Here is a 60,099-nt window from a genome sequence, read left to right on the forward strand (position 1 = left end):
CTTGATAAGATTCTTGTTCGGATAATAAAAAAGAGAGGAAAACATGGTAGGGCATATAATTTAATCATAACTTCAAAGAATATTCCTTGAATACATATTACAAGTCCATTTTCCGTTAATCTCTTCAAATCCAACTTTGCGTTTGTATGTGTCAGTAAAAACAACAATAAGGCGAGCATGCAGCAACAACAACAACAACAACATGCATGCAGATGGTAAGAAGTCCCTGTGATGTGTATAGTGTACATGTGTGCGCTTGATTGAGTGCTCGCATAATGTTTTGAGAGTGAAAATGGGCCCTCCCCGCTCGCGCAGTTGTACACAGCTAGCTCAGCAGCTGTTGGCTTGGGGTAGCTATGGTAACGCAGCTATTGTTGCCCTTTATGTAGAACCATGTGTTTGCACGTAGTGTGTTTATGCGTACGCGTGCACGTCCACCCACTACTACTTAATCTACCGCAGTATAATCAGGAAGACGAGAGAGAGAGAGAAGAGTAAACGTCGTGTAAGCGTCGTGTTGTACTAAAAACCGGAAAATTTTTGATCGAGAGAGTTCTTTACTGCTGGTGCCAGTTACTTCTGGAAAATGTCCTCCCACTTCAGTGCAAATCAGGTGAGTAAACCAAGTAAGCTCCTTCATCGTCGTTCTACGTCTGAGCGGTTGTGAGAGAACAGCCTCCCCCGTCCCTAACGGGGTGGGAACCGCAGGCATTGGCGTGTTATGGTGGTAGCTCAACGTATTATGTACATGTACGTGCGTCGTAATAATACAAATTTCTAGACCTACCGGTACTGCAATGGTACCGTTAGTTAGTGTTACATTTTCCTATTGAATTCCATGGATGATATTATGCCTTGGCCTTTGCCAATTTGGCTAATACAATGTATGTGACGATTCTACATAACCCCTGCATTAGCTTATGACTGCAGTGTAAACGTCTAGAGTTCTATGCAGCGTAAGGACATATAGATTAGAATCTTGAACCCCTCTGAATTTCGAATAGTGAATATTGCATATGAAAACGAGAATTATTATGATATGAATTTACTTGAACTTTAACTGTTAAGTGTTATGCTGCAGTGCGTGCTGTTAAAAAAAAAAAAAAAATCAAATTGAAACATCTGACAGGTCATGTCACAATTTTATGCAATCAGTGTGAATGAGTTTTGAATTTCTTTAAGTTTATATTCACTAAACTCATACCCTTGTACATCGAAATCATTGCCTAACTTTTATTTTCTGTGGATGAAAGATGTTCTCTGTCTAACTAAATACTGTAAAACGAGGAATGTTTGCATGCATTTTAATATCGCGAATTTTGCAAGAGCCGGGATTCGCAAAATTAAAATGCAGTTCTTGTCTATAACACAATATGCATTGAATGTTAGAGGCAGCTCATGAAAATTTCATGCCACAAAAAAGGCTCCATTTTGCGAAAATTTAATGCTGCAAAAACACTATGTTTTACAGTAGAACCTTCTAGGGCCTATAGATACAAGACTATTTGTCAACAAGACATTTAACATGAGAGTTTTCAATTTTTGTTTCATTTGTTTTTCACATGCAGTACGACCAGGCATTCAACAGCAAACGTGGACAAAACTGGCAGATACCTAAAACCTACAAAGAGGTAAGATGAGATAATTTTATCATATTGTTAAATAATGTAACATATACACTGTATGGCACAATTTTGTGATCTGTTCAAATTTCAATTTGCATCATTTGACAGTCATTTTTTACTTGAATAGAGTACACAGGCAGTGGCGTATCTAGGGAAAACGGCGCCCGGGGCAAGCGCGAAAATTGCGCCCCTAATTTCTGAAAAAGTGTTCAACCCCAACCCCATCCCGGTAGGGACTTTAAACAAAGTCCGCATAATATGCTTTTTCAAGCACTTAAAAGGGGTCTTTTTGAGGGTGATTTAAATGTAATGAATTTTGATAAATTTTGGCGAGCGAGCGCAGCGAGCGAGCCGAAAATTTTTGTATTTCGGCTTACAAAACATGGAATTCTTGTCATTTTTTGCTTATCAAATCTTACAATTCTAATCAAGATATAGTGACGGCTTTATAGATTAACAATTCATACCAACAAACTGAGGACTTTAAAAAATACTCTAACTTATTGCGCGCGAGTGAGCCGAAATTTGTTTTTTTCCGCGTCATCATCACGTTTTGTTCTTATCTCTTTTTTTTTTTGATAAATTTTGGCGAGCGAGCGCAGCGAGCGAGCCGAAAATTTTTTGTATTTCAGCTTACAAAACATGAAATTCTTGTCATTTTTTGCTTGTTAAATCTTACAATTCTAATCAAGATACAGTGACGACCTTATAGATAACAATTTATACCAACAAACTGAGTACTTGAAAAAATACTCTAAATTAGTACGAACGAGTGAGCCGAAATTTGTATATTTCCGCGTCATCATTACGTTTTTTTCTTATCTTTTTTGATTTTTTTTTGCCCCCCCCCCCCCCCCCCCCCCCCGTATGTTCGAAACCGTTGGCGTCCTCTTTTGATCCAATCAGCGATCGCTTCAGAACGAATAAAATTGCAGTCGCTGCTCCGTGTAACATTTTTCCTGCTAAATATAAAATTACATGTGTGAACACAATAGACATTGTCATTTTGTCCGCGTGATCATCATCACGTTTTGTTTTTACTTTCTTTTTTTATATAAATTTTGGCGAGCGAGCGCAGCGAGCGAGCCGAAAATGTTTGTATTTCAGCTTACAGAACATGGAATTCTTGTGTGAACACAATAAACATTGTCATTTTGTCCGCGTCATCATCATGTTTTGTTTTTATCTTGTTTGATTTGGTTTTCTGCCCCCCACCATTCTCCCTCCCCTCCCCCCCCCCCTCCCCCTCCTTCCGGGCGAGTTTTTTCTTCTTCTTCTTCTTCTTCTTCTTTTTCTTCTTCTTCTTCTTCTTCTTCTTTTCATTTTTTTTCTTCTTCTTCTTCGTTTTTTTTTTTCTTTTTCTTTTCTTCTTCCTCTTTTTTTTTTCTTCGTTTTTTGTGCCCCCAAGGAGTAGCGCCCGGGGCACATGCCCCCCTTGCCCCCCCCCCCCCCCTAGATACGCCACTGTACACAGGCATGCACAGATAACCATGAATTCTTTTTAAGAGTCAATATCACTTATTTGCACTTCGTACTCCAGCAAATTGTACTGGGATATTTGGAATATACGGTACATTGTACACTCACATGTGACATTAACATACATATGTATACATATAACTAGTAGTGTTGTGCATTCATAGTATACAGTGTAGATAATCACTATTCGATGTTTGATTGTATCTAGAGGTGATAACCAGTGGCGGATCCAGGGGGGGGGGGGTGCACTGGGCGCGCGCATCCCCCTTCTTCTTTTTTCTAAAACAAAAAAAAAACAAGAAATGGGAGGCACGTGCGCCCTCCCCTCCCCCCCCCCCTTTTAATTTTGTAAAGGGGCCTCCCCTTTACCAAATTCCTGGATCCACCCCTGATAACTGTCATTCTGAACATCTGCATTGTATCAAAATCATAGTTATCACTAGCTGTTTATAATTTTCAGTGTAAGGGCTGTAAAAATATGCACAAATTCCTTAAAGATAGAGTAAAGTTTTCAATATTACTGGCAGCTTCCTATTGACTGTGTTGCCACCTATACAAACCCTCAAAATTGTGCAATTTTCTCCATGGGTTTTACAAAGGTTTTTACACTTGTAATGTGTTATTGTAAAACAAAACAAATGAGGAATTGGATATTATTGTCAGAAAATCGTCATCAATCCTACATGTGCATACTTGCCAACTAGTAAGATTTTATCAGATTCAGTAAGATTTTTTACGTTACTTCAAAACAGCAAAATCAGATTTTCTGTCAGAGAAATCAGATTTTTAAAAAATATTTAGATATACCTTTCATGTGTATTTTCTGAAGATTTGACCGAAAGTAAGATTTTTAACTTCAGTTTGCATATAAAATAAGATTTTTGCAATCCATGAGTAAGATATTTCATCTTGAAATGTTGGCAGGTATGCATGTGTACATCCAATATATATATATATCCTATATGACTGAATGATACCAAACACTAGTACTTTTAATAATGTATCATAATCACAGATCAGAATAGAAAATAGTGTCTGAAATTTGATGTGAAGCCAGTGCTGTGAATTCATGAAGATATGATATGCTCTCATGGCCTCTTGCTTGAAAAAAAGAAAAAAAAAAGAAAAAAAAGAAAGAAAAAGGAACATGTTGAGGGTGGCCAGTAGAATTTGTATGATCTCTAGCAACCTCTGTATTAAGTTTCAGCCACTATGTTTAACTGTTGCCCATTGTACACATTTTTTTTCTCTCTCTGCCTGTCAGAGGCCGTCTTGCTACGAGGGGTTCACGCAAATCATTGCAAATGACAGGGGCCATCTCAAGCCAGGCGTGCCCCGCTCCAAGGACTCCCCCTGGGGTGGGTTCGTGGGCACCTGGGACATGCCACTGAAGATCCCCGGCAACACCACCACTTACATGGCCAGGTCGGGCCAAGCCGTCGGCAACATCGAGACGTCAAAGGCTGAGTACACGGAGTACATGAGGCAAGCAGTCTCACCAGAGAAAAGCATGGATCTGGAGCCAAAGGTTGGTTCAGTAAACTTCCTGCATCGTAGCACAGTGTAAAGCCTTATTAAAAAACAAACAAACAAACTGAACAAATAACAAAACAAAATAAAAAACATGCAATTGTAATGCCAATCTGAAGTACCAAACCTCACGCTCGGTAGCACATTGTGAAACAATTATAAAGACACTGAATAGTATTGTTAATCATAAGTCCCTCACTGGACTCCCCTGCATCCTGCAACTGAAAATGTTTCACTTCCTAAAAAAACAGTTTAAAAAAAAATATCCTGTAACACTTGCCGTGTCTGTTTTTATCCTTGAATTCAGAGGCAACTTTACTAATTACAAGCAATGTTTAATACAATGGAATATGACACGTATTATGCAGCAATTTATTTTATTGATTTATCTAATTCGTGAAAATATATTCAAATAAGATGGCTTGGTCAGCATTTACAAGCTATTTTTAGTGAAAGTCCTAAGTTATATTAATGAAGCAAGAAATTCTTGCAGTCAACTTCAGTGTTTATATTTTTTTCCCTTTAAGCAAGGATATGAAGTTTGATTGAGCAAATTGAGCTTACAATTCATGCATTTATCATTCCGTTTCTCTTGCTTTTCAATTGTCATTCCAGCCTCAAATGACCAAGGTCAATCCAAAGACACCCTCACCCACCCCTGCTGCAGAAGATTCCAGGCCGGCCAACCCTAGTCCAAAGGGAGAAGCAAATCTATGCTCTCCACTGGGAGAATAACTTCAAAAGCTCTTAAAAGGAGGAAGGAAAACTCAATATTTATTGACTGCCATCATCATCGTCATAATCAGTGGCTGGATTATAGATAGTACATTTCCTCTGCTATGGTAGATCATAGGACTACAGATGAAAGTTTACACTTTGAGTTGCCAATTATATGCTGCCCTGTAGAAATCTGCAGAACATGATTTTTGTGAAGATGAATAGTTATCAGGAATCAGAACCACCCTGTCAGACTCGACAGCGAGAGGACCAGTCACTCCATATATGTTTTGGTAAGAGTGAGATGTCACTCTTCTTGCAGTATATCATATAAAGAGATGATTGTGCACTTAGCTATCTTACAGTATACACATTCAGATGCAAATATATATTACGTAGCAGCAAGAAAGTGAAAAAAAAGTAAAAGAACATGCTGTTGTTGATGTAGACCCTTTATACGAGAATCACAAAGACGTAATTTGCTGGATATATGCTGATGGTGTGGGAAACTGCATAGTTACATGGATTTTTATTATTCTCTCTGATGCTGTCATCCATATATGCTAACAGGTACCTGTGGATTTGTTAGTTCCTTTTGGTCAAAATACAGTATGTATTCATTATCATGTTTTAAATATACAATAATATACCTTATTTAGACCTTATAGGTGAACTCACAATGGTTACTGTTAATGGGCAAAGTTTTTTTTTTTTTTCCATTACAAAAACCAGGGCTCAGCTCTTGCAGAAAAGTTGAGATCAACCATAAATCAGAAAGTCAAACCTAAATCTCTGAATAATCGATGCTGATTGGCTAATGCCTGGATTATGTTTGATATTCAAACTTATGCTTGATTGCATGCTTTTCATGCAACAGGGCCCACCTAGAGCATGAAATGTGAATTTACCTCTGAAATGCTGGTTTACATGAAAAAGAAACCTTGAGCCCATATTTAGCTTTTTCTAAGTTTTTGTAACTGGCCATGTCTTCTCCTTATTTAATATCTTTAATTGCGTAATGTTTGCATTAAAGTCCAGGGAATAATTTTCAAACTCAAATTTGATTAGCAATTTCAGCTGATGAACAATATTTCACATGGTATCCTGTACATTTCTATGGAAGAAAACTGCTACACAAAAGATAGTTTGTGTAGCAGTGGTGTAAAAGTGCATAGCAAATTTGCGATGCGATACCAGAAAAATTATTCCCTGAAGTCATAAGAATTCGGAAGGGACCAACACAATAGGAAAAGAGATGAAATATGCAGAAGTACTTAAAATGAAAATCCTTCTATGTTTGTAAATATTTTGTATCTTAGATGCAACCTTGTAAATAAATGGAAATAAAAACAAGCATAGTCACTATAGATAATTCATAACTGTCTATGTCTGTCTTTTTGTATGCAGATATCGTTCATAAATTGACAGATAATGCATACAGTACATTTATATATGTGACGCGTCATCACGAAAGCCATAAAATGTCAGGATATATACATGTACATATATTTTTCATTTTGATTACGAGTTTGTCAGATGAATTGATGTGTAATTTGTCCTACTTCACTACAAGTGAAGCGTTTAAAAAAATAATTACAAATTAGAAAGATGTAAAGGCTATATATTGACAAAGTTGGCTTTTCAAGCATTTTTCTTCCTTTTATAATCTGTGACCTTTTAGTAACATGATGACGCACCACATATGTACATCAATACATTGTGTAATATATAAGGCCTACATACATTAATTTATTCATCCATAATTTTTTTAATATATACGAAGGGTTTGTTTGCAAAAACCGATAAGTCCATTTTTGAAGATTTTGAAGTACGATCTCTGTCATAAAGTACAAAATAATACCTTTTAAATGATATATTGGTCACTACATAAAAAGGTATATTTTTAAAGTTATGGTCAAAAGAAGCAACAATTTTCTTATTATTCTCTTTATTTTTCTTGACCTTTAATCGCAAATATCTGAAGAGTTTGTTTGCAAAAACCGATAAGTCCATATTTGTCAAATGGAGATATTTGCGATTAAAGGTCAAAAAAATAAAGAGAATAATAAGAAAATGTTTGCTTCTTTTGACCATAACTTCAAAAAAATACCTTTATATGTAGTGACCAATGTATCATCTACAAGGTATTATTTTGTACTTTATAACAGAGACCGTATTTCAAAATCTTCAAAAATGAACTTATCGGTTTTTGCAAACAAACTCTTCATCTCCATTTGGCAAATATGGACTTATCGGTTTTTGCAAACAAACTCTTCATATATTCACCTGAAGAACTTATGTCAAGCTCTTGTGAAGTGTCACTTATGATAATACTTTTTTTTTCATTTATTCATTTATGTATTATATTATATTTACACAAAATCTCTCCCTCACATAAGAGCTTCAAGTCAGTTTTTTATATTTATACAAAAGTTAAGATATAAAGATAAAAATATGAAATTATGTAGAAGTATATCACTTCATGCATATAGTAGACATGGGGATAGAGTTACTTGAGGGCATAATGTTCTCAGAAATGTCAATTTCAGAGCTGTGTGTTTATTAACAAGTCTGTGAGTGTATGTGTTTGTGTATGCATTTATATTCCTTGTTCATATGCACCTAGCACAAAAGGAATATCAGTAAAAAAAAAAACAGCAACAACAACAACAACAACACACACACACGCACGCGCTCGCACACACACACACACACACATACACACACACAACAGCAGAACTTCCAATGCATTACCCATGAACAGCAGCTGAGCAAGGATTATGGTATTTGTCGTTTGGTTTGAAATTATTGACATAAGTCAGTCATAAAAAAATCATATGTACATGAGTTGCTGTCTGTTACGATTTTGAATTTTATTTGTGATTTATAAGCTAGAGAATACATTTATACACACACACACACACACACACAATAATTATGATAATTTATGTATCATTGACTATAATAGGTATATGATATATCTTTCTTCATATCATGATTATGTCTGCTGGAGAACAATAATTATTATTGCCTCTTTGTTAAAAAAAAAATAATGGTTCGTTATTCTGCCATAAGCTTGATAAATTATCATTTCTTTTGAGATTTTGTGAATGCATTTACAGCTTTTCATGTAATCTGTCCAGATTAATGCACTGTAATTCATCAGAGGTTCCATTCTAAATAAATGATGATATTTTCTGCAACAGAAATTCCCAATTAGATTTAATTTACACTGCTCTAAGAAAAATATAGGTTCAGCTAGACACCTTTACCATTGTCACACTGAGAGCACGTTTATGGGTGAAACTTTTCAGCTTTCAGACTATATCCAGTAAGCACTTTTAGGTGCGACTTTGTACCTTTCTGGTCTACTGGTGCAAATTGCACCCGTAAAGGTGCTTCCAGTGGGACACTGGTGAAGGTACAAAGTTGAACCTATTTTTGTTAAGAGTATTGGTTAAACTTGTACCGGTATTATCTTTCCAGATATATTGTGTGTGTGTGTGTGTGTGTGCGTCATTTACTTTTTGATTTGTGTGGAAAAAGTTGCGAGATGAAGGAAAGAAGAAAACGGAGTAAGATTTAAATAAGGAAGACGAAGTGAACGTGCAACCTCATCTGAAAAGGAAAACTAGGCCCTATAAATCATGAAACCAGGCACTTTTTTTTTTTTGGGGGGGGGGGGGATACCTCATTGACAGACTCATACTATCGGAATATACATACAAACAAGCAAACATCCAATTATGATTATTAACAGTGAACATTCAGCATTTGGTTGAGCTTCAACATAATGGTACGTGGTTGATTTATTTTGTTCTGATACACTGTGTTTTGCTATATCTCGTATTGCTGTAACATTATCATTGGTTGCATAGGGAACAATCCTGTCATTATGTTCTATTAAAAGTTTGGGTATTTAAGGGAAGGCAGTTGACATTGTGGATTAAGGGCGCTCCAGCCCCGGTTTGTTCAAATCAGTTAACTTCAGTCAAGGTCGAGTTAATACAAACATACGACATTCAATAATTCTATGTCACAGTTTCACAAAAATCGGGAAAATAGAAAAGTTAACAAATGACATTAATGATTTTTTTTTTTTCCTTAACAGAATTCAGCAGAAAGTAATTAAATCTGAGTATTTGTGAGTAAGCGACGCCGACCTTGAGAAGATTTCTGAGGCCATGACATTATCATATTATCTTGTTAGACTAATGATGTCACTGTTACTAATTTTACTGGTCAGGGAAATAAAACATGAAGATTTGGCTGATTTTAATGAATTTTCACTATTTTGCAGTCCCACGCAGTTTTCACAAGCTCAAACCTACATAAGTTTCACCGAAAGAGGGCGGTATGCATCAAATTTAGTACGGTTGTTGTTGCAGAGAGAGGATCGAGGAAAAATCGGTGGAAAATCTTGGTGCAGAACGGACCGAGAAAGCGGGGAAAACCTTGGCCAAGGACCTTGTCAAGGTGAACAGGAAAAACGTGAGAAAGAACCTTTTTGAAATGAATTATATTCCCTTCATTGAAGGTAACTATTACCAAGTCACTGCTGCGAGCTGAGATGCTTTCACTTACCAATAGTGCCTGCTGCTGCGTCGGGATTGTCTGCTCTTCCGGTCCCATTAATTTATTATTGCGTTAGTGAAGTAGTGAACACGAGCTAGAACAACAACACTAAACGCTAAACAGTGTGTAGAAACCCCTAGGCCCTATGTACAAAAGTTGTACTTGGGCGCTAATTAGTGACGTAGGTTTACTTTCGTATCCATGTAGGGCCTACAGTTGATATATCTCAAATTCCACAAAACCAAATTGCACCAAATGTATGTCTGGCTGGATATGCTCAGTTTAGGCCTACTTATAATAAAGTATTTTTAGCTTTCAGTCGCCTTTCCAGTTAAATCTTACTTCGTTCTAACGTTTATGTTTACTCACGTTATTAAACCAACACAAATCGGTTGTTGGAAAGCGTCAATCCTGATCCTGTCAATATACAAATTTAAATACAGTGTTGACCATTTGTTGACGTCAACTTTTGTTTCAAGTCGTCACTCAATACAAACTCACTCTTTTGCCAAAGACTTTTAAAAGCACTTTACAAGAGATTATGATGTACGTGTATGTACGTTGCCTGCACAAGCTGGAACTTAGAAGTAGAACTGAAGTTACTTCCTGTAGGTATATACATTTAGATCTATTTTTTAGTAGCTGTAAAATAATATGCGATAGGGACTCTAAGTTACTCAATGCGGGAGCTAAAAATTAAAGTGCAATGTCCAAGTTGGGAGATCATTCCACTCATACTCAGATATTGATCATACTATCATTCATAGGATCATTGAGCAAAGGCAAACTTCTTTCTTTTTGTTACTACATTTGTATTTCATACTTTTTATTCCTTAAATAGTTTTGAGGATCAAGTCACAGCCTGACAGTGTATTTCTTTGAAAATAATTGAAATCTTCTGCAGAGACTAGCTTGATACATAAACTGTCACCAATTCTGGTGAGCTGACTGCATGCATTCATCTCGTGGTGGGGAATCCCCTGGCCCAGGGGGCCGCAGTTCAGGCGGGGCCAATGGAGGTGCATCAGGAGGGAACAGACGGCGTAAGAAGAAACCCAAAAGTGGAAAACAGGCAAGATCTTTGTAATTTTTTTCTATGTGGATTTCTAATTTGTGATTTTTCTTTGTGACGATTGGACAGTGTGGCAACTGCCAAAGGCAATACAGTAAACCTCGCATGAGTCGAAGCTCTCGGGAGTGACAAAAATGCGTCGACTTAAGTGAAATTCGACTCTCGCGAGAGTCAATTTTTTTTTCGACTCACAATTATGTACATGTAATATAGTACATTTGCATGCATGTGTGTGTGTGTGTGTGTGCGTGCGTGTGTGTGTTTGCATTCAAATTTGTCTGTTCTTGAAGATAATGTTCTTATTTTGTTCTAAATTGAACATGGAATTTGTATCAATACTAGTAGTTAAACGTAGTTCTGGGAATGACTGCGCTATTGTGGCAATGTGCATGTGCTATGTCTATGGTGCAAGATAGGTTGCCATCTCTGTCAACCTACCCTGAGACAAACACTCTCCCAGGCCCATCCCACCTCCATTGAACAAAACTATACAGCCAGCCGGGCACGCACAAACAAGCTCCGCCCACCTGGCCTGTCACTAAAATATTAAAGCAGCGATTGGTTGACCAAGGGGTTCTGGCTTGACATGGATAAAGTATGGATGTGCTGTGTGTATGGATAAAGTATATGGATCGATGTGCTGTGTGTATACATGTATACATGTGTATGTATTCGACATGCGTGCAGAGTGGAACGGTGAGTGTGCATGCTTACCTGCAGCAGGCCAGGGACGGGGTTCTGCGACATGCCAATTTTTTTGTTCTCCTCTAAATGTAATGAGAATGCCAGACAAATCTTCTTCGGCTCAAGTGATGTAAACTACGTGTATTTTGTACAAAAGGGACTGAATGTTTTACTTCGACACAGCCGAAATTCGACTCTCGTATTTCGGCTTATCCAAATATTTCTTAGAGAAAATACATAGGGAAAAATCGGGACTTTTTATTTTGCTTCGAGTTAAGTGATTTTTGACTCACTCGACGTCGACTTATCCGAGGTTTACTGTATTTGGTTTTGGTAGAATCCGCAAAATCTCTAGATTTTGTTTGTTTGTTTGTTTGTGTGTATTTGTGCATATATTGAGGATTTTTATAACTCATTTACACTGAAGTCTCAAGTGTGTTTGTCTCCATTTACTCACATACAATGTATTTAGAAAATGCTATTGATATAATTGATCTCAAGCAAGCAACAAACAACCAATATTTGAGCATGCTGTTATGTGTCTCTGTCTTCATTCAGGCATTTAGGTCATTTCTTTCGTAAGAATTATGATGATAATGATGACATGAAATGTAACACTTGTGTGTATAATAGCACTTTAAAATACCATAATACTTTGAAAAGACAGTACTGCCAGTATTCATTCCTTTTGTGATGCTGCAGATTGAAAACATAACTTGTCGTGACTGAAATAGATTCATGTGCCTATAAGTATTTGGATGCTGCTGTCATAGTGATGACACACAGGATGTATCAGACCACATTATTTTTTGGAACTTGCCTCATGGCCAAGGGCCAGGGCAGTCTTAAAACCCATCAAGAGCATGTCTGTTTTAAGGCGTTCACCAGAATTCTTATGGGCATTTATGCATTTTACAGGAGGGGATGCCCCGTGAGCGCGGTGGTGCTGAATCGCCTGGCATCAAACCACCTCCCATGATTCTTTCCAATAAGGTAAGGTCATTGACCCATCGGTCATTTACAAATTATTCACAAAGGTGAAACCATCACATATTTTACTAGTTTACAAGCTAAGAATACACACCAAGTTATTAAACTCACTGTTTGAATGAATTATGTTGGATAGCATTTCATGATGACTGTGTGTACTTTTTATGCCTTATGTCTATCATTCTCAAAAGTTTTGTTCAAAGATGCAAGCAAACTAAGTTATCAAATAGTTTTGGACGGATAGTACCCAAGATTTGTGACACAATATTTTTCTTCATTACATATTTGATGTAGCTGTAGGGACTGTTTTGAATTTCAAATAAATTGATTTGCAATGTGTCAGCAGTATGAGATGGTAGTGCATAAAATTGCATTAAGTCACTTGTAGGCCCCTACAGTAAGATCTGTGTTTCAGGCCAGTCATTTGACTTCTTGCTCAACCTAAGCTGCATCAGCCATTCTGCAAAAAATGCCATTAATGGGAATGAATGCCAAATATGTAGATTGAGTGAATGTGGCAATGTTAGCAGAACACATCAGTGAACTTTGCGTAAAATTGGACAATTCCATTCAAAAGTTACAAATTTTTAAGTTTTAGTGCAACCATCCCTAGACAAGAAGACTACTACAATGAGAAGACTACTACAGACACTCTGCCCCAAATTTGTTAACGGTCTATAAGCCCAAAACCTGCCTCGCCCCTTAAAGGGATAGTATAGTTTTGGTTGAGACCTAATTTCATGTTTCTAACAGTTTTTTTGTGAGGTAATGAGAAAACTCTTATGAAATATGAAAGAGCATGTAATTCTATTAGGAATTCAATGTTTATTTGATGAAAATTGGTTTTGAAATGGCTGCTAAGATATCCAAAAAAGGGTGATTCTAATAGAGTGTGGGACCTGGGCACACTTTATTACGATCGCTTTGTTTTACTTTGTTTTGGGATGTTTCAGTAATTCCAAACCCGATTTTCATCAAATAAACTTTTAATTCCTCTTAAAATGGTATGCTCTCTACTCTATCATAAGTGTTTTCATGCAAAAAGTTAAAAGCCTTCATCTCATCTCCACCAATACTGTACCATCCCTTTAATTCAATACCTCAAGATAGGCATCATATCCCACTAAATATACAAACTTGCACAGACTGAGACAGTAAACCAACGTTACCCTGCAGGGGCAAGACACTGAGCGGGCATCATCAGAGCGTCCTCACAGGCAGGCGCGCCCCGTTTCCCCCGGCCCGCAGATCAAGATCAAGGTGCGCGACCGGGAGGACAGTGCCAACAGCCAGTCTCCGGCTTCCACCAGCGGTTCCACGAGCAACGCTGCCGGTAACTCGTCCCCTACCCATGGTTCCCCCAAGGCTATGACCCAGTCGAAGCAGGGTAGCGATGGGGAGCAGAGGGCTAGAAGCACCGGCTCACCTGGTAGGCTGTATTCACCAGGCCAGAGGGTCTCCAGTGGTCCGATACCAGGGATATCCATTGAAGGTACATGTAACCTTGATGTGGGCCTACATGTATAATCTATTCTTTAGAATAGTGCAAGGTGCCTGTTTTTGTCGTTTTATTTTCTTTCTTTCTTTCTTTCTTTCTTTCTTTCTTTCTTTCTTTCTTTCTTTTGTTTTGTTTTGTCACTGATTTTTTTCTTTTTTAATGCACCTTTTTCATTAGTGTTCATTTATAGTGTCAAGATAGGAGTTTGTGACATGCTGTGCAAGTAGCTTTTGTGCCCAAGTGCTTGCAATAATCCTGTGTAGGTGAGTTTGATATCTTAGCCTAGAATTGCCAAGATGCAGTGTTCAGTATGTCTTCAAACTTCAAGTTTATTAATAAACTTGTTATTCTTAAAAAATGAACAATATGTTTAATCAGTAAATGCTCCATATCATAGCCCCAGTCTACCATTGTTTACTAAATTACAGATTTTGCCATTGCATGAACTTGTCAGATTGAATATCCTTATCTTTATGTTAAATATCATAGAGGTATGTGCCCCTTCTGTATTTGATAATATATTTCTAACAAACTCTCATTTTCACATGTATTCCACTCATTCTCTAAGTAATTTACAGTATCCTTTTACTCGTTTGACTGTACGATCCCACTCTATTAGGTTCACTGGTGTAAGTGAATGGAATTCAATAAGTACTGCTTTGAAATGCTGCACAACCCTTTCTAGATTTAAGTGCTTACTGAAGCATTCTTTTTTCGAACAGTTAGCCATGACTGAGTAGACAATGTTCTTTTATCTATCCTGTCTTCTATCCTTATGTATACAGCATGTGTGTGTGTGTTGTGTGTGTGAGTGTATATAATATGTACGTATGAATGTTTTGTTGTATGTTTATTTACTTGATTTCACACAGAATCAGTTGTGATATATGTTGCTATTGTGAAGTACATAGTATCTTCATGTGTAGACATCCTTACACAAACACAAGATGCTTTCAAGGCTGCCTGGCTCTCATTGTAAATGCCACTATTATATGCTTTTGTGTTTTATTTTGCTGAATAAATGACCTGAATTGGCCTCAATCACTCAATCACTCAATCAGCAATCAATCAATCATTCAATCAATCAATCAATCAATCAATCAATCAATCAATCAATCAATCAATCAATCAGTCAAACAGTCAAACATGAAATGATTACCCTGTCAAGTAGAAAAGAGCTGAACTGATTTCACTCCTTCCTTTGAGTTAAAGGGTGTGTACAGTTCTGGTCGAGGTGAGGATTTAGCTTTTAACGTTTTGCGAGATATTCAGAAACCACTCTATGAGATGTCAAAGAGCATGCAATTCTAAGGGGTATCAAAAGTTTATTTGATGAAAATCGGTTTTGAAATGGCTGAGATATCAAAAAACAAAGTGAAACAAAGAGATCCTAATAAAAGATGTGGCCTGTAGTCTTTCATCATTATCACTTTTTTGGATATCTCAGCCATTTGAGAACCAATTTTCATCAAATAAACGTTGAATCCTTCTTAAAATTACATGCTCTTTCATATTTCATAAGAGGTTTCCCAGTATCTCACTTAGGAATGTTCAAAACATGAATCCCCATCTAAAATAGAACTGTACAGTCCCTGAAAGGGAAACATGAAAGGAAAACACGAAAGGGAAATGCAAATTTAATAATAAAACAAGGATGCTTTGGTTTTTGGTATAACAAGGAGCAAGGAGAAAAAATGCTAGTCAGTGAAGATGACGATATGCATACAATGTAAAGTATTTGCAAATGCGAATGGGCTTCTTTCCAACTGTTTACATCAAGTTTACCTGTGCTTTCACTGGGTAGGATAAAGACTGCAGATTGTGTATTCATATGTAGTGTGTGATGACAAAACATCTCAAGTGCCATTTTTAAACATTTTAAAGTTAGTCCATCATCAGATCATCAGATACAGCCAAAAAAAAAATAAAAAAAATAACAAAATGATAAAATGAAAATTCTAGTAATACTGCACTTGTTACATAACAAGGGATGTTCTTGAAGTTCTGAGTAAACATATCCCATATTTTCTTTCTTTTTTTTAATCAGCTTTAAAGGGAATGTGAAGTTTTGGTTGAGACCTAACTTCAGGTTTTTGACGTATTTTGATGAGATAATGAGAAACCTATTATAAGATGTGAAAGAGGATGTAATTCCAAGAGGAATTCAATGTTTATTTGATGAAAATTGGGTTTAAAATGGCTGAGATATCCAAAACAGAGCGATGCTAATAAAAGGTGGGACCCACCTTTTATTATGATCGCTTTGATTTACTTTGTTTTTGGATGCCTCAGCCATTCCAAAACTGATTTTCATAACAATAGAGTTTGAATCCCTCTTAGAAGGGTATGCTCTGTACTATTTCATAAGTGGTTTTTTGGTATCTTGAAAAAAGTTGAAAGCCCCATCCTCATCTCTACCAATATTATACCATCCCTTTAATGGCAAATATATGAAATTAGCATGAATTGAGTTAACTGGTTTTGCAATAAAACTCTCCATGTAGTTATGAATGATCACCTTTGGAATATATGGCTACAATATAAAGCTGTGACAGCTGCAGTGATGTAGCAATCTATTGTATCATTTTTGCTCACGCAGTTCCGATCCATAAGAGGCTTGCCGCTCCCCCTGCCATGTCCCAGGCAGTGCGGCTAGTTGACAACTCTTTTCTGTGGGTGGATGGAGGCACAGAGGTATGATACTTAATTAGGATATCCCCCCCCCCCCAAAAAAAAAAATAAATAAATAAAAAAAAAAAATAAAAAAATCCATACAGTATGTTGCAAAAATGACAAGAATCGGATAACAATGAAGGAAGATATAACATTTTGAAATTTCACATTTCTTCGGAAAATATTTCTTGACCAGTCCTAAAGAATATTCAAATGAACTAGTTGATTATATCATACCCTGTTGTTGTTGTTGTTGTTGTTATGATTAAATAATTGCTCAATTTCTAATGCATTTTGGATTGTGTGATAATGCAAAATCAGAGGATATAACAAATGGTACAGCATACTGCATTTAGCCAAAGTTGGAAGTATGAATTTTTGTGTGTATGTAGGACTAGAATTCATCCTCAAGGAGAGCCTCAATGCTGTTGTTAAAGTGAAAACAAAGTTCTGGTAAGGGCCTGAGAACCCGTCTGGCACCATTTCTTATTTGCTTGCAATATATCGAAAGAGTCTACAAAGAAACTTACCTGGCTGACGCAGTTTGCGGGAATGATGAGTCGTTTTGGAGTATTTTGAGAAAAACAATAAAAGTCGGTAGACCGACTTTTATTCTAGAAGGCTCCAGACTAACTCGGTCTCAGGGAAAACTCGACCCTTCAGACAATTTACACACAGTTTGTGATCGCCATGTTCATCAGTACTCTATAATAGATACTACGGGTACCAAACGAAGCCTTACTGAGCAGACAGGAAAGTGCGTGCTAATCCTGTACAAAACAAATGGACAGCGCGCGGTCCTCAAGCCTACTTCTATAGGCACATCACCTCAGTTGCTGAGACGTGCGGTCTTTGAAGTTTTTGTTGTTGTTTATCAAGCGTCTTTGATTGTTTTTAGAGGTGCTTAATAGGCGCACACTAATTTTGCATGCGCGCCAAAGAGGTTTTTGATGCGCGCGTTGTAACAACTCGGACCATTACTGCGAGTAGCCAGAACGCTACAATGTAGTTTATACAGGCCGCTCCCATACAATGCATAGTACACCATACTGTACAATCTAGAGGGACAACCAATACAACTCATCCCGCCGTCAAGCAAAGCGAGGCCGAGTTATCCCCGAGTCCGAGTCTAGCCTGACCCCGTTCGGGTAAGTTCTGAGACTGACCGTTTTTGGGTAATATTTCCCATTTTCGTCATTACCCATCGAGTATCTTGTTATTACAGCGTTATTCCGCACATTTCCTAGGCATACGTTCACATTTTGGAGCAAAATTTGACAACTTTTGCAGGCGTACCAGAACTTTGTTTGGGCTTTAATAGTTTAGGGTGCTGACCACAGACACTAACTGTCATCTTTGACCTTGTTGTGCATGTGACCTTTGACCTCATCAGTACCTGCTGGACCAGGCAGATTTCCTGGTGGTAGGCGTGCTGGGAATGCAGGGAAGCGGAAAGTCCACTGTCATGTCACTACTTGCCGGTAGTGAACACACTGATCCATGCAAGTGAGTATACTGGGAGTTCAGTAGTATTGTTTACCATTAGGAGCAGTGATTTTAGAAATGTTCGAGTTATCACATTTGATACATATGTGTAGTTCAGTTTTATCACAAAACATTCGACCATATAAACATTTTGCAATAAAGCCTATAAAATATAAGGAGATATCACTTTTTTTCTCAATAAACCATAACTGTAGATATGGTTTATTCTAGAAACAATTTTATCATAACTGTTGTTCACATGTTTTATTATATTAAACAATACCTAACATTGCTTATACTTGTTAACACTTTTACATTGGTTGTTTCTATCCCTAACTAACATTTTAGAACTATTTTGAAGCACAAAAGCTGGGGTTTTTGTTTCATCTGCAAATGGTAAATAATGCCTTTGATAGTTGCCATGATGCTAATGCTACACTGCAGTGATTGCACGTAGTGAGGTAGAATTCATTTGCAGCATTTATCAAAGTTTTAGGAGCCAATTGCCAGTTCACGTTTGCATATTTGATTTGATTCATTTTAAAATAGTAGTAGTAGTATAAGGTCTTATTTATCCGGGGTAGCCTCTTCAGTGTTGCTACTGCTCTACCAGAGGGCCTTGCCATTATTCTTACCCTAGCGTTGCCAGGTACCCATTTATCCACCTGGGTCGAGAGGGCCATGGTGGGTAAAATATCTCGTCCGACGACGTATGCACTGGTCTGGTTTTGAACTCGGGTCCTCCTATTGGGTGTTGGGAGTCTTATCCGCTATGCCACAGCGCCCCCACATGAATCTTTGAAAATAATACCCTCCGTTCGCTTGAGTATTTTGTCAATTTTTTCAATTGCAGATTGCTGTAGAATCGAATGTACATGAAGATGTAAACCAGGGTCTCATTTCATAAAACTTGTTATCAATGACAACTGCCACATTTTTGTGATAAATTTGCTCTTATCCAATCAGATGCAAGGATTTCATTAGCTATAACAACTATGACAACTTGTCACTTATAATAAGTTTTATGAAATGGGGCCCAGGTTTTTGCTTTGTTTTATTTTCTTGATTTAAACCTGTATAATGGGTATCATTCAGGCATTAGATACACTGTATACTGTCATCAAATTTCTTGAGGAAAAATAATTATGAGTCAACAGTTTGACCACATGTCTATCAAACGGTTCAATAACTGACCATCCTTCTCTCTCTCAGCTCCTTCATCTTTGAGACGCAGTCTCAGGCCACAGCGGAGCAGGCCGGCCACCAGACGTCGGGCGTGGACATGTTCATCACGGAGGAGCGCATCATCCTCCTGGACACCCAGCCCGTCCTCAGCTCCTCCATCCTGGACCGGCTGCTGGGGCCGGAGAAGCAAGTGGTACCCCAGGAGTTCTCCTCCCCAGAGCACTACGCCGAGATGCAGGTCAGCCAAATTCCCTGTCTCTCCCAGGGCCAACAGAGGGAATGATTTTTCTGGTATCACATAGCAAGTTGCTATGCATTTTGAATATGACTGCTGTACAAAGATGTCATTTGTGTCGCACATTCATTTCATAAAATTCTATACTTAAAAAAAAAGAAACATTTGCCCACCGTCTAAAATCACTATCCAATTTCGAGAAGGTAAGTTATTCCCTGCAACGCCTCAATAGTGACACTTTATTGTTGTTAAAGTGAACACTAAATTGATACGTGCAGTGGAGTAGGACAGTGTGAGATTATGCACAAACAAGCCCTTTTATGATTTATTCCTACACATTTAAGTGGATGTATGATGTCATTCATGTGGAACATGGGTGAGTTTGAGTGCTCTCCTGAAGCGTACTTTACCTAAAGTGTACTGCACCATATTGTACCACACCCACACCAAAGGAGCGCTCAAATGTTCCCAAAGTGTTCCGTACCGAGCCAAAAGTGGACCACTTCCCAATGTGCTCCAAAGCGTACTGTACCATGCCAAAAGTTGCTCGTAACATGCACTACATCATGATAGAGAGAGTTGATTCTCTTTGTTAGGGACACCTGTACGTCCATTGTAAGGAGTGGAAGCACGGCAGGTGCATCACCCTTTTGCTACAACACATGTGACACCCTCTGACTTAAGGTCTAAAATGACTCATGATGTACAGTTTTCACTTTTTCCACAGAGTGCTCAAATGCTCCAAGTCTGCCATGGCGTGGTACGGTATGGTATGGTTTGGTCATCTGTTCTATGCAAGTTCAGTGTGTGGTTGAACAGGATTGATGAATTTTATAAATTGTTATTAAGCTTATTTATTATGTCTCTGTGAAAACAAGTGAAGTGCCCTTAACCGACTGAGAAAAAAGATAGGTCATGCGTACCAATATGCCCATGAGCTAACTCTGAACTGGCTTATTATGTGCTCATTTTTGCTTGACAAATCATCCCCTCTCTTTTTGTCATTGTTGATTCCCCTCCCCTTCCAAATGGGACAGTCCCTGCATGTGGCAGCCTTTCTCCTTACTGTGTGTCATGTGGTGCTGCTGGTAGAGGACTGGTTCAGTGACATTGGCCTCATGGAGTTCCTCAAGAGAGCCGAGATGCTCAAGCCCTCCACCCCGCCCCCATCAAGCAGCCAATCAGAAAGCAGCAGTGCGGAGAACCACGAAGACTTTGTGCCAAATATAGGTATAGAAGAAATGCGTATCTGCAATTTTTTACTGGATTAGGAGAAGTTGGAGCAATAGTCTGATTCACGATGATCAATTGTTGGGGTACATATTCATTTGAGTGGACAAATACATTGTGAATACAGATCTTTTTTTATGGCCATAAAGATATTTTCACACATAGCCTTAGACCTCAGCTACTTACATATGCTTGTCACACAGCAAGTTTTGTATGCACAAGTATTTCTCAATACTGTTATTGTTTGCTTTTCACATGGTATTTAATTCTTGCATGTTAGCTCTGTGCTAGAGGCATAGGAGAACCAGATAATATTTTGTCGGGTATGAACATTTCAACATTCATCAAATTACCTTGAGCAATAGAGCATAAAGTTGCGAGTAACCACCATGGCATGGATGATTTTGATAGCTCCAGATGTTCTTTACTCATGCGCAATTTGTCTATCTCATACTCATTCACCCATTCTTCTTTCAGTGTTTGTTCAGAACAAGGCTGGTAGAGAGAGTTTTCAGCCCATCGCAGTCAATGCCATGGAGCAGTCTATTTGTTCCCTCATGGCGACATCAAAGCTGAAGTACACAGGTACCGTGGCAACGCTCGCTCGATTCCACATTTTTCCCTTTAATTTGCAGGCTGAGTGATGTTATATGGTATGCCACCTCAGATAGACAACGGCTGTTGCTATTAAGCAGAAAACCTGTTTAAAATATATTTTATCAACCTATGTTATCAGTGAGTCTTTATGCATGGCAGTATTTGTAAATTCTTCAAGTGAGCATAATGGGGTAGAAGAAGAAAATGTGAAAATCTTAATGAAGAAAAGAAAAGTAATCACAATAAAAAGAGAGATCAGGGCCCCGTTTCATAAAAAGTTGATATATGATATGATAGCAACTCTTGCTTGGATGGCAATTGTCATGGTAACGACAAGAATCCTGCTTCCTGATTGGCTGTTGCTATTGGAAGTTGCCATTCTAGCAAGAGTTGCTATCCTTACATCTTTTATGAAATCAAGCCTTGGCGGCCACCTGTTTATAGCAGCCAACTAACCCATCTGTAGTGGCCACCTGTTTATAACAGTCACTCTTCACCTCTCTTTCATGGCTGCTATAACAGGTTTGACTGTACTTTGAATGGAAATTCTATTAACACATGGAATGCATTTACACAGTATGTATAAACATTATGTCATATCAAAAACAAAAAATGTTGTTTGATATTTCATTCATAAAAATATAGTCTTCTGGCACTTGAATAAGACATGCTAAATGCTTAAAATATATGTTAAAGGGTGTGCACAGTTCTGGTCGAGGTGAGGATTTAGCTTTTAACGTTTTGCGAGATTCAGAAACCACTCTATGAGATGTCAAATAGCATGCAATTCTAAGTGGTATCAAAAGTTTATTTGATGAAAATCGGTTTTGAAATGGCTGAGATATCCAAAAACAAGGTGAAACAAAGAGATCCTAATAAAAGCGTGGCCTGTCGCCTTTTATTATTATCACTTTTTTGGATACCTCAGCCATTTGAGAACCAATTTTCATCAAATAAATGTTGAATCCTTCTTAAAATTATATGCTCTTTCATATTTCATAAGAGGTTTCTCATTATCTCACATAGGAATGTTCACAACATGAATCCCCACCTCAACCAGTACTGTTCAGTCCCTTTAAAATATATGCTAAGATGATGATAATGAAAATAATGATGGTGAATGAGTAGATGCTGTATTTTCTTCTTCCGGCAGGCTGTTCCTCACTTGCCAGGAGCGGCGTCATGCCAAGTCTCAACTCAAAGACACTCCCCCTGGATGTCAATCTCTTCCTCCTACCAGTGTTTGACTCCGAAGACAAGGAGAATACTCAACCCAGCAAAGGTACGTAAATAAAATGACAAGCCTCTGATAAAAAGGCAGGAAAAAGGAGTAAATTTTTATTGAGGTGGTATGCAATCTTGTGAAGGTGATTATGGATGGTTATTCCTTGATTTTTTTGTCTGCTTTCATAAAGATACATGTATTCTTAACAGTCCTAAAGCATAATGTATATATTTTTATACAGTGCACTCCCATTATAACGAAATGCTCGGGACCGGCAGTTTTCTTTCGTTATAACGAAATTTCGTTATAACCGAACAAATACAATATATAACGAAAACAAGGAACCACGTATATTATATTTGCTGAATACTCATCATACACTGCAAAGCTATGTGGAAATGTGATGGGATAACTGTATTACAATAATAAACGCAAGTTCCCCTCAGAAACTGTGTGTGACACAAGGAGCAAACACACAGTGGTGTGAAGTGTTCACCCATGCAGAGACGCTGTAAATGCTTGTTCTGCTACGTATTTTCGAAAGCAATTCGCATTTCGTTATAACGGAGCACATTTCTTTTGTTTTTCTTTGTCTGTGGTGCTCGGAAAAGACTTCGTTATAACGGAAATTTCGCTATAACCGTGTTCGTTATAAGCGAATTTTGTACCATAGACTTTAATGGTGATAATTTTGGGACCAGAAGATTTACTTCGTTATAACGAAATTTCGTTATAACCGTGTTCGTTGTAACGGGAGTGCACTGTATACTTAACTTTTCAGCTATAACAAAATTTTTATAAAGAAAGAAAACTGCTAGTCCTGAGGACTTCACTATAATGAGAGTGCATTGTACGAACTTCTCAGCAAAACGCTACAAGTAGTATGTGATTTTGAACAGATGTGACAAAATGGATAGTGGACTTATTTTGCACTTAAAGGCTCCCCCCCCCAAAAAAAAACAAAACAAAACAAAACAAAACAAAAAACAAAAACAAAAACAAAAACAAAAGCAAAAAAAAAAACGATATTAAAAAAAAGAAAAAACACAGAAAAAAAAGCAAACAAAAATAAGACAAACTACATGACCAGGAAATCCTGGTTGAAGTATATAGGGAGGAATCTTCTGTATGTGGTGATGCTTTCGTCTTCTTCAAATTCTCTAAGCAAGTCGTTTTCACTTCTGGTACATTTAAACACCTGAATGGTGACAGTGTGGAAGGGAAAATTATGAAACTTACCCACTCTGAAAAACATGTTCATATTGACGCAGATACCAAGTCCACATTGCTGCGCCTTGTCCCTGACCTGGTGTACAGGGGCCATCCCAAGACAGAACTTCTTGTGGCGGCTCTCCGCAATCAAATCTACGCAGCCAGCAGGCCACTGATCACTCACACCTCACTCACAGAGAAGAACTGGTGAGTCTTTTGGATAGAGATGTCATATTGGATTTTACCATCATGCTCCATATAGCCCAAGCTCAGTTACAATTAATTCGGGGCAACAGGAGGTCTATCGGATGAAGAAATCTTGTTCACTATGTCGAATGTTTTGTTGATTATGTAGCTTTGAATTTGTTCCTTAGAGATCTGTTAAAAGGAAGGATTTGTTGAGTAGAAAAGGAGAATTAGTTCTAAACAAGTATTCTGTCTGTTAACCAAGTTTGTGTGTTTGTTTGTGTGTTGTTTTTTTAAAACCAAATTTGTTACTCCACGTTTCTGCTGTATCAGTGTTTTCACTTTTACTTTGCATAATGAAAGATGGGTAGGGTGTGGCATCAGGAATTTGTTTCACTGTAAAATGTTCTTTCATTTCCACACATATTATACACAAATTAAAAGTTATCACCTGTTGTATACAGCAGGTATGAACATCAATGCTGTATTCAGTATCACAAAATTGTTGCAACCCTGTATGGAAAGATCACCCCTGTTTGATGAGGTAAAAGGACAAGTCCACCTTCATATACATAAGGATTGAGAGAAAGCAGCAATATTAGTAGAACACATCAGTGAAAGTTTGAGGAAAATTGGACAATCTGTTCAAAAGTTATGAATATTTTAAGTATCTGCGCAGTCACTGCTGGAAGAGAAGACTACTATAGTGGATGATGTCACATGCGTACAACCATATAAGGAAAATAAAAAGGGAATTTCACAAAACTTTACTTTTTGAATAAAGTGCACATTTCTCTGACTTGCTACAGACTTATGTTAAGGGTAATATTATTCCCCCTGCCTTCTAAAAGAGAGAAGTCAAGTGTTCTTTTTTTTTATGCGAGAAAAATTGAAATATGTTGAATTTTCTTTATTCTTTCTTTATATTGTTGTACTCATGTGACATCACAAGCTATAATAGTCTCTTCATCCAGCCGTGACTGAGCAGAAACTTCAAAAAATTCATAACTTTTTAACAGATTGTCCGATTTTGCTCAAACTCTCACTGATGTGTTCTACTAACATTGCTGCATTCACTCAACCCACATGTCTATGAAGGTGAACTTGTCCTTTAAGTTTTAGACAGGTCTGAATGGATCAGTCCCTCTAACCCTCTCTGGGTCCAGGCACTTTGTCTATAAACTTGCAAAGCTTCATCAGCATTCAGTAATCCATTCAAACTTGACCCAGTTGTCCAGGGCAAGGCCATGGTGGCACAATGGGGATTAGGGGATTAGGGGATTAGATAATCTCTACTCATTGACAGGTGGCTTCCAGACTGTATCAGGGCAATTACCCCCCCCCCCCCCCCCCCCCAGCTAAATACTGGTCAGTGATAAGGTTAGAGTAAAGATTGTGATTAGAATTAGTTTTGGGTTAGAGTTTGGGTTAGAATTTGGGTTAGGGTTAGGGTTAGGATTGGGTTCAGGATTAGGATTAGGATTAGGGTTATGGTCTGGGGTTGCCCAGGGGGTAATTGCCCTACACCCTTCCAGACATCTTTTGGCAGATTGGCAAAGAAATCACCCCAGTGTGCATGACAATTGACTGAACAGAGCACATAAGGGGCAAGCAGATTTTAGAGAAACATTTTGAAATCTGCAGAGCAGTCTCGACAGATCGTGAGTCCCAGGCCCCGTTTCATAAAACTTGTTATCAATAACAAGTTTGGATAGTTGTTATAAGCTACTGAAATCCCTGCATATAATTGGCTGAGAGCAAATTTGTCATAGAAATGTGGTGGAAGTTTGTTATGGATAACATGCTTTATAAAATGGGACCCAGATCTCCACAAAATTTCTTCCGTTTTTCTCGTCAGGTTCCAGTATGCAGGCCGCACATGGGAAAGCCTGAAGAAATCCAGCCTCCTCCTGGAGTACCAGCGGCTCTTGACTTGAAGTCCACCAAGAGATAACTGAAGAAAAATCACATCATGCTGTATCTCACTGGCTGATTACAACAGTAGAAGCACTTGCCCCAACCTTCGTTGGTTGACGAAAAGCTGGCCAATAGGAGAGTGGGAAGTTGGGGAGTGGCATTCGAATTGAGATGTATGCCATGGTGTCAGCATATGGCTGGCTGAGCCAAAAGTATCTCGAGTTTCTTAGAGATCTTACGGCTGACTGCTTTAAGGCAGGTAGAAAGGCTGTGAAAAGTGCACCGGTTCCTTTGGAGATACGGCACTTGTAATTCCACTGTCCTGTGGAGTTAGAAAATAAAAAGCCATAGAGAGCGACACTGTTCATTCTTCAACATTTTTGCCTAGAATTCAGAGACAAGAACATGTCTTCGTTGTGTAGAAAAAGATATGACTTGAAATTGAGTATTACGGAAAGTAGTCATGAAAGTGTGTGCAGACATCCATTCAGATGAAACGGTGCAACAGGCCCACAAAAAGGCCATTGCCATATTAAGATAGGGATAAGGGGATTTTGTAATCCCTATTTAATGACAGCTTCACAAGATCTGTGCTGAGAAGTGAACAAAGTCAAGAACAAGTGCACATTATATAATGTGCACTATATAGTAAAGTACAGAGGGTGGTCGAGAGATACTGTATGCAGCATACATTTTGTGCTGCAACTGATTGACAAAATGCCCAACTTTGATGTAAATAAGCACTGAATTGATCAGTGTTTAAGTAGTAGCCATAACAAAAGAGATCATGGGCGTACGTACTGGAGCAGGATTTGAACCTGCGACCTCTTGATCTCCGCACGGGCATCTCACCCACTAGACCACAGAGCTTCCACTAACAGCCAGTACACAGTGCTGGTTCTAATCCTTACAGCGTGCATTGGGTATTGCATGATTATTCAAATTCATGAAATTTATGCAACTAATTGACAAGAATTTCCTGAATTTGAATAATTACACAGTAACAGCTGCATGCTATAAGGATTAGACGCCTGTCCAGAGATCAGGGGGGCATTTCATGAAGGAACTTGTCGGATAAAATGTCCGATAAGTCAATTATATCTGACAAGTTCAGAGAAATCAGCCAATTAGACGAAAGAATTTCTCAAAACTTGTCGGATATAATTGACTTATCAGATATTTTATCCGACAAGTACCTCCATGAAATGCCCCCCAGGAGGTCATAGGTTCAAATCTTGCTCAAGTATGTATGCCCATGATTTCTTTTGTTATAGCTACAACTACAACACAGATCTTCAGTGTTTCCTTACATTGATGTACATGTACAGCAATTTGTCAATCAGTTGCAATAAAAACAACTTTATGGAAGAATTTCATTAATTTGAATCATTTTGTGCCAGTTTTAGTTTTGTGCATCAACCGGTATTTGTGATGTTTTACAACAGTTAAGATAATTGCATCCTGTTGGAACAAAAGTGTAGTGTTAACCGTCTTCAAGGTGGCAGTTCGTTAGATTTGCTCCTTGAATAGGGAAAGCATTTATCTCCTGTTCTGTCATGATATTGTTGTACAAATTCCAATTTCTGATCTAATTATACTAAAGAAAAATACAAGGCATACTGTGAATGCAGAAAATTTTGTGGTACATTAATTTTCGCGTATTTCATGCTATCTGCCTATGGCTAGTGCGAATTCTAAAACCACAAAAATATCTTCACAATTTCCTCTGCACATTTTGCATGGGTTGACAATTGTGCAGCGCGAATTTAAGAACTTGCGAATGTGTTTTTGAGCTGTTCAGCCCCAAAATATGACATTTACAGTATATAGTATTACACGTAAAGGAAAGGTTAAAGTTGTAGCACTTCTGATATTATTAAATATTTGAAGATCCTCCTCTGTCGATGTTTTGAGTCTTGACAGGAAATTGCCGTATTAAATGAAGCTTGGAATGATGTGGCCATGTGCCTCAACAATTGATTCCTTGCTACAGAGTGTAATTTTGTGTGAAAGATGTTATGAAGTCTCCATGCCGAGGTTATTGGAGAAATGATATCATGAAGATGACAGAAAGACAATCCCAGCAAGAAAATAGTGTACAAGAAAAATAGAATTTGTTGAAATAGTGGTTTCATTCCTAATCGAGAAACTGCGAGGCAAGTCAATTTTTCTACCTTTGCACACGGCAGACTGCAAGCGTACCCAGTGAGGGATCAAGAGGGGGGCGCATCGGGCACTCCTCTTTATTTTTGCTAAAACATGCTACATGTAATTGCTAATTGCTAAAAAATGAAAATATAAAAACCTGGAAATGGCACCAGAAACATTTTTTGTGCCCCCCCCCCCCCCCCACCACCATTTACTGAATTCCTGGATCCGTCCCTGGTAAGAGTAGGTACTACATTCTGATGAAATTTCAAGGATATTGACAATGCTGATCAGTGATACAACCTTCTAAGATTTGGTGGAGATTAACTTATTTCAAGCTTCACCAGTCTTGTGGTGGTGTGCTACGTAGGCTTGTTCTTTGGTGCTATAAACTTCTACAAGACTGACTGAGATGAAGTGGAAAGTCTATCGTGTGAAGAAAATGTAAGAATGTGTGTTAGTTTATTTTTGGTCTGCTTTCCCTCCAAAGTGTGTGTGTATGTGGGTGTGTGTGTAGCTTATTGTTCAGATTGTCTACTTGTGCAAAAAAAAAAAAGTGCAAAAATACAATCACATTCTAGATCTAGGCATTTACATCTTGTATGTTACCACACTTTACATGGGGGGGGGGGGGGGGGGATAAACCACAAACTTCATTCAAAATTGAACAATTGTATTGCATAACATATCATCGGCCGAGATCCAGAAGGGTGTTACAAATGTATTGCAATATGCGGGGTACATTTTATTGGGTTATTGGTATAATGTTGCAGACTTGAAACTATTTTCATTTTCATTAAAATGTTAAAAATCAATACCACAAGGGCACTATTTTATCCATTATTTGGAACAATCTTATCAATCTACCTACTTTTGGTAAGTAAGTTTTTTATTCCATGAAAATTGATTGGTTCATGTTGATTTAATGCTCAAACCTTTAGAATGCAATAGCACCCTTCTGGTTCTCATCTCATGATATACTTTGTACACACACATACAAACAGACTGATAATTATGTGCACAATGTACCACCATATCCAACACAGACACATCACTATTGCATGGAAAATGTGAATGCTCTTATAATCCGTCTTATACTGCTTGTAACCCACTTCACATAGTACCTTTCAGACAGCATAAAAATGCTCCTATACACCTGTAGCTTCTGTTGCACATACAATCATTTCTGTTTTATAGATACGTGTATATACTCTGTGTATTCCTTCAGATATAATTATGGACATGCACCATTCTCAATTGATTTGAAATTTTCTGGGAGGAGAAAAAAAATGACTCTGCTGGATGTGTATATGAAGGGTTTGTTTGCAAAAACCGATAAGTCCATTTTTGAAGATTTTGAAGTACGATCTCTGTCATAAAGTACAAAATAATACCTTTTAAATGATATATTGGTCACTACATATAAAGGTATATTTTTGAAGTTATGGTCAAAAGAAGCAAAAATTTTCTTAATATTCTCTTTATTTTTCTTGACCTTTAATCGCAAATATCTCCATTTAGCAAATATGGACTTATCGGTTTTTGCAAACAAACTCTTCATATCAAGACTACCATGTTCATTGGAAACTGCCATTAATAACCTCTGCAAAATTTATTTACTCGAACACACAAAGTCAAATATTACAGAAAAATTTTGCAACCTGTCTTTGTAGAGCCCAAATCAGATGACATCACTATGTGAGATCTTTTTTTTTTGTGTGTGTGGTTCCCTGAGGATGCATCAGTCAGTACCAATGACACAGCCATAACATTCTCATCTTTGTCTCATTAAAGTTTATTTATTGCTTCAAATGATATCAATCCAATTTTTAAGACAACCGCATTGGTTGCCAGTAAAGCAATGCATTGACTTAAAGAATTTAATCGTGGTATATATGTGTTTGCAAGAACAAGGCTTTACTTACAACAGATAACAAATATTGTCCGGCAAGAGACCTTTGCTCTAAGTTCAAACTTCTTGAGTACATTCCCACAATAGCAACAAATTTATATGGTGCAAGATTGTTTTAACTAGCAGCCGCAGATACCAGAGTTATAGAACAAATTACCCACACATTGATACAATATCTATGATTTTCAGTGTCTCTGAAAACACATCTCTGTATTACATGTCAATGGAATACGCTTTAGCTATAAGTCACAGTTTTGTCTCTTTTCATCTCGTTTATCTCCTCTTCTCTCTCTCTCTCTCTTTCTTTTTCATTTTCATCTACTGTAAAAGTGGATATTTTCGCGCGACAAATTTTTCGCGCTTGGCCGGGTAAGAAGAGTTTAGCGTATTTTCAATTCCGCGGAATCAAGACATCACGCACAGGAACATGTGGAGAGCAAAAATATTCGCATGCTTTTATTTTCGGGCTAGTTTCTGGTTGAGCGAAATGCGCGAAAATTTCAACACCCTGAAAATTTCCACTTTTACAGTACTTCTTTATAAGTTCTCCTTCCTTCCGTGTGCATAGAGACAATGATCTATTTTTTTTTTTATATGTGCTATAAAAATATGGTTTATTATCATTATTATTACTGCTTCATGCAACATACATCTTGCCCCAATCAAAAAGTTTCATTAGTGAAGTTTCATGCCCCATTCTTCTTTCAAATTCTAATTCAGTTTCAATACAGGCACTCCCTCCCCTCATCTCACATATGAAGCACATTGTACTTTATGATATAATGAAAAGTATATGCACAGACCCAGAAAACATGTCATGCATCTAATGCCCTTCCAGACTATCCAGTCAAGGGAAAACTGGGGGCTAATGTCTCTACTTTTCAACATTAAATTAATCCTAAATGAGGAGTGAGCTTTCAAAACTAGTAGGAATTTAACGAATTTGATCACAGAATTTGATATATTTGCAAGATATTCTATAACCTCTCTGTAAATGTTCAAGGAGTACATAGAGAAAGAGAAAACAACACCCCTTTTTAAAAGAAATTTCTGATCAAAAAAGTCAATATACAGTCTACATTCCCCTTTTTACAACTCTTGGGCTAGATTTTGCTGTGCCAAATGTATCCCATTACAGTGCACTCCTGTCATAACAAACACGGTTACACCAAAGTAACAATTCAGGCTTTAACATTATCTGTTCTATGTTTTTTATTGTTTATTTGTTCGGTTACAACAAAATTTTGATATAAAAAAAGAAAACTGCCGGTCCAGAGGACTTCGAGTCCACTGTACACGTAGGCCTGCCGGGGATTTAGGGCACATACTCGCAGGCCCCTCAGATAACCTTGGAGTGAGAAAGTCGCGGTTTCACGCCAAACATTAAGAATACTACATTAAGAGATACAAACTGCAAGTAGACTACATTGTATCTCAGCATGCAAAATTGGAGCTTTCCCTGAACATAATACAGTGAACTCGCGTTATAACAAAGTCCTTGAAACCGGCAGTTTTTTTTTTTTTTCCATTATATCAAAACATCATTATAACCAAACAACTAAACAACAAGAAAAAAACAGAGAGCGGATAATGTTGTGGTCTGAATTCTTAAATTTCATTGTAACCGAAATTTTGTTATAACCGTGTTTAACCAGGAATGCACTGTACCCTTGGCATAGTTTATTCTCAGAGGGAACTTGAACACAAGCTGACAAATGCAGCTATGCTGTATGACAGACGGAGAACAAAATATAATAACATCTATAATTTTTTCTTTTGTGTATTATATGCATACCTGCATGCACGTTTAGTATCACACATTTCTGTGTTGTTGTTTTTTTAAACACATTGCCACTTTCAGTCTCATCCTGAATGATACATTCTTGGTTCTTTTGCATAAACTTCGAACAGACAATAGTTTACCTACCTTCATCTCCTGATCTGAAATTACCAACTTCATTCAATTGCTCTTTACAACAGTCATGTGATAATTTAGTGCTGTTATATATCATGGTATCAAAGGTCTAGAGGCTGCAAAGTGTCACCTTTTCTTAGAATAATCGACCTTGTCAAAGTCAAAGGGTTCAGTCTTATCCTAGTCAAATTCAAATCCATCCTTCCACGAATCATCATCATCACCGCTTTTGTCATCATCACTGCTTTCGTTATCATCACTCAGCGCTTCTCCGTCTCTCTCGCGCTTGACCTCTTCCTGCAAAACCCTCGCAAAAGCCTGCAGCTCCCGGCCACTGACCCCCGCCACCTTGCTAGCGAACCTTCCATCGGAGCTGTCCATGATGACGGTTAGGGCTGGGTTCTTCTTGGAAAAGCGCCCCCTGTTGTCCGGTGGGACATAAACGCCTAGTCGCTCGAGGATGAGGTGACGGCAGCGCAAATGGTCCAGGGAGTACTTGAAGATCTTCGCCCTCGCCATTTTAGAGTTATCGGTGATCCCCATTCGGAAGTACACATACTGGAATTTCACTTCTGCATGGAAGTATAGTATGCACAAAAGCAAAATACATTACAATAAATGAATGTTATCTATGATCCATATATTATGCTTATGTGTGCCTTCCCTTTGCAATAAGTCAATTAACAAAGAAAAAAATAATAAGATGAAGTGGGAATATCAGTAAATTATTCATTACACATAACTTCTTTAGAAATTGCACGTACTCACTGCGCAAGAAAAGCAAATTCAAAGTAAACGATCACTGGAATTAATCACTTGAAAACAGTTTAAAACTTTCACTAAACTGCTCATGCTTGTTTACCTAAGGTATCTGGGTTCTCAGCAAGGATGGACGGACATTCAGAGAGGATGGTCACTACATCGGCCTTGGTGAAGCCGCACTTGTCCATGAGTGTCCTGACCACTGTCTTTAGCTCAGTGCTGCCAAGGGTCAAGACTTGGGACCAGTCTGCAACCACCTTCTGTAGCCTACCTTCCACGAAGCCTAGCTTCCGCAGCAGTGCAACACGAAGCTGCATGTGGTCAACAGATGCCTTCCAGAGACGGGTGTTCCCCCCGAGGGCCTTCAGCAGCCTTGGCCAACTCAATCCCAGTTCCTCAAGGAAGTCGATGACCCTCAGGATCTGCTCTGACTTGACCGCCAGGATGCCATGATTGGTTTCCAGGAATGCTGAGATGTTCCTGCACTCACAACCATACGCTAAGAGCCTACTGACCAGGGGTCTTAGGTTCTTGATTGACACAGCATGGGTCCTTAAGCCTTGATGATTCTCTTGGAGCTTGTTCTGCAACTGTTCCACGAACAACTCATGGTCTTCCTCAGAGTCTATGAAAGTTATAGGATCCGCTCCCTTTGATGGAAGTTCATCATGCACAGTACTGCACGGGGCAACAGGAATTAGATCAACCATGAATGTTCTTCCTAACTTAATTTGTGTCCATGATCTCGGCAGAGAAATGGCTGCAGGGAACAAAGGCTTATTTTGAACAGACCATGAGTGGTTCCATCTATTGCATGTTTGCCCAGACATGCAATCTCGCATTCGAGAAACCAGCACACTCCCAGGCAAGAAGCCATGTGACCCATTAGTTCTGCAGGGTACTTGGTTACGAGGTACTGGTATTGAAGGACAGCAAAAGTTTGTTGACAGTCTTGCGCAAGACTGTGCATGCTGTGTGGTGTGAATGGAAGCTGCAGTCACAGATATGTGGGAAGCGGACATCCAGGTCTGCCGTGGCTTTGTCTCCAACCTCCATGCATATCTCTGAGCTACTGTTCGCAATGCCATTGTGATCCCTGTGCAGTGAAAATTCTGCAAAAGAAGGAAAGAAAACAGTTATTCATACGGCTTGTTTATGTATTTTCAAGAACGTACTGAAGTGTATTCAAATGTGTGTGTGTGTGTTTTTTAATTCCAAGGTCACTGTAATTAGTGTGAAACAAGGAGTACTAAACACGGACACACACACACACACACACACACAAACACAACACACAAAAGGACAGTTATGACATTTTATGATATAAGAAGTTCATTCATCATGGTGTCCTGTCCTGTGGGCATCTTCATTAATCAGACTTTTTAGAATTTTGTGTTTTGTTTTGTTGGGTTCTTTAGTCTGACGTCAAGTACAAATTACAACTTAAGTCAAATGTTATTAGTTGATGTTGCTTGAATTTTGAGGTTACTCCCCTCTGCAATACTGCTACTGGTGACTGTCTGCTGATACCAAAGCTACATTGTACCATTAGACCTCTAACATAGTTAAGTTAGAGGTCTTAGTACCAATGTGAAATAACCACACACTAAAAAAAAAAAAAAAAAAAAAAAAAAAATTGAGTCTCCAGATCCCGGTGTCACGCTTTGCACAGGTGTAATTCTCAAAACAATGAGTAACTGATTTTCACTCACACAAAACCACAAACTACAAAACTAAAGGGTCACATTTTGACATTTTTGTTTGGTTTGTTTGTTGTTGTTGTTTTAATCAGATTAACATAGTACTAAAGTTAGTAGTAACAAGAATACATAGGTCTAGGCTTACATCTGTTACCATGATTACTAATGCCTAAATGGTATTTAATGTATCAATTGAAATATTCTAATATTAAAAGCTAATGGCTTAATGCAAGCAAAATGAAATGGTGCCCAAAAAACTGTTTACGATATTTTAGTAAGGGACTACAGGACTACTATAGTCGGATACTAGTAAAACTTTCTAGAACTGCGATATTATGCCATGGTAGTTTTAGTTCAAGACTCTACTTGAAAATACGGAGTACCTGGTAGGTACATTTACCAATACCATTACAGGGTGCTACATAACTTTATTTTACCACTTCACATTTGCTGCAAAACACTTGCCCGAATGTTAATTTTACTTGCCAGAAAAGACAGTCCAAAAACGAATATAGAAAATCATGTGCAAGTCAAGAGCTAAATAAAACACAATTATTTGAATATAAAACATCACACATTGATTCACACACAAACACAATGGCATATTAAACATAACAAACTTGGCCGGTCCAATTAAGTGTTGCCGCGACATGCCGTGGGGCGTTGCATGCATTGCATTGGGGCTTCTTCGAACGTAATTTTTGGAAAGTTGCTGAAATGAGATATAAAGTGTGTTGCATCACTAAACAGCCATTATCTTTTCTTTGGGCTCTGTATGCTCAATTTTGTGGGTTTATTAGGGGGAATAAGTGAAAAAAAAAGTGGCTTCAAAACTTTTTCCTTGCCCAATTCGGGAAAACATTTGTTCTCATTGTTCGAAAACACTTGCCCGAATTTGATTTTCACTTGCCCCGGGCAATCGGGCAAGTGCTTATTTAGCACCCTGCATTACCAACAAGAGTGCCATGGCCATGCAACATCATCATCATGTATCATTATGTCATACACTACACTGCAATGATCAATGTAAATTATCACGAATAGGGGATTTTTATCTGAACTAACACACAAACTTACGAGTGGGACCGAGGATGTGGCCAATGTCCAGTTTGTTTGCTAAATAACCATGCCAAACCAAGCAAGCTCGATAACGCTGATCGATGTTGCCCAGAAAATAAATACTTTTACAGTGTAGAAGGTACAAAAAAAGTCTTGAACAATAAAATCTGGCAACAGCTAGCTAACAAAGCTTGTAAATCTGCGCTCTCGGAGCTCAGCCCGAAGCTCTGAAGCAGAGATGTATGATGGTCACTCGGTACCGATTCATTAAATTGCGACTGACTGCGTTGACGATTCGTTGCGACTAACTATGTGGACTTTTGATTTCGCATGGACGTACGCGTGCAGCTGCGCCTGATAAATCGGATCGGATCGGATCAGAGTTCAGTGAGATGACTGCGAATCCGATCCGAATCGCGGTCCTGCAAATGGATGTAATCAGATCGTAAATAATTATCAGAGGGTTATGATTTGTAAATTTGTGAATAAAATATTAAAACATAGAAAAAGATTCTTTTAACTTTTTCATTATTTATATGATGAGATTACATGAAAAATAATAGTTGGAAAACTTCTTTGAAATAAAAAAAATTAAACAAAAAGGACGAGCCTGTTAATATCTCTCTCTCTCTTCGCACATTTTCCTCCGTGAACATGGTATGACTGTAAACCTCTCACAAATTTCTTGAAATTTCTACTGCTCTGTGGTGTGATGGACAAAATAACAAAGATCTGATAAATAAGACAATTTGCCTACACTCCCATTACCCTTGTGAAATGTAATCAATGTTTATTATTATGTTATCGTGTGATTTACATGTAAACTTACGGCACGTTCGCAGTGTGGTCACAGCCCAGCCGGCTAGCCAGTCGCTGCGCTTTGCATGCTGAGCTGTGCGTGAGTTCCTTGTGTGGTGTAAGCCGTAGTAATATTGTATGGTTGAGGGGTCTAGATATCGCGCACGAAAATTTGTGATGCTCTTATAATAAGAATTATTCCACAATCGCACCTGAATTTCTCAATAAATATCACGAAAATGCAGAAAAATCACCTCCCAGAATCTCCAGATGATACGATGACGGAGTAGTGCGCTGTCGCCGTTTGTATGTCGAACTTAATTTTATGCGTTCAATTTCTCGGGGTATGTAAAGGTCGCGCAGCTGCCCTATGTCAGTTCGGGAAACCCACTCACAAGGGGGGCCCCTCCTTATAAGTAACCCGTCCCCCTTATAAGTAACCCCCGGGGCACCCCTTATAAGGAGTCTCCACGCTTTTTTGCAATGCAACGCGAAAATGAAAGGACTGCGGCAATTCGCTTGATTATGTCCATAAAGCTTCACAAGTTTCCTAGTTACTCACGAAATTTGAGCAAAATCGGTTTGAGGCATCATATCTAAAATCATGGATTTAAATGCGATGTCAAACGACCCATGCGAATGCTGAAATGCGAGCGATTACTGGCGTGAGTGTCGCCAGGCGCGGCGGCGCGGCAATGCTTGAGTGCAGACGTGGCGACTGAGTACGGAGGTCAGTCGCCACGTCTGCACTCAAACATTGCCGCGCCGCCGCGCCTGGCGACACTCACGCCAGTAATCGCTCGCATTTCAGCATTCGCATGGGTCGTTTGACATCGCATTTAAATCCATGATTTTAGATATGATGCCTCAAACCGATTTTGCTCAAATTTCGTGAGTAACTAGGAAACTTGTGAAGCTTTATGGACATAATCAAGCGAATTGCCGCAGTCCTTTCATTTTCGCGTTGCATTGCAAAAAAGCGTGGAGACTCCTTATAAGGGGTGCCCCGGGGGTTACTTATAAGGGGGATGGAGTTACTTATAAGGGGGACGGGTTACTTATAAGGAGGGGCCCCCCTTGTGAGTGGGTTTCCCGAACTGATGTAGTTTCATGCGTGAAAGTGTCTGCCCCTCTCTGCGGCTGTAACGTGCTTCGGCTTTCGTAGAATATTATAAACGGTCGATCGGACAAATTACGAATTCTATCGGCTACGATCATACAAACGAGACAAGCGAGACGACACGTCCAGGCTACAACATCCTTAAAAAAGATTTTAAGCTAAGGTAGGTAAATTATAAGGTAAAAAATTGGAAATTTAGTGAAAAATTTTGTTCCAAAAAATTGGAAATTTAGTGAAAAATTTGTTTGAAATCAAAATTTCTTACCTGCTTCCTTCTCATGTTTAGCGGTTGTCAGGTATGTTTATTCCATGGGCGTATCGGCAAATTTTGCGCTTAGTCCTACGCGTAATATTACTTGCTATACGCAGTCACGCTATGAGCGATCATTAAGTCCCTGCGCGAGACCTAGTAGTATAGTACCCTTACTATACTAGTAGAACCCCTTTCTATACGTAGCAGGACTGTGCATTAATGTGCATGTGCATGGGGATTTGTGGAGACGCACTCTGGCTTCAATGCATTACCACTTCTCCAGTCTCATGTATCATATCAGAAAGTTATTCTTGGGCGCTCCGGGCGTTATCAAAATAAAAATGCATTTTCATATCTACGTACTCGTACGCTGGTCTCCTCACTGCCTTTGCCGAAGGCAGTGAGGAGACCTGGTTAATTCCCCTACCTGGCCATTCCATATTCATAACTCGTAACAGTTACAGATCAAGACTTAGTACAGCATAGGCCTTACCAGTAACCTAGGCCTACTGTAATGTTAGAGTGAAGCCCCCCAGTTTTCGGCCGGCCTCTGCAATCTGGACACTTATCACTTATCACATTTCACATAGTCTACTTGCACAGTCGTTCACAACAGGAAAGTGTTAGTCACCTCCAAAAATCCATTTAAAATCCTACTTTTTATAGATCTGCTTGCTTTTCTGTAATGTGACTAAAATAATACACACAAAATTATGATCTACAACAATGTAAAATATATTAAACGACTTTTATCCCAATGTTGATTTTTTAAACTACATCATAGAATTTCACAAAATCCCCAAATATATCACCTTGTTTGATGATCCACTTGCATCCGTCTGGCCCCTCCAGAATCTGGATGTGCACTATGCGCGATCAATGTCAGTGCACGTACAAGGCAGCTGAAAGATGACATGTGCCTTGTCATACCTTGTTGGCACAAGGTTGCATCGGGGAGGGGACGTTGCGGCGCCCGTTGGTGTCCGAATTCTGGCGAGTCGGCACTTGCATTCAATCCCTGTTCATTTAGCAACTGCATCGGCACATACGGAAATTTTGTTTAAATATTTTGTGATTTTGCGGATACCATCACACTCTTTAGCTTGCGATAAGCAAAATATCCTGTAACAGAACGGCGTATTACTCAATTTTCAGCGCCTTTTCGGCAACCCTATATCTTAACAGGGGACTTAAATTGCACATCCTTTGGAAAAGTTGAGTCTATCATTATATTATGTGATTTCTAGCCTGCAGTATGTTGCTTAAAGGAATCATATAGTTTTGGTTGAAATCTAATTTCAGGTTTCTTACATTGATGGCATAAGGAGAAACCTCTTATGAAATATGTAATGAAAGAGCATGTAATTCTATGAGGAATTCAACATTTATTTGATGAAAATTGGTTTTGATATGGCTGAGATATCCAAAACAGAGTGATTCTAATATGCATGTGGGACCCACCTTTTATTACAATCGCTTTGTTTTACATTGTTTTTTTATGTTTCAGTCATTCCAAACCCGATTTTCATCAAATAAACTTTAAATTCCTCTTAAAATGGTATGCTCTATACTATTTCATCAGTGTTTTCTTGGTATCTCGCAAAAAGTTAAAGCCCAATTCTCATCTCCACCAATACGGTACCATCCCTTTAAACATTCTCTTACCTCATACCATATTTGGCAAAATGATAGTGTTACAGTTTTAGTGTAAATTCTGATTCTTATCTCATTATTAAAGCATGTCAATGAAGTGATGTCCTTGATAGCCAGCAGTAGCATTTTCTTTTCTCTCTCTCTTTCCATGTCCAATCTGCAGCCTCCCAAGAAGGACTCCAAGCAGTCTTCCAAGTCCTCCAAGCCAGCTGCTAAGTCTAGCAGTGGAGGCAAGGCCAAAAAGAAGGTATGAACATCATCTAGTGTGAAATCTGTGCAATCTTGTCGAAGGTCGCTTTGTCACTGAGAGCCTTTTGTTTCGTTTTCTGTTCTGTTTTTGTGCTTGTTTTGCTTTTTTTTCCTAGTAAACTTAGAGCGACATGAAAGTGTTTCAAACACCTGAACCCTCCATAGTTACAATAAGAAGAAGATTATATCTTCTTATTGGTGGATGATGTGAATTTATGTTACATAATGCTCATTTCATCTTTCATGTAACAAATCCCCCTGACCGAAGCTGCTGTACTTTCTGACAAGTAGTAGCAACAGCATTATTTCTGTGTACTCCATTTGTTATTATGCCAACCATTACTTATTTCCCTGAGATGTAGCACTAAGCAACCCATCTCTCTCTTTTTACTCATTATCTGTTTTGCTTTTCCATGTGAGCTGTACAGTTCCCTCTTCTCATTATGCTGTTTTTGCACAACACATTCAGGTCAAACTGATACAGTATTATTCTGTTCCTAACTGTTGAAATGATTGTCAAATTCTTGTAAATACAGTATATTTTGCTTCATTTGTTTGAGTGCTTGATTAAGTTGTCATGGGATGAAGTTAATTTGTATTTGATTGTGAAAACCATGATACCTGTGAAAACCATTTCCTGGCATTTTTATGTTCATGCTGCAGTGTGGTCCTATATTCATCTTTGGCATTGCTGGTGAGAAAACAAAGAAAGAGTACAAGATAGCGAATGGATAAAGTGCTCATCCATTATACTTTGTTTATTGAATACCATAGGAATTGTTTGTAAAAAATAGTTGTAAGTGTTGAGAATATTAGAACCACCAAAACTGATGCTCCAATACAATCATGACTTTGTGTAGATGTATACTAATCTTACAGTTTATCTCCTTGTAGACTACATTACTAATTTATATCTCCTGTATGTCAGTTATACTTACAAACATTGTATATATTATTCTTATTATCCATCTGCTTTGATGACCCGAGTAGAAGTGGTCAAAGGGCAAAGTTCGTGACAAGCTCAACAACCTGGTGATGTTTGACAAGGCCACCTATGACAAGCTGTACAAGGAAGTCCCTACCTACAAGCTGATCACACCATCTGTGGTCTCTGAACGTCTCAAGATCCGCGGCTCCCTCGCTAGGTATGCCCTGGAGGAGCTCCTGAGGAAAGGTAAGACATCCTGTTTCATCGCTGGAGTGACAAAACCTTGTAGTTGTATCTCAAATTTTGGTGAAAATGACTATTTGGGGGTTTATTGTTAGATAATCAATTTAATGATGCCCTGTCCAAATCCTGGCTGTCTTACCCCAAAGTGAAGCCACCATGGCACGTCAAAGAAAAGATGATTCCATTTATTATAGTGCTTTGGCTACCATATTTTTTGGGGTTTTTTTTCCACTCCCCTGAACATCTGTCATCTTTGAGATACAAGGTTTTGTCACTACAACAGTGAGATGCTCCCAACAACTGTTCTGCGTATGTATGATTTAGCAGGAAGTTGTAGTTAGAAATGCCTGATATTTTACAAGGGCTGTATCACTGTAACAACTGTGTGAACTGAACACACAAACTTTATTTTGAACTGTGAGAAGGAGTAGAGTGAAATTCTCGAAACTCACATGTATACAGTGTAGATGTCAAGCCTGTGATGTCAAATTAACAGTACTGCGTTCCTTTGCCTTTCAAAAATGATGCTCCTTTTTTCATAGACACTGATGATGGACTAAAAGGTAGCCTCTGAAATCTCCAATGAAACAAAAAACAAAAAAGAAATCTGTCAAATTTTTGACGTACAGTTGTATCACTGAAGGGAACTTCTAGAGGTTAGTGTACTTTTTTTGAATGTGTGTGTGTGTGTGTGTGTGTGTTTGTGTGCTTTGTATTATATTGAATGCACTGGGCATTGTCTTCCAGTAACCTGGATATCATTTGGATGTGTAATGCGCTAAGAGGAATAAAAAGCGTGGTACAGAACCACCATACTGCCTTTCCTCCTTATCTCCTGTTTGTTTCACACGCTTTCTCTTGAACACTTTTTGCATTCTGTTTTCCGTATCTTGTGTTTTTCGTAACTCTCTCTTTCTATCTCTCTCTGTCCCACTGAATTTGTCTTTTGCCTTTCTTTATCCATTTTCTCCTCCTCTTATCCAAGGCTGCACACTAACCCCTATTTTCTACTGGCCAGACAGATAGGTCGGACCAGTAGGTACCCAGTTTTCCCATTTTTCACTGGTCCATTCCTGCAAAAGTTACTGGTGTGGGAGTGATTTTTACTGGGACTGTCGGACCAGTGCCAGTGTGTGGCGTTGTCTCATCTCTTTGTATTTTGTTTCTCTCCCTTGTGTCTCGCAGGACTGATTAAGCTGGTGGTGAAGCACCACTCGCAGATCATCTACACTCGTAACCCCAAGGGACAGGAGGCATAGGTTGTCCAGCTGGCAAGGGCAGAAGAGGGGAGCCATGAAGACCTCGCGCTACCCCCCACAGGGTGTACAGAATAATAGCTTGATTGGTACCTGGTGATGTATAATAAATGACTCAGTGTATACAGAGGAATTACTGTTGTGCTGTCTTCCACTCATTTCAGAGTTCTCAATGTGTGTCAGAATTTGCCTTTGCTGCAGCTGTATTTGGGAATCACTCATTTCTAACTTCCACATTGTAGGAAAGTCTAAGAAGGGCTCTATCCCCTTGAAATGTGTCCCACCAGTGGATTTCTGTGTATATTTGGTTGTTGGTGGTGTTTTTAAAGGACAAGTTCACCTTCATAAACATAAGGATTAAGAGAATGCAGCAATATTAGTAGAACACATCAGTGAAAGTTTGAGGAAAATTGGACAATCGATGCAAAAGTTATGAATTTTTACAATTGTTGTGTTGGAACCGCTGGATGAGGAGACTACTAAGGCTCGTGATGTCATATAAGTACAACAGTATAAAGAAAATGTAAAGAAAATTCAATATACTGTATTTTCACTCTCTTTTCGCATAATTAAAGAGCACTTGACTTGCCTCTTTCTAAAGGCAATGGGAATTATATTACCCATAACATATGTCAGTAATGAGTCAAGGGAATGTGTACTTTTTTCAAAAGATGAAATTTTTTGAAATTCTCTTGATATTTTCCTTATATTGTTGTACCTATGTGACATCATACACTGCAGTAGTCTTCTCATCCAGCGGTGACTGCACAAAAACTTCAAAAATTCATAACTTTTGAACGGATTGTCCAATTTTCCTCAAACTTTCAATGATGTGTTCTACTAATATTGCTACATTCTCTCAATCCTTATGTCAATGAAGGTGAACTTGTCCTTTAAGCTGGTGGGGTGGGAGACATACAGGCATTTAGAATATTTTTGTTGAAAAATCTAAAAGGAATCTTAGAATGAACTTGAAAAAGAGAAAACTTCTGGTTCAACTTATTGTTTTCTTTTTTCTTTTTTTTTTTTGGGGGGGGGGAGGGGGTGATCGTAGATATTTGGAAACAACATCAAACTCAAGATTTTGTGTACAGTGTATGTTAGAATCAGATGAGAGGGTTAGATAGGCCTCTATATTGTTGATGAAATTTGATGTATTGTAGAGAGATTTTGCTGCCGTCGGGCTTATTCCAAGCTGAGAATTCAAAGAAAGAATGACTTCTGTTCATGAATGCTGGAATGCAGCTGTCTGACTATGATGTCGCAGTGTGTTTGTTTTATATACAGTACATTGTTTCTGTGTTTTGAGTGTGCATGCAAGTGTATACATGTATGTGATTAATTGTGAAGTTGTTTTTGAGTTGAATTGGTGTGGTATGGTAAAGTGACATGATGACTTGACTGGCAACAACGTTACATTGTGATGATGTTATGGTTGTTTAAAACTTGGTATGAGATGATGCAGTGATTTAGTACTTGGGATTTTCTGCAGTGAGTTTCGTCAGTGAGTCAAATTAGTGATAACAATTCAGTAATGTCGTTTCGGGTGCTGCACTGAAGATATTGACTGTAAAGTTGAAGACTCAACCTCAAATTTATTGTGGGAGGTGCATAGACTACCTCCCTGATTCAATATGCCTACAGTTATGTACAACATACATACGATACTACATACACACATGTTCACACAAGCACACGTTCAAATGTACATCACAAGTACAGTTGTACATGATGAATACACATCTGAGACAATTTACTTTTATGTAGTAGATATGATACTGAACACAATCTTTGTACATAATGGGGGGGGGGGGGGGGGCGGAGGCTTAGAAGGCTTCCCTCGACATTCCATGCAATACAATTTGTCTCTCGCCATCACTAAAAGCTATCATCGCGATGTTTCATGACTTTTTTTTCCAAGTCGCCCACATCTTTTGACACCAAATTTGTTTTGATATTGTGCATCTATAGATTCGAGTCTGAACAAAAATTGCTCAGACACATGAATTCATGCACAATTTTAATGCAAATTGAGCTCTCAGGCAAATTTTATAAAAGCATGATTATTTTTTATTTGTTTATTAAAATGAATTACATGTGCTAACACATTTTCATGTTCAGAACAGAATTGCTGACGATTTTCATTTAAAAAACACAAGGAAAAAACAAAAGGTCGAAGAACAACGAAAAACATTAAGAAAACAGAAAACAAAAAAATACTTTTAAAATTCTTTTTGATGGTACAATGTTTTTCCCTTGCTTTTGCTAAGAACACTAGAAAGAATGTACATCAGAGCATGCCTTTTTGGAGCTTTATTTAGTGATTTATAGCAAGCCTATGCTTTTATACTGAATTGTCAAGTTCAAACCATTTCTGAAATTAGTAGATCCAGACCAGTAAAGAATTTTCCAATGGTACCAACTTTCAGTGAATAAAATTATTCCATGTGAACTGATTTGATATGCCAGTCCTCCACAGTCTTAACCCTAAAGGGGCCGGGCTTTTTTGGCTATGCTCAGACGGGGGGGTGGAAGCCAAGTCAAGAAGCCTCGCGGCGAGGCCTTCTCGCGTTACAGAATTATAGCGCGAAACGTCGGGGGGGGGGGGGGGGGCGGATTCCGCCCCCCCCCCCCGGCCCTTTTAGGGTTAAGTCGGGAGGAGGGATTTTGAACAACTGGAGCTGTCTATGTTGCTCATCTGTCTGTTTTGTTTTGTTGTGGGTTTTTTTCTTTCTTTCTTTCCCCCCCCCTTTTTTTTTTATCAATGCTCCTGCTGTCGGGACAAGATACACGCCAACACCTGTCAAATTTTATCAAGTGTCACAAAATAGCATTCCTATCATTGATAACGTCATTATATTGAAAAAAAGCATGAAACTGGACTCTATAAAAAACCGATTTAGTCAAGACCCTCGGTAACTTCAGAATATTGATGACCGGATTTGAATCTTGTTTAAATCACGTTCGTGGGGAAACTTGCCTATTTGCAATCACAGGGGGCTCAACAAGCCCACAAATGACAGTGCCGCAAACATGGAGGGTGTACTCGAGTATCTGGACAACTGTGGCTTAACCCTATTCCCACGGGGGGGGGGGGGGCATTTTGGGCCCCCCCCCCTCGACGTTTCGCGTGATTATTCCGCAACGCGTGATGCTCTCGCTGCGACATTTTATGACTTTTTTCTTTCAAGTATCGCGCAACTTTTGAGACCAAATTTGTAGCTCCCGGGCATACCGTTTTGAAGCCACGCCCTTTGAAAAAAAATTCGTCGACCCAAAAATTGCTCAAAAACATGATTTTGTGTACAAATCCAATGTAAAATGTGTTTTTACAATTAATTCACATAATAATTAGTATTTTTACTTTCAATGCCTGATAATGATTTATTTTAGCCTGATTATGCTTTAAAAATATCTGCGACAAATTTTGAAGAAAAAACAAGAAAAACAAAAATTGAAAAAACATAAAAATACATAAGAAATTCAATAAACAATAAAATACATAAGGAACAATTATGAATCTGAATTTTTACTTCAATATTATTGTTGAGGATATTGAAAAGAATATATTCACCAAAAATTAGAAGTCTTGGAGCTTCATTTTTTTATTTATAGGCAAAAAATAATTTTTGCATAAATTAGCATAAATTAATTAATATAAAATACATAAATTAAAATTTGAAAAATCTAACTATACAGTCTTGTAGATTACATTGGCCTCTACCTTACTGCAAATTTTCGCGAGGGTCGCACGATCCACGGCCGAGATCTGGGGGGGGGGGGGCAAAAAAGCCCCCCCCCCCCCCCCCCGGTTTCAAGTCCCTCAAAAAACCCGGTGGGATTAGGCACTTACGAAAGAAAGCCGCAGTTGAAACAGTAGAGGGCGTCTTATGCTATTAAAGCCGGCTTGTGATAGGTAATCTTGCATGGGTACGTGTTGGACCTACTACACATGGACTATGAACGGAGGTCTTTCTTTGATCTCATCGTCACCACCGCCACCTGATTACTTGCATCTGAATGAGTGCATTCACGTGTCTGGACAATGGCGATTGTGTGATCATATATCGTCACTAACAAAATAATCGTTCCCCTCATTTCAGTCTTTGTTTCGCTGACGTACCTTTATCAGACGGAAATGTCTTTGAAAAAATACAGATGATGAGGAGCTGGATGCAAAACCTGAGAACATAACAAATTTTGTGTCAAAAGATGGGTAATTGCTGATTCGCACATTTTCGCACGCGCATAAGACCTTGCCTAATAGCAAGATATACCTGTTCTCTACCATTACCATCCCTTTTTGCTCTGGAATAAGCTGCAGAAAAGTGAAATATTGAGATCACAAATGACAATCATTCTGCCAAAATGTTAGCTTTCTTTTAAAAACTGCCTGCTTCTCCCAAGCGAAATTGTTTGAGGCATGATTTCCTAACATACACCACAACTGCACATTCACTTTACTTGATTTTTGTGAGTTATTTTCTGCTGCGCATATAATTTTAGATTTCTTGAATCTCCGTCTTGTTCATCTCCCGGCTTGCTGGTGGTGACAATGATGGGATCAAAGCAGTGAAGAATATTAAAAATGTCTTTGTGGCGCTTTTGAGATGTACAGGTGCATGAATTAATTAACGATACGATGAATGTCCTTGTATATTAGGCCCATGGTCTGGGTGGTTGAAGTAACAGGTTATTACAGTGACAGTAATAAAGATGATTCTAACTTTAATGATTTCACCAATGTTTGTAATGACAACGATAATCATCACACGAAGAGTGTTAATCATGAATATAATGATAATAATAATAATAATAATGATAATAATAATAATAATAATAATAATAATAATAGATAACACCTATGTAGCAGTTAATGCAGGTATTTCTAAGTGCATTAATGCGAGACAAAGAAATTGAAATACTGAATATCATAATACTGCATTCTGAATATTCATTCTAAAATTATTATTGAAATACATTATAATATTTTTGTACCAATATCATTAGTACAAATCTATTCACTTCATGTCTGGTATGCGAAAAAAAAATAGTAACTGTATATTAACATGAGATTAACACGAGTTTCTCTTTTCTCGGTGTTTTTTTTTTTTTTTTTTTTTTTTTTTTTTTATACCATCGGATAGGAACGCGTATTTTCATCATCCACATCCGATATTACGTAACTGTTATAGGCCTATTTGTGATTTCCTCAATTCACCATTATCTTGCTATAAGTAATAGGCTTCTGTTATAAGATCAAGATAAGACCATGGTGTTATTTTTAATCCTAATATCCTGAATGAGATAGACCCATACACAACTGAAACATGAGATGGCGTGCTCTATTTAAAAAAAAAAGAAAAAAAAAAAGAAGAAAAAGTATACACACTGTCGGGTTACTGGTACAGCTGGATCACACATCTTAACCCGGAAGTAAATCATTTAATACAAAGGCTTTGTAACCAGTCCATGATCACATCATCAACATGTCAGATATTGAGGAAGATTATCACACACATCGCTGCTGAATATTCGATAGCACCTGCTGCGGATCAATAAAGTACTTCGGAGTGGATAAACTCGGGTTTGAATGATTTCCCAAAACTTTTAACAAAGGTAACCGTTCCCATCATGCAGTTGGAAATACGATACACTCACATACGTCATGGGACAAGTATGTAGCAAATTGTATTTTTTCAATCGGGTGTTCAGGTCAGTAATTACACGATCTGGATATCTGGAAATTCACTTCTTAGATGAATTTGTTGTAATTCATTTTTTGAAAGTTTTTTTTTTTTTTTTAATCGTAAATAGTGGATTAGATGTACATGTAATTTGCTCACTTGTCTTCTCGATAGGAATAAATGACGAGTTTAATACTGCAAAGCGAGTTAAATCCGTTCTTGTTCATTTGAGATATTTGCGATTAGTATTACCAAAAACAATGAAAACAATAATTATGGAAAATGTGTGCGTTTTTTATCACAATAAATATTCCTCGTTATGCAAAAAGAAAGTAGGGCATAAACACGAAAAGGTTTCATTTTCCTATATCTGATGATATAATTACTTTAAGATGGTAGAATGTGGCGCTTAACCTCTTTTGCAACAAATTCTTCAAATAAACAGAATGGAAATCTGCAATACAAGCTCCCCTTGAGAGTTCTATGACCCCCGTGACCAAATAAGTCACTGCGTTTGGGAACCTGCGTGGGTTATGGAAAGCATTCGGGAAAGTCACAAGGAAACGGGTTAACTAACATTTCTGTGAACAAATTTTGGATGGCATGAATTATCTGATACCCATCTTCACTACAAGCCTGTATCGGACTACAGTCTACCTAGACGTGCCTCCATGGGCGAATAAAAACCACTGGAATTTATTCGCGTGACTTAATTTCTATACAGTTTCAAATGTTTATAGTTTACCTATCATCGTCTTTACCAACATTCAGCGTCCCGGAGATACTAAGCGACAACGAATGTTTCCGAACTCTGTTTTTACTTCCTCTATCATTGTCGCCAGCGTCATCCGCATCTCCACCACCACCTCGACCATCGTCACAATCAGTATCGTCCTGTGAGTTACGTGAGGCAGTATTCTCGCTTCCGATATTGGAGCTGGTACTTGGTTTTTCATCCTTGATGGGCCGCCTGGCGTGGTAGTCGTACACTTCGAAGGTGACCCCTAGTCGCTGCTTCTTTAGATGTTCTAGCATCAATATCTTACGCTTTCTCTCCAGAAAGTCATCCAAGTCCTCGTACTTCCGTCTGGTTATTGTGAAACTCGTGCCCTCGTCTGCAATTAATTCACCCTCTTTCGATCTGTCGATCAGCTGGTTGGCCCTGATGCTCAATGGATGGTCAGGGATGTATATCTCACCGTCTTCGGTTCGCTTATACACCGGCTTCAGTTTCCCGCCGGGCAGACGCGGTGGTATATGACGCTGCAATTCGCGCTCGAGGGCACTAGAGTAGGAGAACAGTTTCTTGACCGGATGCATCTTTGCTAGTTCTTGCTCGTAGGCTGTGGGCGCCTTGTATTTGACAGGATTGATGATCTTTGGTTGTTTCTTAACTCGCTTCTTTTTCGGTTTCTGTTTCATCGGCGTTTTTTCTGCCTCGACGCGATTTTTCACAGCTGCCGGGGATTTCTTCGGCTTTTTCTTTTTGATAGGAGGAAGTGGTTGTGCTGGCACCGACTCAGGCGTATTGACCGGTGGTCCTTCCGAAGGATTGTGTTCGAATGGACTGTTGAAGGGGTACGGCTCTATGGACAAATTGGACGTTATTTCCTCCGTGTCGCTGACGCTTCCAAAGAGCCGTGGCAGCTGTATTGCTTCGTGAAGTTTCCCCGAGTAGGACACCAGCGTGGGATGTTCGGACAACCCGCTTTGGCGCCGATTTCGAGCGGTGAGGTTCACCGTGGAAGTCCCAAGCGCAGGAAGCCTGAATACTTTCCCGTGTAGCATCCCTCGTTTGAGGTGCAATAGCTTCGGGGACAGCTGCTCATCTGGCTCGGGCAGCATAGTGAGATCTATCCCTCCTTGCTTGCTGCTCTCTCCCCCATTATCACCTGCTGCCACCCGCTTGTTGATAGGTCCATGTAGCAGTGCTAATCTGGTGAGGATTTCCTTTCGGACGGGGAACGTTCGACTGAAGGGAGCCTGCTCCGGGAGAGGCACCTGCTGAAGGTAGTTGTTCTCGCTGATCGGGTGCACAGAGGGATGAGGCTCATTTTTGGCGGTCGACACCAGGTATTGGTAGAGTTGAGACGTCGTCTGCGGTTGCACCATCCGCGATCGAATATCGGGCAGAAATGTCCTCATTTGGCGAGTATCCATGGTTACCCGCATCAACTTTCATGACATTCAGCTGTCGCACCCCTTGAGTCAGTTCGCGGTACAGATACAAAACTATTGTCTCATTGTACTTTTCCGTGCAAGAAATTGCCTCCCACTTGTACTTGTGTTTCCTTTGCAGAAAGATAGCCACTGCAGAAAATCACACCATGGGATCAACGAAATACAGTGAAAAGCAAAGTCGTGATAAGTTTGTAAACTTGTCCATTTCTAGGTCATATTGCTGCTACTGTTATAGTTTTGATTATCATAATACCGGAATAGTTCCTACAAATGCAGAAATCACAATGAATAGAGTTCTTGAAGTTCCTCCATTACCTTTAAAACAAGATCATTTTCACTTCTTTCACCATCACTTTCCAGGAACGGTGACTAACCTTAATCACTGCTTCAAAGTAGCGCGATAAGAATCGATGTGATTATTGGACACCATCTGTCCCGATGGGCATGGCACAATTAATTTCAATTCACTGTCTTTTGTTCAATGTCTGTCGTTAGATAACATTATGACTCTAGTCTGTCCATGAAAGGCGGATGTAGTTTAGTCGGAATATTCCGAGGCGCAGAATTTTGCCATGGTTCATCGTTATCAGGTTGCAGTGGTGCCATGATTATCACAGCTTGCCAGACTGGTGTCGAGCGACCGAAACGTGGAAGCAACTTTGAGGTTTGGTAACGAATCAGCAGTGAACACTAAAGTATTGCAATATCATTTTCACCGCAAATGAAACATGCACGCGTGGAAAATAAATTCTGCAAAATAATGCCAGTGTCTGTGGAAGCGATTGTGTTTCTTCAGACGATTTACAGTCCAGTTATACACAATTCTTTACGCTGCATTACAAGTTTCGTTCCATTTATATTGTGCAATCACTCTGTCATAAGAAATGCAGAAGTGTAAGCAGCATGGCAGTTCATAGAAAGGTATAGCATCTCTGTCTATAAACTTCAACACTCGGCACTAATGTTGGAAGGGAAAGCTAGGGATGTCCAGGTTCATCACGAGGGACCAGCAAAATCCCTTAACGCGTCGATGAGTTGACTTCCACCTGTCCACTTTCACCTTGACGCCGTGTCCCAACGTGCATGTTCGTGAAAGTCTGACTAGTGTTTGAAACTTATCAACGAGAGAGGAAGTTTGCAGCCACGTTCCTTGGGAAAGACAAGGTAGAAGTCTGGATGGGAATCACGGATAAAGTTGTTACAGCCCATAAGAATCCGCAGCCGTCCCGAGCCTTTGCCATGCCTTCTGTGTATAGGCTCTCCTCTCAAGAAAGAAATGTGCTGGGTTCAAATGACAGTCGATAGACTGTTCACTGCATAGGTGTTCTTTGTGAGGGGTTGGGGTGATGCAGGGGTGACCTTGCAGGTGACAAAGTTTCAATAGGTAGCGCCATTGTTCTCTAGACAGTCTGACTCTCTTGTGGCTTTTGAGACAAATGGTAAAACAGATCGATGATGAGCGCCAACCATCTCAAATTTGCTTGCTGAAGTCAATAATGATAACATTTCTATTGTCTTCATCACTGATACATTACAAAATACTGTACAACCTCTCTCATATTTACTAAAGAAATAATACTAGTACACCCTCTATCAACGCAAAATGTTGAATATTATTGAAGTATTTTTGTATGTTAATATGTAATAGTTGATAATAAAAAACGAAAGCAAAAGCAAGTATAAGAAATAGTTAAGATGTAAAGTTAAGGTCGTAGATAGTAATATTGAGTTATTACTCTAAAATGGTGATTAGTTTGTAATAATACATGGCTATACAGTGGACGTTAATTTCATTGCTCGTCTTGTGACATGAAAACACGTATGTAATTTCAGAAATACGGCTTCATTCACGAATAAAGCATACATGAATCTGAAATCATACTTAAGCGTGTGTCTGGATTTTCAAACACATGAACGGAGAATTTTCGAATACAAATAAGACATGGTTATCATGGTTATGTCAATTGTATTCAGTGGTAAAAGAAGTGGCAGATTTGATTTCTTCAAAGAGTGATGATAAGGATGATGAAAAGGTATAGGTGTATGGTTAATATTTGTTGACTGAAATTTAACTGCAAAGAATAAAAAAAAAAGCCGTCTAATTTCCAAAGTATCTTTCTCTATGCCTATCTGCCTGTTTGTCTGTATTCTCGCCTGTCTATCATCTTGTGCGGGATATAAAACTCGAAGAATTAATATTTTTATGATTTCAGAATGTCACAGATGCACAGTGAAAGACAGGATGGCTATCTGCGTGCATAATTGTGATTTATAATTTCTCAATGATCACTAAAATTTTTCAGCTACCCCGGTTTCACATTGTTTGACGTTATTTGTACAGGGGCGGATCCAGGTATTTCGTGAAGAGGGGTGCCTTTACAAAATAAAAGGGGGCGCACGCCCCTTTTTCTTTTTATATCTTTTGTTTTAACAAAAATAAAGGGAGGCGGGCGCCCGATGCGTTCCCCCTGGATCCGCCACTGTGTGTATACAGTATTAATTTCATTCAAGATTCTGTGAACATTGTGAGTAAAATCAGTGAGGGTTTATCATCTGACGCGCGCCCGAGCAGTGGCTACAGATATCGTATAGTGTATTCTTGCGTTATTATTACTTGTTTCCAAGAGAATTGCATTGATTATTATGTATCTCTCGTGCTGTTAAGGACTGGCTTTAAGCCACCTGCTCCTGGGTCTTGTTCCGGGGGCACAGTTTTAATAATTCATGCACTGTCACCGATCTTTTCCTCTTGCTTCACGCCTGCTTTCATCCCTTTGTCCGTCAGCGTGATCGATGAGCGACTCTCAAATATTCGAAACTGGGAAACAGTGGTCTCATTCAGACCGTAACAAAACATAGTGTAAATAGTCATGGCCCTATGTGTCCATATCGTATCGATCATCGGACGCGCGGTTTTGTTCGTCCAAGATCATTGTAAGGTTAGCTTTCATTCTCGCAGATGCGCGATCGATGGGATGCGTATTGTCTCATTCGGTTGGCATGGTTATTCCCGATTAGGGGTGCGCCCTCAAACTGACAGCAGCGCACATCCTTTTCGGATTGTTCGGACATCTTGCCAGTGCCATTTTCAGCAAGCTGATTCATACAGACAATAAATGAGGCTTGCCAATTATGCCGCGTGATTAGGTACATGTATATTGTGGGCGACATTACAATTAATTGTGACACCAGTGAATGTTCAACAAAGTTATCTGACGTAACAAACGCGATTGATAGGTGGATTCATCTAACGAATATGAACATAAAACAACAACAAAATATCTATTCAAACTCTAAGCTTAGAAAAACAATCTAGGGCATCTTAGTATGGATTTTCCTTGTTCTCTTAAGTGACGTGATTAGAATAATCCTTCGTGAATACATGTACATGTATCGTGTACAAAGAATTTGTCAGTACCACATCAAACTGAATCGACAAAACAAATGTGTTTCTTAATGTCTGAATGAATTTGTGGCAAAGGTACTATAATACTCATCATTTTATTTCTTTCTTTTTGTCCTTACACATTCTTACGCACAAAACCTGAATGATATTTTAGTTTATAGTCCAAGTCATAGTAAAAAGTGTGTTTGGTTATCATGTGGGTATAATTTTGTGATAGTGAGTATCTGTATTTTGAAAGCAAAACACAATGTGATGAATTTCATTTAACGTCTTATTATCAATACACAGAGAGTATGCCAATATTGAGATTACATCTCTGATCCGCCGAAGTGATCGTCGATTTTCTCCTTCATTGTATTTTTTTATTATTACTGTGACTTAGGTCTATTTGATCTTTCAAATAAAAGTTTTTCACTAAAGCGTGTTCAGTTTGTTTTTCTACTTTTTGCTGTTAAATGTGCATTTTCTGTGTTATATTTTGATCGCTGCTCCAATTCAAAACACACTAATTGTTGCCAGCACAGAAGGAAAGAGCGAACTGCATGCAGCAGGGGATGTGTTTTGTCAAAGCACCTGGGTCTCACTTGAAGTTAATACTTGTTTAGGCGCATAATTTCTTGGTGTTGCCGATTACAGCGTCTGGGGAAAGAAATATTTTTTTCCTTCTTCTGTAACACCTCCATGATGTAGGTATGCAGACCGTACGAATTAGATTTCTCACTGTACTTTCACATGTTTCTAGTGGTATCCGCGAAGTCTATCTTATACCATCGTCCCACAGAGATTTTTCTTATTTCTTACTCCTCCGATGATTTTTTAATTATCTTTTTTATTTTATTTTTTTCCCTTCCGGCTACCCATCGAAGTGTATAACACAGTCTAATAAATCTGACTTAAATTGTGCTGATGAGGCAATAACTAAGCGTAGGTCGCTGTCGGACACAATTTGAGGTCGCAACTCGAGTCAGTGTCGGATAGGTGTCGAGTCAGTCCAGTGAGTGTCGAGTTATACCCCTTTTCCACAGATGTTTTCTCTCATCGGTCACTCTTTGGAAGCAAAGCTTATCGCTTCCGGCCACCAACCGAAGTGTATCGGATCGCAGTTCGATGAATCCAACTTGTGATGATCGACTATCAGGCTAGTATCAGACATGTCGGGCGGTGATCTGATGAGGTAAGATCGTCCGATGAGGGTCACACGCGACATGTCTGACACTCACCTGATAGTCCAGCACCCAAGTCAGATTTATCAGACTGCGATCCGATACACTTCCGTGGATAGAGGGAAACAAGAAACTTTGCTTCCGACGGGAAAAATTTCCGTGGAATGGGGGTATAGTTGGATGTGTGTCAGAGTATTTTCGCGGCTATCGGGCGTGTAATACAGACGGTGCCCCATGATTATCTGTTGAGTATCCGATGATTAAGCTGTCATCGGACAGATTAACTTGAGGAGAGGCGACATGTTTCGAACAAGGAGAGGAAATCCATCCCAAAAATAAACTTCAGTAGAAAGAGAAAATTATTCCCTATGACAAAACGATGCAAAAATGACAAAAGTCTGATGATGAATGAAGAAGATATGACATTTTCAAATTTAATTTATTGGAAAATATTTCTTGACCAGTTCTTATGTATATTCAAATGAGCAAGTTGATGATCGCATACCCTTTTTTATGTAAAGATGTATTAGGAAATTCGGAAAAATTATTATTGTTAGCTAATACAAGTAAACACATGTTCCCATACCAAGACATATCAGAGTTAACATTTTTTTTTTCTATTTTTTTTTTATTATTTTGGGAGGTTTTAAGGTAAATTTTGTATTTATACAGCTGAAATATCAGGGTTTTTCGTCATTTCTGTAGACGACATAAATGTGAAATTGTGAGAGCATGACATCCTCATTTTTCTGATTTGAATATTCATATAATTGGTCAAGAAATGTTTTTATTTTTTCAAGCATTTTCAAAATATATCTTCCTATTTCTTATCCGATTTTGTCATTTTTACATCAGTGTGCCTCGTTCTGTAGGGAGGATTTTTCTTTCTTGTTAAGCTGTTTTTTATTGGGGGGGGGGGGGGGGGAACGGATTTCCCCTTAAACTGGAATGGGGCCATAGCAGACTTCCAGTCAGAGCAATCATAATCATTCACTAGTAAGTTTCGACACCCATCATAAAGTGGGTATCTGGGCTAGAGACTAGCTGGCGACCTGGAGGCGAATCGAATCTTCCTAGTCGCGGTCACATCTCAGCGGCGTCTCAGCGGCGTCTCTTGGAATCTAGCTGAGAGAGACTCGAACACAGTGCCGCTCACATTGCTAGTGAGTCGATTTTTTTTTTTTTTTCTGGGGACCTTTCCCAGTCTCCAGCTGGTCTCGAAGAGGTCTCCACGCCGTCTCCTTGATCGCGGCCCAAGTCGAGACTATTTTCCCAGAAGCGTTACAGCGATTAAGAAGACGTCTCGGAGACTTCGCCGCGACGTCTCGGCGATTGCCGGACGAATTAAGACAGTAACACCTCATTAGGAGACACCTATGGAGTTACCTTAGAGTCGCCGCCGCGTCGTCTCGATAAGAGCGCAAACCTTTTTTTTTTTTCTTTTTCTTTTTCTCTTGTCTTCCAAGTCGCATGAGTCGCGGCAGCAGTGTCCTCAGTAGTGAGATAGGACCACACACCATTGCTACAAGTCAGAACCTGTTTTGTTGTTGGTGCAGTGTCTATCGACTATCCCACTGTTTTATGCTTCATTGTATCTTGATGGAAATATATTAGCCACAAAATTCAAGGAACGTGGGGGCGGGAGAGGGGGGGGGGGGGGGCAGCGTCATTTCACATTATATAATTCATGTCAAACTGAGTAAGCCAGGTGATTAATCGCCAGCAGCGGTAAGATAATATGTCTCAGAAACTCTTTCTCCTCGCCAACGGCGAGACAATTAATAACAAAATGTTCATATGTTTATTGCCACTGCTTTATGACTTGCAGTCGTGTATGCTTACAAAAGAGAAACATAAACAAGATTCATCAGTTCAGTGGAAAAGAACACACCGCCAATATAATAGCCGTTAATCTAGATTGATGACAGGTACTCTATCACGTAGTACTTAAAACACCCTGCAAAGAGATACATAATCCTCTTGCTTTAGTAGGCAGGATAGTCACACAGGAAGAATATTCAAGGTCTATTATCATGATAATGAGTATGAGTCTTCAACAGTATAAAGAGGTTGGTATTCCATGCCTCTCATCATCTTCATGTGTGAACGGCATTAAGTCTACGTCTCCAGACGACACATGCTTGTAATAGATTATAATACACAAGATTTTCTCAAATGGATTCGCCGGATTTTGGGGGACAAGCGACGAGCCCAGTCCCCACCACAGCCGTGCCCTCCACTGCAGACATCGACCAACTGGCACTTTTGATGGAGAATCGACCGTCTGTTCCTCTGTTACCCGTCGGGCGTTATGCGGAGCATGTGCCCCAATCTTTGGGCGGGCTTTCTCGGCGGAACCGGATTGGTGATAATGACATTTTAAACATCTTTGGCGAGGAGTCTAATATTCCAGGCAGGTCAACGCCCAGGAGTCAGATCAGCTATGACCCCGAGGTGGACCTCAAAAATTTCTCATCGTTGGAAATGGACCATGGCATCATTTTAGAGTCCGAAGACGAATTATACGGTCATGGCCCCGATTTGATTGGGAAGCCCGTTTCCGAAGCACTTTCTACGCGGTTGACAAAAGCCGTGACCATGCCTCCCAATAGCGAGTGTCTCGACAAGCTTAAAAGACACTATTTGACGCCTGAAAACGCCCCCGCGGTATGTTCCCCCAGCATAGACGAACATGTGTGGTCGTCTATCCCCTCCAAAGCTAGAGCTGCCGACTCGAGAGCCCAAAAGCTTCAGAAGTCCGTGGTGCGGTGTATGATCCCTTACATTCATATCTTGGCTGAAATGGACGACGCCTTCTCCAAGGAGAGAGCAGTTGACATGAGCCGCGTCAAACTATGTGCGCTGGATGGGATGACACTGGCGGGACATGTCACGTATGAAATCTCTATGAAGCGCCGACAAGACCTGAGACCATTCTTTAAGCCCAAGTATAGAGGGATATGTAGCCGAACCGTGCCAGTAAGCCAGTCACTCTGTGGTGGTGATCTATCGGAGACACTGGAGTCCGTTGGAGAAGCCGACTTGGTTGGGCAGAAGATCGCCCAATCTGTAGGCAGATACAACCGCCGAGTTGGTAACTTCGTTGGGAGCAGACGCCCGCTTATCACCCGTATGACTTCCACAACAATACGTGGGAGGGCAACCCCCAAGATACTCGAAGAGGTCACCGAGGATTGTTCTGGCCAACCAGCACAGTCTCACGTACTCCTCCACAAGTTTAAAGGGACAACGGACCAGCAACGAAACGTCAGTGACAGCAAGTAAAAAAAAATAGTAAGTTAAAACTACATGTATCAATTTCAAGCAGGAAACTCAGACTCTTTAGACACACACACCTGACCGGCTATTCCATCCAGTGTGTGATTGGTGCCATTACTAGCTGCTAAATCAATTTTGACCCCAACAATCACGGGACTCCCTTTGCTTTATAGCTTTCTCCCAACAGGAGAAGGTTACCACTGAGCGAGAAATCAATTTGTTTTGTCAGAAAATTGCAATTAGAGAAATTACGAAGAGAGATGTCGATTTTACTCTATTTACAGTCCCCCCAAAAAGAAAAAAAAAGGAGATCCCGACCAATTATTAATCTGAAGAGTCTGAACTTCTGTCTGAGTCTGAAGCACATGTAAAGATGGAGACGTTCAAAGATGTAAATGATCTTACCATTATGATTTTTCAACGATTATTGGACATAATATCTCTTTCACACACAAACTATTTTAGAATTGAAATAAAAATGGAACCCAGAACTTACTCTGGTGACGATGTAGTTGATGTTTGTTTGTTTGGTTTTTTTTTTTCTTCAAATAAACGTATGTTCAGAAACTAATTTTATGTTATTCACCCGCAAGAGAAAATAGAAAATTGACATTGAAAATCTCTCTGCCAGCATAATACATTGTATCATTATAGTGCGTCTCAGATGAACCAGTGCATAAGTTCTGAAATTCTTAGGATGAGTTTATTCTGAACGATGTGTATTGTGTACAATTAGCCAATTCCAATGGCTAATGAATATTGAAATGTTTATTTGTTCATCCTTCCATTCAGTCTATATGCTCGGCCCACGAGTTTTTACAAAGATCATGGAACCTGCCATATCGTTCTTTGATGCAGGGGAGTGCTGCAATAATTTATCTATTTACATGACATCGTCGTGTTTGCCGGCTCGTAGGATAAAAAGAGAGCGCACGCAATGTTTTCCCACCCAATGTCTTGAATTTCATCAGAGTTTTAGAATGATTTGATTCATTCAATTCTGAGCGAATTTGAATGGCCATCGTGATCACCATTCCAAATAAATCTAACTAGCTCTAATTCACTGAATTAAATTTTATCAGTATGCGGGTCCAGGAGTTTTTGGAATAAACCTCTAAAAAGCGTGTTCAAATTGAAAATGCACGTGATTAGCTGCAGGACCGCTCCCATGAACGTTAAAGGGGGTATCTCACCGGGCTTGAAACTAGTTCGCGACTATAGTTCGAGAGTCCAGATTTTGCTAGTTGCAGAGACGTCTCCTGAAAATTACAGAGTCTCCGATTAGTCGCAAGAAATTTTAACATGTTCGATTTTTCGCGAAGTCTCCGCGACGTCTCCGAGACGTCTCCATCAGTGGCGGAGACGTCGCGGAGACTAATCATATCCGCGACTGCTGAGACGTCTCCGCGATGTCTCCGAGATGTCTCAAACACATCCCCGAGACTTGCTGGAGACCAAAACACTGGTGAGAGGTCGCGGAGACGTCTCCGCGACTCTATTTGACGCTGTTTGACCTACTTTAGAACCATGTGACCCATGTGCGTGCTGACATCCTGCCTAGATCAAGTCAGGTGATCCTGCAACGGCTCCCTCAGATTTGATTTTTTTTTTTTTTTTTTTTTTTTTTGGACACCTGCCAAAACTCGTCTCTAGGACCCCGTTTACAATGCGGGGCTGGGCCGAGCCGCGGCCGAGCCCGTTTACACTGCTGGGCTCGGCCGCGCTTTGAATTCATACCTTTCAATATTTTGTCGTAGTGGCGCTCTGCTTGTAAACAAACGCAATTAGGTATAGTCTGGTTTTCAGACCCTTTGCCAACTGGATTCCGTGCGACGAAGTCGCCGTTCGGGCAAAGGCCTTTGCCGAAGGACAAATCCTTTCCAGGACAAAACCACCTTAAACTATACTAATTTTCGACGTTGAGGGGGTTAATATCCTGAATGGCGAAATAGTACGGGCAGAGGATTTGGAAGCCAGACTAAAATTGGTCGCGCATTTGGCCCAGTTTGCGTTTACACTGAGAAAAGGCCGAGACCACCTCCAGAGCGTGGCCAAATGCGCGGCCAATTTTGGCCCCGCATTTGGCCTTTTGCGCTTTTACACTGAAATGAAGGCGGGCTCGGTCGCGGCCGAGCCGCGGCCGAGCGGGGTCAGAGACGGGGTCAGAGACGTCTCCTTGGTGAGACCGCAAGACATTCTTATGTTGGAGACGTCTCCGCGACTGCTGCGACTGATAAGTTGGAGACGTTGCGTAGATGTCTCCTTTGGTGAG

The 60,099-nt window shown here is 39.2% G+C and overlaps 4 protein-coding genes across 4 annotated transcripts; 3 read left to right on the forward strand and 1 right to left on the reverse strand.

Annotated features, from left to right (window-relative positions):
- Positions 1–446: 446 nt before the first annotated feature.
- Positions 447–6,704, forward strand: LOC140230049 (protein Flattop homolog). The gene is made up of 4 exons (XM_072310256.1): positions 447–613; positions 1,569–1,631; positions 4,369–4,632; positions 5,250–6,704. The coding sequence occupies exons 1-4, from the start codon at positions 587–589 to the stop codon at positions 5,367–5,369; spliced, it is 474 nt and encodes a 157-aa protein (XP_072166357.1). The 5' UTR covers positions 447–586; the 3' UTR covers positions 5,370–6,704.
- Positions 6,705–9,766: 3,062 nt separating this feature from the next.
- Positions 9,767–27,179, forward strand: LOC140230050 (nonsense-mediated mRNA decay factor SMG9-like). Its single transcript, XM_072310257.1, has 12 exons — positions 9,767–9,827; positions 10,831–10,998; positions 12,601–12,675; positions 13,849–14,164; positions 16,770–16,864; positions 18,237–18,349; positions 19,541–19,751; positions 20,786–20,978; positions 21,456–21,563; positions 22,729–22,857; positions 24,072–24,219; positions 26,057–27,179. The coding sequence occupies exons 2-12, from the start codon at positions 10,879–10,881 to the stop codon at positions 26,133–26,135; spliced, it is 1,587 nt and encodes a 528-aa protein (XP_072166358.1). The 5' UTR covers positions 9,767–9,827; positions 10,831–10,878; the 3' UTR covers positions 26,136–27,179.
- A 2,645-nt stretch (positions 27,180–29,824) lies between these two features.
- Positions 29,825–35,830, reverse strand: LOC140230051 (transcription termination factor 4, mitochondrial-like). The gene is made up of 3 exons (XM_072310258.1): positions 35,630–35,830; positions 32,953–33,964; positions 29,825–32,662 (listed from the first exon to the last, which is right to left on the reverse strand). Exons 2-3 carry the CDS (start codon positions 33,938–33,940, stop codon positions 32,271–32,273), a joined length of 1,380 nt encoding a protein of 459 aa, XP_072166359.1. The 5' UTR covers positions 33,941–33,964; positions 35,630–35,830; the 3' UTR covers positions 29,825–32,270.
- A 384-nt stretch (positions 35,831–36,214) lies between these two features.
- LOC140230052 (small ribosomal subunit protein eS25-like) lies at positions 36,215–42,244 on the forward strand. Its single transcript, XM_072310259.1, has 4 exons — positions 36,215–36,268; positions 39,599–39,682; positions 40,675–40,858; positions 42,041–42,244. The coding sequence occupies exons 1-4, from the start codon at positions 36,266–36,268 to the stop codon at positions 42,112–42,114; spliced, it is 345 nt and encodes a 114-aa protein (XP_072166360.1). The 5' UTR covers positions 36,215–36,265; the 3' UTR covers positions 42,115–42,244.
- Positions 42,245–60,099: the final 17,855 nt, after the last annotated feature.

The sequence above is a fragment of the Diadema setosum genome, chromosome 6 (genome assembly GCF_964275005.1).
Source record: "Diadema setosum chromosome 6, eeDiaSeto1, whole genome shotgun sequence".
NCBI lineage: Eukaryota > Metazoa > Echinodermata > Echinoidea > Diadematoida > Diadematidae > Diadema > Diadema setosum.

Excerpts from the sequence above, each read along its gene's own strand:
- LOC140230050 (XM_072310257.1), top strand. The coding sequence starts at position 10,879 with ATGCATTCATCTCGTGGTGGGGAATCCCCTGGCCCAGGGGGCCGCAGT. Across the intron at positions 10,999-12,600 it reads AACCCAAAAGTGGAAAACAG|GAGGGGATGCCCCGTGAGCG; the intron begins GCAAGATCTTTG and ends TGCATTTTACAG. Across the intron at positions 20,979-21,455 it reads AGACTTTGTGCCAAATATAG|TGTTTGTTCAGAACAAGGCT; the intron begins GTATAGAAGAAA and ends TTCTTCTTTCAG.
- LOC140230049 (XM_072310256.1), top strand. The coding sequence starts at position 587 with ATGTCCTCCCACTTCAGTGCAAATCAG. Across the intron at positions 614-1,568 it reads CCCACTTCAGTGCAAATCAG|TACGACCAGGCATTCAACAG; the intron begins GTGAGTAAACCA and ends TTTCACATGCAG. Across the intron at positions 1,632-4,368 it reads TACCTAAAACCTACAAAGAG|AGGCCGTCTTGCTACGAGGG; the intron begins GTAAGATGAGAT and ends TCTGCCTGTCAG.
- LOC140230051 (XM_072310258.1), bottom strand. The coding sequence starts at position 33,940 with ATGGCATTGCGAACAGTAGCTCAGAGATATGCATGGAGGTTGGAGACA. Across the intron at positions 32,663-32,952 it reads TGAGAACCCAGATACCTTAG|AAGTGAAATTCCAGTATGTG; the intron begins GTAAACAAGCAT and ends ACTTCCATGCAG.
- LOC140230052 (XM_072310259.1), top strand. Across the intron at positions 39,683-40,674 it reads GAGGCAAGGCCAAAAAGAAG|AAGTGGTCAAAGGGCAAAGT; the intron begins GTATGAACATCA and ends TGACCCGAGTAG. Across the intron at positions 40,859-42,040 it reads GGAGGAGCTCCTGAGGAAAG|GACTGATTAAGCTGGTGGTG; the intron begins GTAAGACATCCT and ends TGTGTCTCGCAG.